This window comes from Musa acuminata, chromosome BXJ1-4, assembly GCF_036884655.1.
Source record: "Musa acuminata AAA Group cultivar baxijiao chromosome BXJ1-4, Cavendish_Baxijiao_AAA, whole genome shotgun sequence".
Lineage (NCBI taxonomy): Eukaryota > Viridiplantae > Streptophyta > Magnoliopsida > Zingiberales > Musaceae > Musa > Musa acuminata.
In genome coordinates this window covers 12,384,452-12,442,990 of record NC_088330.1, presented here as the reverse complement: position 1 = coordinate 12,442,990, position 58,539 = coordinate 12,384,452, and the positions used below count along the sequence as shown (strand labels likewise).

Sequence of the window (58,539 nt, the reverse complement as noted above, 5' to 3'; positions counted from 1 at the left end):
AACAGGTGCTATTGTACCCTATTCTACTAAATGAGTAAGTGGAGTAAGAAGGCAAAAATGATGGACACACGATGGCATAGGGACGATCAAACAAACCTATGAAACACTTGCTCATATGGAAGTCAAATTTTGCTCTTTCATCTAAAACACTACTTGAATCCTAAAAGTAGGAAAAGTCAAAGCTAGTTTGGATCATTTATAAACGTTTAAAGTCCATCATAGTGTCCCTTAAATATTTGACCAATTGTTTGTACGTGACAACAAGAAATGTTCATCGTTTCATTTTTTTTAGCTAACAATCTCTCAATTTAGGGGTCAATCTTTTGGGTAGTGCACGATGGAGACAAATTTAGGCGAGTCACCTCCCTGCATAATAGTCTATGTGAGATTTCATGCCATGCAATAGTGCTTGTCGAACTCGTCTTCACTAAGACAAAGATAGCAAACACCAATCCAATTCATTTAAAAGCCTCGATATCTTTGCGTTCTTACTTGAAATCAATCGACATAATAGATCTGACAAAACCAATTCCCGCGGAGCATAAGCCGAGCACTCACTGCGAAAAGAAGGAGCTGTAGCGCTAGCACGCAACCCACGAAGCTTCAACCCTGTTGGACGAATGGTCCCTATCCGCCCTGCGCAGGATTTCACACTCGACCGCAGAAATGGCTGTCCCCGATGCTGATATATGATTCTTCCTGGGCCGATGCTGTCCTTTTCGCCAACCCTGCAGGTGTTTGATTCGAGAGGTAATGTTCACCATTAGACGAAACAACGCGATGGGGTGTGTGTTCGAGAGATGAACGTTCATTCACCATTTGATGAAACAACGTCACTGTGTTCCCCCCTTCGCTTTTGAAGCCATTTCCACCATCGACTGTAATTCCAAACCCAAGAAACAACAACACTTCTTCCCCCCATCCTTCTCGCATGCAACAGCACTTCAACCTCTGCAGATTGCAGTCCTTTTCTTTCCATAATTGGTTTTCGATGGAGCCGAGGGCAAACAATCTCGCCACTGTGACGCACAGCGCGAGCGTGGAGCGAGCACCGGATTCGATGCGCGAAGACACACACGGTGGCCCCGGGCACGCCCTCGATTCCAGGACTCGGTGCACTGCCGCACGCCCACGTGAGCCATTCCGAAAACATTGTCCCTTTCTGCTGCGTTACCATCTCTCGCTTGTCAGACCTCGGAAGCACTCGCTCGCCATTTCTTTTCGATCACAGATGCATGCGATACCTCTCCTGTGCATTAGGATGCAGCAAAGAGCATGCATGTATCGTCGACTTGCCCGTATCATTTCGATCATTTGGGAAAGACAAGACAACAGCCCAATCCACATCGCCTAATGTCCGCAAAAGGTCCAATTTTTTTTCTCGGCCTACTGTAGTTGATGAATCAATCTTTGTTAAAAGAACAGCCGAACATCTATGGCCATGGAGATCAACAGTTGCAAGGAGAGATGTGACAAGAACTCTACCTCAGTAAAACCTGTCACTTCGCACGGGCCAACTCTAAGTGACTTCCTAGCTGGCTCTGCCACAACTTCCAAAGAACAATGTATTTTGCTTTCTCATTTGTCTTTCGAGTTTCACCTGTTCGGAGAAAGTGTCTCCTCTCTCTCTCTCTCTCTCTCTCTCTCTCTGGATTCTTTTTGGCTTTTAGCCGGATTAAGAAGCTCGAGTACTAAACGACAACAAACAAATCAACTTATTGGTGAATTATCATTAAAACAGCCACAATAATTTGCGTCGAGCAGAAGCATAGATCTTGTTGGTGAAATATCAATCGTTAACATCTGCCAAAGAAGGAAGTTGCGCTCAGATCATTCACACCTACTGCCATAAAACCTGTCCTAAGTAAGTTGAAACGCAGTACAGGAAACAGAGAGCCCAATTTTGTGAAGATTATTTCAGTCTGCTCTAATATGCACACCCAGATTTGACGAAGATTTGCCTCTGCTAAAGAACTAGAAGAACATCCAAAATTTCAGGCAGTGTCAATCCATCCAACTTTTCATTTTACGACTACAACATACAAACTCCAAAAGAAGAGTCAAAAGAGAGATTGATAGAAGAGGGAGGAGGTAAAACTATCACTTGAGATGATGGAATAAGGAGGAAGTTAAAGAAGAAAGAACAGAAGCAAATGTTACCAACTCCAGATAATTACAGTCCCCATTAGCTGAAAGTAGAAGTTGCAGACCTGAAATGGAGCTCCACCTGATTTGTCCACTGACTTAGGAAGCGAAGAGTTACTCCCGTTATCTCTGCATACATCAACCCCAATGTTAATGCCGTCGAGGCTCTGAGACCCATTGATGCAGAGTCCTGAGTTCTCCCTCAAGTCCATGTTACTTCCAAGCCTCTTAAAGAAGCCAGCGTCAAAGGGAACGACACCACTCAATAAATTACTGCTCAAATTAAGGTGATACAGCTTCTCAAGGTCACTCAACCCCGCTGGAATCCCACCTGTGAGCCTGTTGTTCTCGAGGGACAGAGTGGTGAGATTTCGTAGCCAAGCAAAGCTCCCTGGTATCACGCCGGAGTAACCCGAATTAGATAGGCGAAGCTCTTGAAGCTTGGCCAACCTCCCCAGCTGCCACGGCAACTTTACGAACATTGGGTTGTCGTCCATTATGAAGTACTGGAGGTTCTGGAGCTTGGCTATGCCTTTTGGGAACTCCCCACTGAGGTTGTTGTTGCTGATGGCTAAGAAATCAAGGAAGCGGAGGTTCTGGAGGCTATCAGGTACGATTCCAGCGATTGAATTTGAGCTCAGGTCAAGCTTTTGAAGCAGGCGCAGCTGGCCAATGGATGGTGGGATGGATCCAGCGAGGGAATTATAGCTTAGGTCAAGGCCTACCAGGTCCTTAAGCCTACCTATCTGGCTCGGGATGCTGCCTGTAAGGAAGTTGTAGCTGAGGTCGAGATGGACGAGGGAGTTTAGCTCAGAGATGCTGTCAGGGATTGTACCATGCAGTCGGTTTTGCGAGAGAGTGAGGACCCGAAGGGAGGTGATGGAGAAAATGTGGGATGGAATAGCACCTACGAAGGATGGGTTTGATATCAGACTGAGCTGCTGGAGTGAAGCATATGCTGGTGGTGATGCTTTACGAGTGGGCGGCGGAAGGGAGAGGCTGGTCTCCACACCCTTGAAGCAGTCCAAGAAGAAGATGGACGCGAGGTAAGGGAGTTCAAAGATCTCGGACGGGAAGGTGGCGCTCTCCTTGCAGGTCGGGTTGGGCGCAACGCCGAAGTCCAGCCTTGTGACATGGAGCAGGTTGTCCAAGCCTGGCTTGCATTCAATCCCAGGCCATGAGGAGTCCGGCTTGCAGGGATCAGGGTTGGAGGACCTCCAGTCCCTGTCAGAGGACATGTTCTTCATCACACAGAACAGGGTGTCCCTCTCAACGGGGTCCATGGTGATGGACGCCAGCACCGGGTCATTGGCCCTCGGTTCGTTCCCTTTCGTGTTGCTGAACGCAGAGACGCATGCCAAAGACGAGAAGAGAAGGGGGAGCAGGGTCAGAAGCAGGAGGTGAGAGGGCAAAAATTTGGCGTGAGACATCGTAATCAGGGAGGGGAAGCTCAAGCGGAGATGGCGGAAAGGTCTTAGTCTTACAGTGTTGGGCTGGATTCTCATGACAGCACTCGAGAGACGGTGCGAGGAAGAAGATGAACCGCAGTGGGGTTTGATGCGACTGATATGATGGGTTGGTGGGGCACCGGTGTTCTACGTTGGAGACGTGCAACCATGTAGGGTCAACAAGGATTGGAATGGAGATTCATCAGCGGCAGCTCGTGCTCCTCTTCCACCGCTGCCACACGTGCACGCAGGATTACAGGGCGGCCTCCGTCCAAGCATGTGCATCGGCTCATCGTTTGACCGCAACTGTCGTTGGAACTTAAATGCAAGCTCGGGTCTTCGTCACCAGCTTAAGCTTCTGGGAACCCGACCAAGATCTTCTACGTGAAGCTAATTAGCAGTGCTCGCAGCAGACAAATGCAGTCTTGCAGTCGAAGTTAGTCATTCGGAGGAGATCAGATCAGCCGTAGACTCTGACAATAATAGATGTGACTGAACACAGCTGGGCCCGAGAGGGCCTGAGATTGTTGAAGGTGCGCCATCAATGAACGTGTGCAGTCTGCAACAGGTGCTTCTCTGGCGTCTTCAAACAGTGGGCCGCAGAGGAAAGATCAGTCTCGGGCTGAGGGACTCGTTGAGCCTTTTTAGGATTCCAGGGAAGGCGACATGGATCATCTGTAGCAAATATCCCGGAGCATCAGGAAGAAGAAGATGAGAGTCTCAACTCCGCTCCCCAACCTCTTCTGCCAGAAGAATTCACAGTTTTATGGATTTTGCATTGCACCACACCAACAGTTGACTGCTGAGAATTTTCCTTCAACTAATTTTCTCTCTAACATACCGAAGCGTGGAACTCCAGCCAGAAATGTCAGAACACAGATTTGTAGGCTGGGCTCTCATGGTTTCAACGCAACTGGTTCTTGGGAAGCTTAGTTCTGGTCTGCCAAGATTTAAAGAGTGCTGACAGCTAGAAGACATCATTACCAAACACTTGCGTTTCCAAAATCTAACGTAGATAGATCAGAAGCTCCTGTTTCCAACAGAGGAGCTCAGGTATCCAATCTAACCCTGTTACAATATTAACATGCGACAATGTCGGACAGAGAAAGGAACTACCGTGTGATCATTTCACACGGCAGTTTATTGCCGCTTTACCCACGATGGCATCAAAATGTCTCCTTTATTTAGTGATTTCGATAGTTTGCATTACATAGTTAAACAAATAAAGGTGAAAGCATATGGAACTGCACTGCAAACCGAAGAAGCTACAACTCGCAGATGCCAATTCTCTGAACAAAAGGCTGATGGAGAGACTGGTCACAGGGAAGGCATCACTCCTCAGCTGCTGAACGAAAGAATCGACAACTTCTCGAGACTGGCAACGCACAGATAATGGGTACATTGCTTGTACAAATCAAGAAATCATAGGTTATGAACAATTGCAAGCTTTCTCAACAATGGTGATTGAAATTGCCATAGGTCAGTAGTTTACCTGCCAGATAAAACTGTGGCCATCAAAGATCCATGTTGCTCTTGGATCTTCTCACTCGGAGTCGAAGTCTGTCCGACATGCAACACCTATTTATTCTTGTACCAGTAAAACCCACAAGCAGAAAAATCCCTACACAGTGTTGTCTGACAGGATTATGTCCTCGATGCAGTTGACACTTTTTGACTTTGCGAGCCATCTGGTGGTGTTCTCCTCTTCCTTCTGATAATAAAGATCTGTATTCTGCCGGTTTCTTCTCAGCGCTACCATCTACCATGCTTGCAAGATCACAGCTTAGGATGATGGATGCCAAGGAGGTTCGACTTTGACGGATTAATGGGCCGGGACAGGGCCTAATTGGACTACTAAATATTGTTCTGGAGATTGTTTGAGTGGTGTCATGTACTGTGCATCATAGAAATGTAAAACAGTAGCATTGAATATTGATATAATCAACGTGATTGATGGGGATCCTTTACACCGTGGTAGAGTGAGATGGTACGGCTTGGTTCAGTCCCGAGTGCGTAGGATCATGCAAGTCGGCGTTCGATCGATGTGGATGGTGGTCGGACGAGGTCGGGCTTGGGCTCTGGCTTCAAAGTCGGAGACTCCCTCAGGTCGACCACCTTCTTCTTGGCCTCCGGTCCCTGCACATAAGTCGGGGTCGGGAAGGGGCTCCCAACTTCGACCCCTCTAAGCTCTGGTTAGAATTGAGTGACAAAAAACCATCACCTTTACTGGCCATGCGAGAGGCTTTTTATCTCTCTCTCCCTGGAGACCACCCGTACCTGTCATATTTATGGTTGTCGACCCGACTTTTGCGAGATGGTACCATGCTCGGGTGGTGCCGTCCTAACTTTTGCGGGGCAGCACTGTGCTCGGGCAGTGTCATCCTAACTTTTGTGGGGCAGCACTATGCTCGAGCTACGTTATCCCGGCTTTTGCGGGGTGGCACTGTGCTCGGGCGGACCTGGCTGTGAATAGTGGTTAGAGGGCAGGTTACCAAAATGTGCCCTATCATTCTCTCCCCCCTTCAAAGAGCGTCTTGTATCGGGTTGCTCCCCGAGGGGCCTAGTGCATGGCGTGGTGTGTTTTCGTGGGTCGGGTTTACCTATGTAATGACTAGGGTATGGCCAGTGGTTAGTCGGAGATTTTTGGGAGCGGGGGTTGGTCATAGGTGAGGCCCGCTGGGGAAGACTGTTAGGATTTTGATTAGACGAGTGGCTTTGTTCAACATTGGGCATGGCGCTTCGATCGGAGTCGACGAGTACCTTGGCTTGGATATTGAAGGATCGATGTAGCTGGGTATCACGATTTAGGTTTTTCGAAGGCTAGCATAACCGTGAGGCACGATTTGAGGTGTTGTAGACTGGTGTGGCCGAACTTCATGGTTCGGGTACTACGATCTGATGTGGCCGAATAGCACGGTTTGGGTATGGTATGGTTGATCTGATCGAGCAGCATGACTCAAACGTTGTATGACTGATGTGATCGAGCAATACGGCTTAGGCATTGTATGGCTGCTGTGGCCGAGCATCATGACTCGGTCACTGAATGACTGATGTGGTCGAGCATCATGACTCGGGCACTATATGACTGATGCAGCCGAGTAGCATGACCTGGGCACTAAATGACTAATGTGGCCGAGCATCATGACTCGGGCACTATATGACTGATGCGACCGAGCAACACGACTCGGGCACCATATGACTAATGTGACCAAGCAGCACGACTTGTGCACTGTATGACTGATGTGGCCGAGAATCATGGCTCAGGTACTATATGACTAATGTGGTCGAGCATCACGGCTTGGGCACCGTATGACTGATGCGACCGAGCATCATGACTCGGGCACTATATGACTGATGTGACTGAGCGGCACGGCTCGGGCACTAGATGACCGCTGTGCCCGAGCAGGAGATTCTCGCCATGTTAGTTTTTGGCGGGAAATCTTTGTCCTCGATAGCTTTTGCCTTGGTGGGAAGTTTTTGTCCTGGTAGGAAGTTTTCGCCTTGGTGGGAAGTTTTCGTCATAATGGGAAGTTTTCGCCATGGCGAGAAGTTTTCCGCCAGGGGGAAGAGAGAGAGATGTCCCGTTGCTTGTCTCAGAAGTTATGTTTCTCCAGAGTCATTAAGGTGAGGGAAGCAACTATTGGCCTCCTTGAAGCAACTTCAAGTAGTGGTCTATCATCGGGTGGGACATCTCCTATGAGCGAGAGGACGGTTCGAGCTCTATAGGTCATGAATATTAGTCATATGTGCTCAGTAAGCCAATCATATGAGTAATGACATGTGTGACTTGACATTTATCACTTTGCTTATTATATTTTGGCATTTATCACTTTATATTGACTATTGCATATATGCATGTATATATTGTGATGTCCTTGTATCTGTGCAATGGAAATCAGATCGAGATGAGATCACGATAATGAGACCGATTCACCTTTAAACACAGATCCTAAATAATCCCGGTCATAGGTTACTCAAGAGGGACATGAAGATAACCGGACAGACTGGTGTGCTATATACCCGTCCATATGATGGATGCAGCTGGTCTCATAGCTGCTCGTGTGGGGACACTAGGGATACAGTATAGGTGCTCATTGGATAATGAGTTCACTGATTGATCCGCTTTTGGAATGCTGGATGGTTGATGATACCTTATTGTCAGACAATTATTCTGTAGTTCTAGTGGTGTATCTAGTCCTTAGACTTAAGACACCAAGGATGTCCTATATGAGTGCTCCATTCTTTGATACCGGACATAGATTTGGATGTCCTAGATCTAGTATAGTCGGTCATCAGGAGTGGTAGTCAACATTACGAGAGCTATTGAGTGTCGATAGATGATCATCCACTCTCGGTGTAATGAGAGGAATATCCCATGTATTTTTGCTTAGACAAATCCTTGGCTATGGTCATTTGGATTGAGAGAGAAAGAGTTCTTCGTGAGAATCCGATTAGAGCAAGGCTCGAGTAGAAATTGTATGGGTTTGACAGCACCATGCCCAGTATACAGTCTCTTGGATATTAGATGGATAAGAGACTATAGGTATACGGTAACTAAGGACAGATAAGTCCAATGGATTGGATTCTCTTCTATCATCTGGGGACTGCGACGTAGCGGTCTAGTACGCTTGCAGTCGATAAGTCGAGTGAATTATTATGGAGATAATAATTCACTAAGTCAAAAGGTGTTCTTATAGGTATGACTCACGGCCAGCTCGATATTGGGCCTAGAGGTCATACACATATGGTAGGCATTGCGATGAGTAGAGGTTCGGATATGAGATATCCGTCAGACCTCCTATCTTATTGGATATCCAATAAGCCCTTGAATTATTGGATCTCATGGATAAGATCCAATAAAAGCCTATGAGAGATTATTGGATAGAGATCCACTAATCTAAGAGGCTTGGGTAGTTGGATGAAGATACAATACCTAATAGGGGAGGATCCATTAGGGTTAAGTTGACAGGGGACCTCTATAAATAGGAGGGATTCAGTGGTTCATAGGCTAGAGCCTTTGCTTGCCTCTCCTATTCTCCTCCCCCATCTCCACCTCAGAGCAGGCCTGGAGTTTTTAGGAGCATCATCGTAGCCCTACTGTATGGATCACCGCTAGAGAGGAGGGTGCTTGACCTCCTTCACCCTCTCCTAGAGATCTGCAAGGATTCAGGGATATACGATCTCCCTAGGTAACACAATCTATTCTATACGCAGTTTTAAGTTTTGCAGATTTTGCGCACCAATCTTCGCACAACGACGAATAAATCTTTGGGAAATTTGGGATTTTATTTTCTGTTCTTCCACTACGCATGTGATGTCGCCCCTAAGATTTTTCAGCAGTGGTATCAAAGCTAGGTTATTCTTGCAATAGATTGGTTTTGAACTGTGTGTGTTGTGTTTTGGAGAAGATTTTAGCGTCAAAATTGTTGATGGAAAAGGCAGCAACTGTTGCTGCCCTTGCTACGATTGATGATGGCAGCCTTGCTGCCATCATCATGCAAGTAGGCCGCCTGCGCACAGCAACAGTTGCTATGCGCAGTTGCAGCCGCAAGCGGTGGTACCCGCGGGTGCTGCCTGCGGGAATAGCGCATGCAGCGACGCTCACCCGTGGGCGAGTGGCCCGTAGAGGCAGCCGCCTCCTGCAACGCCGACCGTAGGGGCAACCTGTCCACAAGGGCGGCTCCTACGAGCGGCTTAGCACCCCCACTAAGGGGGCGTCGCCTGTGGGGGCAGCGCCACCTGCACTAAGGGGGCGCCACCCATGGGGGCAACACCACTCGTAGGGTCCCCTACCCATAGGGTCGCCCGTGGGGGCAGGGTGGCGGCGGTGGCAGTAGTAAGGGAGAGGGAGAAGGGCATTAGGGTTTTCAAACAAAAGATAGTTTTTCCCCTCGAAATTTTAAAAATTCTAGATTTTGTCCCTCTATTCAAATTTTGAAAATACCTCTCAAAATTAAAAAAAATTCCCTACATGTCCTTAATTTCAAAAAATATTAATTAATTAATATATTTAATTGATTATTATTTTTATTATTATCTAGTAGTCCTACATGATGATGATTTATACATGTGATGTATGAGATGTGGACGGATGATCATGGACGGAGTGATGTGTGTACTTATGATTATTATTATTGGGGCCTGCGAGCCTCCATTATATTTCTCATTTATTGTCGAGCCTACGTGCCTATGATTAAATTGTAATCATACAAGGAGGCACAGCGGGAGCGTGGAAGCGATAGTGGGACCCACAAGACGGACGATCGTGATGCATGAAGATGCGTCAAGATGTTGATGAAACCAACGAGGACGAGATGGACGATCATAGGGCATGGATATGCACCGTTGCACATATAGATCTTGATGTAATTAATTAGGCCCATTAGCTCGGGCCTGATCACATTAGGCTATGGTCCATGATCATCTAGTGTGATTGCTTATACACCTACTAGATATGTATATATATTTGTATGCGATGTAGATATATATTAAATATATATATATATATGTGTGAATTTTTGTATGAACAAGCTTGAGGTGACTCTTCTAGAGCTCTTTAATATGTTGAGGGAGGCAGAGAGCACTATTAAGAAAGAGAAGCCAATATTCTACACTAGTGAGACTAGAAAGAAAGGAAAGCAGAAAAATTTCTTAAGAAAGGCAAGGGCAAGGGCAAGGGCAGACCAGGTAAAGCAAACGTTGCTAAGAAAGACCTGGTAAAAGACAAAGGTCAGTGCTTCCACTGTAGCAAAGATGGGCACTAGAAGAGGAATTGCAAAGAGTACCTTGCAGAGAGGGCGAAACAAAAGATTGGAGAAGCTTCAGGTACATTCATGATCAGTCTCCATTTGTCAGACTCTTATGATAACACATGAGTATTGGATACCGGTAGTACTTATTATATATGCAATTCGTTGCAGGTTCTAGCAAGGCCTAGGAGATTGGCGAGAGGCGAGATAGACCTCAAGATGGGCAATGGAGCAAAAGTTGTTGTAGTAGCTATTGGCGAGATCACCCTACATCTGCTTGGTGGAGCTATTATTGCATTAGATGCATGTTATTTTGTTCATTTTATTATCAAAAATATTATCTCCATTTTATATTTAATAGTTAGTGGATATAAATTAGTTTTTGAGAACAATAATTATTCAATATTATTGGATAATGAGATTATCACGAAAGGAACATTGCATAATGGTTTATTTACGCTAGATACTACTCCATATATCATGAATGTAAGTTTGTCTAAGAGGAAACGAGATGAAGTGAATAGTGCATACTTGTAACATTGTAGGCTAGGTCACATCCATGAGGGAAGGATTCAAAAATTGCTAAAGGATTGATATCTAGATCCATTTGACTATGAGTCATATGCAACTTGTGAGCCTTGCCTTCGTGGAAAAATGACCAACTCTCTATTTAGTGGAACTAGAGAGAGAGTCACTGAGCTGTTAGAACTTATACATAGTGATGTATGTGGAACCATGTCAACTCATGCCATTGGTGGTTACTCATACTTCATTACCTTCACTGATGATTTCTCAAGGTATGGATATATATATATTTAATGAAGTATAAATCTGAGGCCTTTAAGAAATTCAGAGAGTATAAGAATGAAGTAGAGAACCAGACTAGAAAGAGTATCAAGACTCTTCGATCAGATCGAGGAGGTGAGTACTTAAGTACAAAGTTTACCCAATTCCTCAAGGACCATGGGATTTTATCCCAATAGATACCTCCTTATACACCTCAGCTCAATGGTGTGTCTAAAAGGAGAAATCATACGCTGCTAGACATGATATGGTCCAAGATGAGTTTTGTTGACCTACCCATCTTATTCTGGGGATATGCCTTAGAGACCAAAGCTTAGCTTCTGAGCAGAATTCCAACTAAGTCGGTAGTATCTACACCATATGAGATATGGAAAGGGAAGAAGCCCGATCTTAAGGTTGTTAAGATTTGGAACCCTTTTCGTGTCATCCCGAGGATGAAGATGTCGAGATGCCCATGAAAGTACTTTTTAACGACATCATGAATCCCCCCGGGGCATAGGTGGCTTCTTTCTTTTCTTCTTTTCTTTTGGTGGTCGCTCGTAGCTATTTTATTTTGTATACCGCGACTGATCGGGTGATGTAAAAATCCTTTTCATCATTGAAAATTTCCCTTGCTACTTTCGCACGTCTTTTCTCCTTTGTTCGGCGACAGGGCTTCTTGCCCGATGGACTTCTTAGACGTAAAACTTTCTTAAATTTGATATGTGCCATGTCCTTGGAACTGGCCGTCCTTCTCGTGTCGTTAAGCGATAAGCACTGTCTCGGATTACCGTAGCTACTCTGTAAGGACCTTCCCAACTTAGAGCTAATTTGCCTCGGGAGTGTGTTGGGTCGCTAACCTCGGCCTTTCGTAAGACCAAGTCGCCAAGCTTGATCGGCCAAGGGCGCACTCTTTGGTTGTAAAATCTTGCGACGACATTTTTATAAGAGAGGGTGCGGAGATGCGCGTCGGCTCTCCGTTCTTCGATGAGATCCAAGCCAGCACGAAGCCTGCTTTCTGATGTGGTGTCGTCGAAGTTTTCGACCCGAGGGGTCGGGAAGACCACCTCGGGCGGAAGCATTGCCTTGATGCCAAACGACAAGCTAAAAGGTAATACCCCCGTGGTGGTCTTCGGTGTTGTTTGGGAGGTCCATAGTATACTTGGGAGCTCGTCAACCCAGGTACCCTGAGCTCCCGTGACCCTCTTCTTTAGATCCTCTAGTATCACCTGGTTAGTTACATCGGCCAGGCCATTGGTCTACGGGTGGGCCATTGAGCTAAACCTTAGTTGTATTCCATAGTCCGAGCAAAATCTTTTGAATTTTTCATTGTTGAATTGGGTGTCGTTGTCGGTGATGATGACTTTAGGGATGCCGAAACGAGTGATGATGCTTCTCTACACGAATCCTTATACTTGCTTCTCGGTGATGGATGCCAGCGGCTCGGCCTCCAACCACTTGGTAAAGTAATCTACCCTGACGATGAGGAATTTTCTCTATCTCGAAGTCGATAGGAAGGGGCCGAGGAGGTCCATCCCCCATTACGTGAAGGGCCAAGCGCTATCTAGGGAGGTCAGGGGAACCGTAGGCTAATGATGTGCCTGAGCATGCTTTTGACACTACAAGCACCGCTGTACGTAGGTCATAGCATCCCGACGCATGGTCGGCCAGTAGTATCCTTGTCGAAGGACTTTGAAGGCTAGGGTCCGATTGCTAATGTGCTCCCCGCAGTTTCCTTCGTGAACCTCAGCTAACACCGACTGAGCTTCCGCGGGGTTCAAGTTTCCTACATACGTTGGAGTCATCGGGAGGCCATCCTGTCAGCTGGCAGTGTCCCATCTTTTTTGTAGCGGAGGATTTCTTCGACCCAGGTTGGGGTCACATCTACGGTGGCCACCTCTTCGGTCGCAATAGTTTGGTAAGGAAGTCGTTCAACCTCTGGCGGTGGTTCGGTGTCTCGACCTGAGGCGAGCCTCACCAAGGCGTCAGCGTGTGCATTCTGCTCCCGCGGCACACTCGATATGGCGAAGCCCTAGAAGCGGCTAATGAGTTTCTTTGCCTCAGATAGGTATTTCGTCATGGTGGCATCCCGAGCCATATAGTCTCCATTGATATGGCCGACCACTAGTTGAGAGTCGGTGAAAACTTGGATGCCTTTGACTTGCAGCTCGAGGTCCAACTTAAGGCCGGATAGGAGCGCTTCGTATTTGGCTTCATTGTTGGTGGCCTTGAACCCGAAGCGAAGTGCGTGCCTGAATGTCTGGCCGTCAAGGCTTTCAAGGATGAGGCCAGCCCCTGCTCCCCCTTTTGCATTCGCCGAGCCGTCGATGTGCAAGCTCCACCATTGCTTAGTATGCTCGATGTTGCTGGGGGGAGTCAATTCTGAGATGAAGTCGGCTATGGCTTAAGCCTTGATGGCCGTCCTTGGGACATATTGTATGTCAAACTCCCCGAGTTCGACCGACCACTTGAGAATTCCTCCAGACACATCAAATTTGGACAATATCTACTGTAGTGGCTGGTCGGTTATCACTTTGATAGGGTGACCTTGGAAGCAGGGTCGTAACTTTCTTGTCGTTTATACGAGTGCTAAGGCCAGTCTTTCCACCAGTTGATATCTCACCTCTAGCCCATCGAGAACGTGGTTCAGGTAGTATATCGACTGTTGTATTCCAGAATCATCTCGAATTAGGACAAAACCGACAGCATGCTCGGAAGCCGCAAGGTGGAGGCCGAGCGGTTCTCCCAGAGAGATCGTAGCAAGTCGCGGTTGGTGTGTCAGGTGCTCCTTTAGTCGGCCAAAGGCCTCCTGACATTCTTGAGTCCATTCAAAGTTCTTCAGGCTTTTCAGGATTCGAAAGAAGGGAAGGCACTTATCCCTTGACCGAGATAGGAAACGAGCCAGGGAGGCAAGCCTTCCAGCCAAACGTTGGACCTCCTTTACCAACCGGGGGGGGCTCCATGTTGATGATAGCTTGGACTTTTTCTAGGTTGGCGTCTATTCCCCTTTGGTGGATTATGAATCTGAGGAACTTTCCCGAGCTGACCTCGAAGACACACTTGGCGGGATTAAGGCGCATGCCGCATTTTCACAATGTCCTAAATGTCTTTGTGAGATCCATTAGGTGAGTCCGGGCAGATTTGCTTTTGATGATCATGTCATTGACGTATACTTCTATGTTCCTTCTGATCTGGTGAGCGAACTCTTGTTCATCATCCTTTGGTAGGTTGCCCGTGCGTTCTTCAACCCGAATGACATGACTTTGTAGAAGTAAACTCCTCAGTTTGTGATGAATGCCATGTGTTCCAGGTGTCCACCATAATCCTCTTAACCTGAGCATTGGTGATCCTAGCCGAGATGACCAGTGCGTCATTGTGCTTCGGGTATTCGGTCTCTCCTATTGGGAAGGTGATCTCCTGGTGTCTCCTATAGGATATTGGTGAGCTCCCAGTGTCCACCATGATCCTCTTAACCCGAGCATTGGAGATCCTGGCCGAGATGACTAGTGCATCATCGTGCTTCGGGTATTCGGTCTCTCCTGTTGGGAAGGTGATCTCGGGCAACTGGGGTTGCCTCGGGCCCTTCTCTACAGCTGTTCGAGCATAAGCCTTTCGTCCCGCCATGCTATCTCCCCCTACTGTCGGACCGCTGCTGATCATGTCAATATGCTTCTCGACCGGCCCAGAGGGATGGGGAGACATTTCACGCAGCCTCCTAATGTAGTGCCCCAAATGCCCCCGGCATATGAGTTCTTCAATTTGATTCTTGAGGTCACGACATTCCTCGATGTCATGCCCATAATCGTAATGAAATTGGCAGTATTTCGAATGGTCCCTAAGTTCGCTCGGTGCCTTCAACGGGTTCAGGGCCTTTAGGAGTCCTCTCTCCCTGATCTGCAAGAATATCTCGATCTTGGAGGAATTTAAAGGCGGGAGCGGGGGCCTCGGGAGTGTTGCGTCAGGTCAATCGATCCTTCTTCTTGGCGGCACTAGGGGCAGCCCCCGGGTTAGTTCTAGTCGTGGCCTCTTGTTCTCCTCCCACTTTCCCGCCACCAATGCTTCGGCGGCCATGTATTGGTTGGCTCATTGAAGAATTTCGGGGATAATCATAGGAGACCGCTCGACCAGCGATTAGAAGAACCTGGAAGGTCGGAGTCCCATCAAAAAGGCCTGCATTATCAAGGAAGGGTGACCGTCAGGCAACCCCCGGACTTTAGTAGCAAAATGTGTCACAAAATGAGAAAGTGGTTCGTCATCCTTTTGGCTAAGACCGATGAGCAGAGCCATGAATAGCCTTGGTTGCACACTGGCCATGAAGTTGAGCTTGAACTCCTTGGCAAGTTGGCTAAAAGAGGTGATCGAGGCCAATCTGAGATGGCTATACCACATCCGAGCTAGGCCTCGGAGTGAGGTGGGAAACGCCCTGCACATGAGGGTGTCAGAAGTACCATATAGGGTCATCTGGGCCCGAAAGGCGACGACATGTTCTGTTGGGTCAGAGCCACCATCATAGGCTTTGAGAATAGGGAGACGGAAGCTTGGAGGGATTGGCTTGTCCTGAACCTCGGGTGTGAAAGGCGATGCTCCTGAAGAGGCCTCGTCGAGCTCCTTGGATTTATGAAACTCATGTTGAACCTCATTAAGGTGTCGATTTACCGAGCGCAGTTGTGCCCGGAGGGAGTCCGCCGAGTCGAACAACAGGGTGTCGAGCTCGGGGCTACCGGTGCAGGGGTGTCGAAGACTTCGCGCATCGTGCGTGGGCATCAGCCTCGGGCTTAGTCGTCGTTCGAGCAACATGGCAACAATCATCATCATGAGCTGCCGAGGAGCCAGGGGCGGTGCTAGAGAGGGTGGGAGCTGTGTGGGAGCCAGGGGTGGCAACCCTCGTTGTGGCGTCAGTAGGAGCGTCGGGATTTGTCTGGGAGGTGAGACGATCGGAACGATGGTTTGCATCATCCCCGCTAGGACTTGAACTTGGTGCATCAGGCTGAGGAACGCCTCAATGGAGACGGAAGGTTGAGCAGCAACCATTCTCGGGGGTGATAACCTCGGGTTAGTGAACAGCCTCTAGTGAGCAGCAACCATTCCCGGAGATGGGTGTTGCTCCCTGAGCCTAGGTGTTGAGTGGGTAAGGAGGTGATCGTTACCCGAGTGTTCGGTCGGGTTGCTTGGTTGAGGTTGATCCTGCATCATCGGGCCCTTCTTCTAGCGCCAACTTGATGGGGATCCTTTACACCATGGCAAAGTGAGCTGGCATGGCTTGGTTCAGTCCTGGGTACGCAGGATCATTCACGTTGGCATTCAGTCAGCATGGATGGTGGTTTGATGAGGTCGGGCTTGGGCTCTGGCTTCAAAGTCGGAGACTCCCTCGGGTCGATCGCCTGCTTCTTGGCCTCCGGTCCCTGCACATAGGTCGGGGTCGGGAAGGGGCTCCCGACTTCGACCCCTCCAAGCTCTAGTTAGAATTGAATGCCAAAAAACCATCACCTCTGTTGGCCCTGCGAGAAGCTTTTTATCTCTCTCCCCCTGGAGACCGCCCGTACCTATCATATTTATGGTTGCCGACTCGACTTTTGCAGGATGGTACTGTGCTCGGGCAATGTCGTCCCGACTTTTGCGGGGCAGCACTGTGCTCGGGCAACACTGTCCCAGCTTTTGCGGGATGGTACCGTGCTCGAGCAGTGCTGTCCCAACTTTTGCGGGACAGCACTATGCTCGAGCGGTGCCGTCCCGACTTTTGCGAGACAGCACTGTGCTCGAGCTGCGCTGTCCCAACTTTTACGGAGTGATACTGTACTCAGGCGAACGTGGCTGTGAATAGTGGTTGGAGGGAATGTGCCCTATCAATGGTATACATCAACATCATGGATTCAGAGTTTCGTTCTACTCCTCGTTTGATGTCTAAACTTCATCTCCATGAATCAGAAGGTTCTCAAAAACAGGAGAAGCTGAGAATTAGTAAATAAACCCCCATCCTAACAAGAGCTAATGAAAACAAATTAAAGATGAGGCACCAACTCGTAGGAGTCTTGTGCTTACACTGCCGGCATTCTCACGGCTCTATCTTCTACCCATGATAAAAGGAAAGCAATGGACAGGAAAGAAAGCAGACGGCCATTTCCAATAAAGCCGGAAGCCATTGACATTATTCGACAAATGATGTCTAAATGACAAAGGAAAGTTCACCATCCGGAACCAACTATTCATACATTGCTTATCTAAGAAAAACTACTAATGCGTGACCTATCGCAAAGATGCCTTTGGTTCTTACTCCATTAGGTTTTCTGATTCAAGAGGTTGCCACGCTTGCTTTTGTTGTTTTGCACAAACAGAAACATCTCACTGGGGTGGTCTGTGTGCTTCCCCATGCGCCATTGGCTCCTTGTTCTTGTCAAGCTGATGAAGACGAAAAGAGGTAACCTCCGGGGGGACACCACGAGAGGGATTGGAGCATCATCATAACTGTTGCATAATTATCTTCTTGTATATTTGTAATGGAGAGGTTTTTATCATCTCGATGTAATATAAGTAATTCGTTAAAGAGGGGTTCAAATCGATCTAGAATGATTATGATCTAAGAATTGATTTATATATAATTATCTTTGATAATTATCATGTTCTAGGCAATTTTACTCATGTTCTACTATCTAAATGATTATGATCTAAGAAGTTATTATCATAGGGATAATTCCTATACCTAGTTTAATCATATGTGAGATAACGAGATAGTAATGATTAGGTTATGTAAATATGGTGATAGTTCATCAAACAAAAGTGTGTGAATTTAGAAATATTTTATTAGTATTTTTAGTTTTACCTCTTATTTAATACTATTTTACTTTTTTTATTGAAAGTATTCACTTTTAATTATATTATAGTATTTTATTTTTATTATTTCTTTACTCATCCATTTCTAATATTTATGATATCAGAGTCAAGTTCAATTTGCACTAGGCATTATGACTTCAATTCTATGTCTTAACTCTTTATTCTCATCTTTTTGGATAAATGCTATGAATTTTAAAATATCAAGATGAAAACTCTATTCAAGTCTTAGAGGCATTGAATAAATTGGCCGAGGGAGAATAGAAAGGATTCAAATGTATTGTTCTTCGTTCAACAAGTTATACATAAGATAATTTTCTCAAGAATTAAAATAACTATAACCTCAAGATAAACTTGATTGATATTTCAAAATGAATTTCAAGACTTATCGAAGATGATTATGGTAAAACTTCAAACCCTTCATCGTGAGTTTAAAATTTTATTCATGAAAAATAATAAATCGATATAAGATTTTTTTTTTGAGTGACTGAAATTGTTAATCAAATGAAATCTTATAATGAATATATTCATGACCATATTATTTTTATAAAAGTTTTAAGAAGTTTATAGATAGTTATCTTAGTTAGGTATCATGTTGTAGATAGTTCTACTCATGTTTTAAATAATTTTACTCAAGTGATCATGGTCTAAGAAACTATTATCATAAAGATAGTTCCTACACCTAATTTAATCATAGGTGACATGAGATGACGAAGTAGTTATCATTAAGTTTTATAAATAAGATCATAGTTCATAAAGCAAAGATAGAACTGTGCGTGCTTGAAAATATTTTACAAGTGCTCTTGGTTTTTATCTCTTATTTAATATTATTTTGATTTTCTTAGTTAAAAATATTCTCTTTCGATTATATCTTGTTTTTATTATTTTATCGTTCCTCTATCCCAATACTATCGCATAATTATCTTCTTGTATATTTCTAGAGGCTTTTATCATCTCGATGTCATATAAGTAATTCATTAAAGAAGGGTCCAAATCGGTCTCTCATCCCACAGTACACCAAGCTTGCATCCGTCAGTAAATGTGTGAGCGAAGTAGATGATCAAGGAATAGAACGGGAACGAACCGGTCGAAACACGAAGACACGCAGGTGACTAATACTCGGTCAGGATAAGAAATAATAATTCAGTCATAACTTGTTATAATGCAAAACATAAACAACATACGATCCCCAAAATACCCCCCTTTTTTTTCTGCACTGTTTTCTTTTTTCCTTCTTGTGTTCAGATTCCAGCGGAATGCAGTCCCCACGGCAGCAAATTATTGGTCGATCGAGTGTCGTCGTTTTCATTGGCATCCGATCATGTTCTCGTCCTTTTTATTCTTCCATATGTTGCTGAAAAGTTTTTGATCAATGTGGCCGAGCAACTCAGCCGACTCCATGGCAATTGATCACATCCTGTGAACCATCAATTGCAGAGTCGCCTTCATACTTGCATCATGAGAAACTTGACAGTATGACAAGCTGGGTTTGATAAATGAGGGTCTTTAGATGAGGTAGACAATGTATATATGTTTGCAATCTCATTATACGTCAATATCATTTTAACAAGTCTACTGCATCCATTCTATCCTGATTTATGTCGATCCATATTACTGATAGTGTGTGTGTGTGTGTATATATATATATATATATATATATATATATATATATATATATATATATATATATATATATATATATATATATATATATATATATATATATATATATATATATATATATATATGTATGTATAATGATGTTCATTGTGGATATTTAGGACACGTAACAATTGGATCAAAGCATTTTACATTCGACAGATTTGAGCGTCGGCGAGAAGATTCCTGTCAAAACGTACCATAAATCCAATCAGAAATGCACTGCAACTGATTAGATCTCGCAATCTAACACCACGATCCTGCAGCTCAACCCCCTTGAAACCTCTATAAACCTTCCGCTCTCTCTTCTTCTGAAACCTCTGACCCAAGCGTTCATGGAGGAGTTCCAGGAGCCTGACATCTTGTGGCCGGAGAACATATGCGACAAGGAAGCCAATTCGGCGTCTCGGAGTGCGAGGGAGGGGCGCGGAACTCAGAGGAAGCTATCCGATCCCATAAAGATCCCTTCGCGATCTGCATACGCCATCAGTGACAGCTGCAACGTTGAAGACGATAACAGGAGCAGTGATGGCAACGTGATTCCGCCGCATGTTATTGTAGCTCGTCGGATGACTGAGAAGATGGCGTTCTCAGTGTGCATTGGTAATGGCAGGACACTCAAAGGAAGGGATCTAAGTCGAGTCAGGAACTCCATCTTGCAGACGACAGGATTCCTAGAGACATGAAGACAAATGCAAAGAATAAGAACGCATTTAGAACTGCGACTGCTATATGGAGCTAAGTATCATTGCGGGATTCCCAGGCTATCTATGACCGATCCATAGGTCATGTAAGATAAGATTTCTGATGTGAAGTTTCCTAGTGATTCATTAGTCCACTTGAGTTTACCAAATCGATCGGTCTCCAGTGATGTTATTTCTGATAGCAATTTGTTGGGGAGCTGTGTGTTGTTTTGGTCATGAAATAAGATATGTTCCAACTCATCTCGAGCGGTGCAGAGACTCTGCTTCTGTGACTTTGCTGGGGGAGATTTATTCTCCTAATTCTGATGTTTTTATCTTGTTTCAATGAATCAACTTCGAAAAGATTACGAAGCAATTCATACTTGAAAATAATATATTCATCGAGCAGTACTTTGAACACTCACAGAAGGAACTCCAAAGCGACCTGCTTTCTCTTAAGCAACTTAACTTGATTGGTGGATCGGATTGGCCAAGAAATGATAGAACATGACCGATCTTGTGCTTCTCAAGAGCTATTATGGAATACCGTGTTTATCACAACACGATCCAGTAAGAAAAAAACTTCGATCGAAATATTAATCTGGTAGTTTCATAGTATATTTATACAATTCTACGAACCATCACAGTGTTAGGGAGAATGCGATAGAAGTTGTCGTGATCACGAGTCGAGCTGTTCCTCCACGGTGCACGACCATAGTCATCGCTAATCGTGCTCCCATCCGCACGGATCATGAGGCAACGTGAACGGCGATCTCGACGACGCAAACCATTCGCTTCCCGCTCGGCCCACCGGCTGCAACCGGTTGACGCAGCAGCGAGCGTTGCAATGGAAGCGGGAAACGTGACACCGAACGACGTAACAATGGCCGACAGGTAAAGAATTCACCACCGGGACCCGGATATCTCCGTATCACGAGGTGGTATCCAAACGGGTAATTACCAAATTAGTAGAAAAGCATTATTGCCTCCTAAGACCAATTAACGCCTCTCCAAATAATTGGGTCGATTAAGTAAGCTTCTTTCTTGATAGACGTAACCACTTCGAGCCTGCGACGCTCGACGACGAACACAGATGCCCTCGATCGGCGATTCCGCAGCGGAAACCCTAATCCACGACTTCTATCCCCGGGGTTCTCCAGCTTTCAAGAGGCAAGATCTCCGCCCCCTTGATCATTCCCGATCCTTATCCTCTTTTCGTTCCTTGATATCTTTCGATTCGCAGTAGCCAGGTTGGGAATCCGCAAGCAATTTGATCTTTCTTGACTTCTGCAACAGCCGCGTTCTTGCGGTTCAAGAATCGGAGTGGGTCACTATTACTTTGATGGATTTGGGTTTTGGAGGTCCTGATTCTTCCTTTCGGTGGTCGGCATTGGTTCCTTACAGGTTGGATGAGAGGGTTCTGCAAATGGAAACGAAGATAAGGGGGCGGGCGGCCAGCGAGGTGGGAGGCACAGTGTCGCATTGCTGGCTCAATCACCGCGGGTCTCGCCCCGCAAACCTTCGAAAACGTCACTTCTCTGATCAAGAATAGATCTGCAGGGAGGCGGAAGGTGGGCATGGTGCTCTTGCCCGTAGCCTCAGTTGCAGTGCGATCATCCTTTTCCGTCGTCGGTGAAGGTTTGGCCTCTCTTCCTTACTCCGGTGATTAATCGACTGGTCATATTCTCACGTCTCTGACTTGGGATTGCATCGTCATTTCTTGATATGCAGCATTCTTCTCGACATTTATAAGCTTCAATGGGATAACCAGCTCAACCATTCTGGTCTTTGTACGTGTCCACCAGTTGTATATAGGGCCTATTATATATAATAAGATGTGCTTCCCTATGTATATTTTATATGGAATTATAATGACCAAAGTTAGTGATGGGAGATTCATGTGTCAATTAGGTTGGTAGGGAGATTTTGGTAGATTACAACCCCTTGGAATGCCTACCTTGTGAAGTTTTTTCTTTCTCAATAGCAGCCTTTAAGAACGACAAGAATAGATTTACTTACACACACTTTACTCACCCAAAAGACTTGTGATTGGAAGATAGAAGACAACCACCGTTATTAAAAAGAAAGGGTAAATAATAATTAAAAAAACAAAATTAGCAATCCTCTAATTACAAGACTAAAAATAAATACTATTATCAAAAGAGAGAAGCACAAAAAAGCCATTCCATCAAACCTCTAATTAAATAGAAGAAAAAAAGAAAAAAAAAAGCACAGATGCGCTTCTTCCGTTTGTCAACCTGTCATCGACTTCCAGCCCTGTTTTCTTTTGCCTGTCTTCCCAACTTCATTCTCCATCTCTCTCTCTCTTCCCTCGTCTCTTTCAACCCACCCACCATCCTCGAGTTGCCTCCTCCCTCCTCTCCTCTGTTCCAGTTTCTCTCACCCTTCAACATTTATAAAACACAGGCAACAACAACCCCACAGAGAGAGAGAGAGAGAGAGAGAGAGAGAGAGAACAAATCATCGTCACAGCTTTGTTTTCCTGTGAAAGAAAAATATAAACAAAGACAGATAGGAAGAAGAAAGGCTTCTTTTTTTCTTCATTTAAAAGAGGCCTCGTCGCGGCGGTAATGGCTCGCCTCTTCAGATAGATAGGAGTCCTCGGCGACTTCAAGAAGGAGCCCGACGGCAACTCCTCCCTCCGCTTCTCCTCCGGCGACGCCATGACCGTCGCCACGGATCTCCCCTCCCCCTTCGGCCAGCTGGGCGTCTTTCTCTCCGACGCGGAGCTGCGCCAGACCGCCTACGAGATCTTCGTCGCCGCTTGCCGCGCCAATGGCGGCAAGCCCCTCACTTACACTCCCCAATCCGATCGAACTGTCGACCGCTCCCTGCCGCCGTCGCTAACCTCCGCGGCCGCCAGCAAGATGAAGAAGGCCTTCGGGATCAGGTCGCCGACGAAGAAGGGCAGCCTCGGCCAGGAGAGCATCCCGGTGAAGTCCTCCAAGAAGCCAGCGTCTGTGGGAGAGCTGATGAGGGTGCAGATGGGCATATCGGAGCAACTCGACGCACGGATTCGAAGGGGGTTGCTGCGGATTGCTGCCGGAAATGTGAGTCCATTTTTCAGGATTTCTAATTTAGTTCTGATATCTGATCCTGAATTTGTGGAAGAAAATTGCCGGTGCTTCATAGACTAACCCCACCCCTGGCAATCTATATTTGGTCTAGTAATTTTTTGACGATAGCTAATTGTGTTATAGTTGAAGGATTGGAAGATCATGTTGCAGTTATATGGTTGGTAATTGAATTTAGGCAGGTATTTTTAAAATATTTTCGGAAATCAAGTTTCTTTTTGTCTTTTAAATATATCACACTCTTCTGTTCTATCAGGTTTCTGCTAACCAACAAGTCCAAACCACCAGTGAGAACTCTGATATTGATTATTAGGTTTTGCTTGTACGTACCTGTAAAAGAAAATTCAAGAAGTGGTTGTCATTCGATCCATTATGTCCGTTTTCAAGAGTTTGATTCATGGGATTTATGAGTCCTGTAGATTTGGCAAACTTTAGTATGATCTGAATTATTACTTGTGGCATATCCTATTTTTAGATTTACATTTACTTACAAGGAAATTTTGCTTCCAGTTTAGGTTTGCTTCTGAAAGTACAAATACCATTGGTGATTTTACACTGTTTTTGTGACAAAAATTCTCCATTTTCAGCCCATCCTAATAAATTGTGATATTCCATTGGTTCTAATTCTTTAATGTAAAAAGAAATTTGGACCTCAAGTTCTTAAGTGGTTTTACTGTGACAAGGAGTTGGATGTCTTGATTAGTGACATTAAAGTAATTTCAATTCTTTTTATTGTTTCACAAAAAGAAAAAAAGATGTGTTAAATTGCTTTTCTTCGTTGTCCACGTTCAATATAATGTTTTGACATATTCTTCCTTCATCTGGTTAACAGCTTGGAAAGCGCATGGAGTCAATGGTTTTACCATTAGAGTTTCTGCAGCAGTTCAAGGCTTCAGATTTTCCTGATCAACAGGAATATAAAGACTGGCAGGCTAGGAATTTGAAGGTTCTTGAGGCTGGACTACTCCTCCATCCTCTTCTTCCGTTAGACAAGTCAGATGCTGCATCACAAAAGCTTCATCAAATTATGCATGGGGCTTCAGACGGGCCTATTGAGACAGGAAAAAACTCTGAATCAATGCAGATTCTACGCAGTGCTGTGACATCACTTGCTTACAGATTGTTGGATGGAATTGGCTCAGACGCATGCCACTGGGCAGATGGATTTCCACTAAATCTCCATCTGTACCAAATGCTGCTGGAAGCTTGTTTTAACAACAGCAGCGAGGAAGGATCAACAGTTGATGAATTCGATGAGGTTTTAGAGTTGATAAAGAAGACATGGGCCATCCTTGGAATAAATCAGATGTTTCATAATCTCTGCTTTACTTGGACCTTGTTTCTCAGATTTGTTACAACTGGAGAAGTTGAAGTTGGTCTGCTAATTGCAGCCGATGCTCAATTAACTGAAGTTGCAAGTGATGCAAAAGCAACACAAGACCCGACTTACTCGAAAATTTTAAGTTCAACATTAAGCTATATTATGGATTGGACAGAGAAAAAACTTTTTGCTTACCATGATATGTTTAATTCTAGCAACATTGAGTTGATGGAAACTGTTGTCTCATTTGGAGTAACAGCTGCAAAGATACTAGTCGAAGATTTTTCTACTGAATATCACCGTAAGAGGAGAGAAGAAACTGATGTAGCTCGTAGCAGAATTGATGCCTATATTCGATCATCGCTTCGTGCTGCCTTTGCTCAGGTAGGTTCTTTGAACTGTCAGATTAAGCTCATTTGGGAGCCTGCTTGCTCCTTTCCAGATTTGAGTAGATTTGTTAGTCATTTTGTTTGAGATTGGATCAGATTTGTTATAAGACTGCCAAATTTCTTTCTAGGGTCAACTTTTACATTTTGCTGATTACTCATGTTAGCTGTCAAATTTAATGTAATTTTGAAACCAGTGGTTTTGTATTGATGCAGAAAATGAAACAAACAGCCTCAAGCAAGCTATCATCAGAAGACCAGAGTACTCCATTGCTTTCCATCCTTGCAGAGGAGATTGAGGAGTTGGCAAACAAAGAAAAAGAGTTGTTCAGTCCGATATTGAAGAAATGGCATCCCCTTGCTGCGGGTGTTGCTGTTATGACTCTTCATTCTTGTTATGGAACTGAACTAAAGCAATTTTTATCTGGTGTCAAAGAGCTAGCACCAGATGTACTCCAAGTTCTTAGAGCTGCAGACAAGTTAGAGAAAGATCTCCTCGACATTGTTGTTGAAGATTCTGTTGATAGTGATGATGGGGGCAAGTCACTAATCAGAGAAATGCCACCTTACGAAGCTGAATCTGCTATTGCCGATCTTGTAAGAGCATGGATAAAGTCTAGACTAGATCAGCTAAAGGAATGGCTCGACCGGACCTTGCAGCAAGAGGTTTGATTCTTTCATATTGTGACTTTTGTTGTAGTTTTATACATATGTTAATGGCATTGTCCCATACATCATAGGGTTGCTGATTGAACTCTGAACTGGTATCTTTTCTGCTTTCCCTTTGCTTGATTTAATTATGAAAATTCTTGATTTGAAGCCATCTATGCTAGTTGCTTCCATTTTTTATTGTAAAATGTCAGCAAACCCTAACCAAGATATGTGGTTCTTGCCATTTATGACGTGCTGATTTTTCAGAAATGATAAAATTGTCAAACTAACATAGTAGATCTGATTGAAAGATCATAATTATCCTTTTTCTGCTTACACACTATTGCTGGATCATATGTTCTTTAGTTACCATTAGATGTTACTTAAAGACTTGCTATGGCTCACCTTTGTCATGTTTCTATCTATGACCGCCACTTTTTAACATGTTGCTACTGTTCCTACAGGCATGTTTTATGTCACTCAATCTTTCAAATCAAAAATCTGGCCAAAAAGACCAGATGACTGGAGATCTTTTCATCCTTCTTAAAACTCTTTTTTTTTCCAAAAAGAAAAAAATTTTTGAGCATTAGATTTATGCATTTCACGTGGTGGATGTTGGCATATCATTGAAGTTTCAAATGCACTGGAATTCTGTTAGATGTGTCTGGCTTTTCATATCCAATTTCCAGTAATCTTACTTGTTTATCTTCTCATTAGGTTTGGAACCCGAGGGCAAACAAAGAAAATCGTTCTCCTTCTTCAGTTGAGATACTGCGGATGGTTGATGAAACTTTAGATGAGTACTTTGATCTGCCTATACCCATGCATGCTGTCTTGCTTCCAGACTTGCTGAAAGGACTTGATAGGAGTCTACAACATTATGCATCTGAGGCCCAGTCAGGATGTGGTAGGTTTCCTCATCTTTTTATGCTGGATTGACAACTCTCCAACTAATCAATCATCATTTTCAGGTGCTCGAAATGATTTCATGCCTGCATTGCCTGAATTGACCAGATGTACAGTTAGTTCCAAGTTACGGAAGAAAAAGGACAAGCCACAGAACTCGACAAAAAGAAGATCACAAGTTGGATTGACAATTGGAGATTGTTCTTTGGGTTTGTCACAGTTTTGTGTACGCATTAATTCACTTTATCATATCCACAAAATGTTGGAGAACCTGGAAAAGAAAATAAAGTCCTGTCTGAGGAATCTTGAATCAGCTCAAGAAGATGTATCAAATGGCACACAGTCCAGTTTTGAACTTTCTCTAGCTGCTTGCCAAGAAGGAATTCCGCAGCTTTGTGAGACAACAGCCTACAGGATGATCTTTCATGACCTGGATCATGTTCTATGGAATTCTTTATACGTTGGTGAGGCAGCTTCTTCAAGAATAGATCCTTTTCTGAAAGAACTCGACCTTATTCTGGAGGTAGTATTGAACACAGTGCACATGAGAGTTCGGCATCAGCTGATAACTGAACTGATGAAAGCTTCTTTTGATGGGTTGTTGCTAGTGCTGCTTGCTGGTGGCCCATCGCGTGGTTTCTCTTGCCAAGATTCTCAGATTATTGAGGAGGATTTCAAATCTCTAAGAGAGTTATACTTGGCTGACAGAGATGGGTTGCCTGAAGAATTGTTTGACAAGGCTGCAGCAGAAGTGAACAAGGTGCTACCCCTTTTTCGCACTGACACTGAGACCCTCATTGAGAAGTTCAAACATATGATTGCAGAGACTTACGATCCTGCAGCCAAATCCAAATACCCAATACCACCAAATCCAGGGAACTGGGGCCCGACGGAGCCCAGCACGATTCTACATGTTCTGTGCCATAGGAATGATGTGGCTGCAACAAAGTTCCTGAAGAGAACCTACAACTTCCCCAAAAAGCTGTAACCTCTCGGCACCCTCCCTACTTGTTGCATGTTAATCCATTACCGGTTTTTGGAAGCACCAGACTGCTACTGTAGGACTTCACAACACAAGTCTGCTGATTGAATTGGTTGTATGATCAACGGTCTGCTGCTTGGGATGGTGACCATTTTGTCCATAATTCTGCAGGTTGTTTGGTCACCAGCTTCAGAAGCAACCTTTGGTTCAATGGCAGCTTTCATTAAAATACACTTTTTTTTTTCTCATATTTTCTTCATAAAGTGTTTTTTGCCACAGAAAAAATTAGAGAAAAATGATGCAATGTCTCAACTAACAGAATGACAATTTTCAGCTTCCAAGTCAGTAACTGTCTTATACAAGAAAATCCTTTAAAGATGATATGTGTGCTTCAGTCGTGCAATGCATTGCGTCTGTGACAAAAAACTGATTCGAGTGGTTTCTATATTCTAGTGGATCGTGTTGAAACTTACTGATCAGGCTGCATAGATGTTGATAGTATTGTGGACAAACAGATTGGATTGATGTAAATTAGGCACGGGACTTTGGTGTTCATCCAGCAAAAGCCAATTTAGGATGATTGAGGAGTCTTTAACAAAAGATTTAAGAAAAGGCCAATGGGAAAAAAATAATTTCCCGATGGGCTTCATTAAAAAATTCTCATCTTAGTTGTAACAGATGACGCTTCATTGATCGATCACTAGAATCTCCTATAGAGAGGAATTGAGGAGTCGTTTTGGTATTATCAATCTTCTTATAGGTTCTGCAAGTAAGAAATAATTATGGTAGCCATCTTTGTTTAGAACCTTCACCTGCCTGCCAGCAAATTCTTAAGGTAGTCCGCCTTTGTAGCTCCTGAAAACATACGATACCAAGCAATGATGGATAAGCATTGCAATGTTAGGCAAACAACGAACAGTAAGTTTTGGGTGAGCGGCTAATTATGGATTATCCTTTTCGAGTTATACTTATTTCGATATGAAGATTTTAACATTTTATATTAAAATCTCTATAATTATAAAAGTAAAATATTTAACCTTATTTACTCTAAAGTTTTTTGTTTTACTAATGAAATATATAACATGTGACAATGCATAAATAATACGAAAATGATAGGTAAAAGAATAATTTCGATAATGCTAACTATTGTGATGGTGTCGTAAATGATTATTATGATGGTGGTTGATGAGAACGATGTGATGATCGACCTTACCGATGTCGATCTGAACATCAACGAAGAGGAAGAGAAGGCAGAACAGTGAGATATCTACGTTAGAGGAAGAGGAGGTAGGTGAGGCATTTGTATTGACGCTGCATTGCTCTACCTCACTTGTCTCCTCTTCGTCCTCTAACGCCAATGTAGATACCTTACTGTTTTGTTTTCTCTTCTTTCTCGTCGTCGATGTTTGGATCGATATTAGCAAGACCAACCACCATGTTGTTCTCATTGACCATCACTACAATAGTTACCCACAGTATCATCGTCTATCATCATCATTAAAATTATATTTTTACCTATTATTTTTAGATTATTTATACACATGTTATCACGTGTTATATATTCAATGATAAAACTAATGTTAGAATAAATAAAAATAAATATTTTATTTTTTTTTATAAAATTTATAAAAATATTAATATAAATTTTTGAAGTTTAAAAATCAAGACGATAAAGAGATATGTAGCATATAGTTGGCTCGCAATGCATCGGTAAGTGTCGTGGTAAGAGTCCACTGGTCGCAATGGACCGAGGCTGGCAAATCATCGCTACACCTGGCAATGGTCTTCGTGATTGCAAATATCAGCTGTAAACATAGAAGCGAATGAATGAATTAAGCGTCGCATTCAAAGACAACGCAAAATTTTATATTACATCATTTTCTCACTTCACCGCGCATTGGTATTCTCACCTTCGCCGCCGACGACAGCTACTTCCCGGTCGCGTGTTCTCTCATCCATAAGTCGTCTACCTGACGCGTGGCAGAACAACCGGTAGTGGCGGATTGCCCGGCCAAGGCTGCGACAGACAACGAACGAGGCTACAGGAACGGTTCCCACAACCCTGGCATTAAAATGATAGACCGCAGCACTCACCGTGGGATGTGGAATGAATACAAAGCACGCGATCAGCGTCATGGTCTTGCCTTGAGATGCGTGATCTTTTAAACTCAAATGGTGGATAAGCTTGTACTGAAGAATCTTGTCAATGGGCCTCGGAGACCGGAAATAATGATGATCTTTCAGAATGTACACATTCGTCAAATTGAAGTTGCTGAGATTTTACATGAGAACTGCAGAGCCATGATGCACGATAAGCACAAACATTGATGTAAAGATGAGATCAGTTGAGCTAGCTTTTCCTTGCAACCAAGAGTTCTCTCATAAGATGCCACAGCATCGATGCACTGTTTCATGCAGTAATCAACCGGTGACGTACCTTCTGATGCATGGAAATGTGAGATCCTTCTTCTGAATGATCGTCGAGTATCACTGCACACAACATGACAAAAAAAATATTATTAACTTCGGTATTATGATTCAAGAATTAGGAAAAACGATCAAATGGCATACAGTTGAACATGCAAATCCATTGCAGGACAGTGCTGCTCATTTTCTGGATTGTGACAAGGGAGCTATACGTTAGTGATACATTATAACACTCATGATACAAACAGATAGGGTTTACATTTTACATCAAGACGCATTACCAGTACTTCAAATCCTGTCCATGATCAAATTGCTTTTGTTACCCTCAGCCATTCCTAGGCAGTCAGTCCTATGAAACAAATTCCGGTGAAATGACATCAGACTACTACATCAGATACATGGAAAGAACATCTACAACAGAACTTCAAAGAGGAAAAGAAAGGCTTAAGAGCCAAAGTAATCAATGTAGATAGATGTTCATCCAAGTCCAATTTATATCCCAAACATCAGGTCCATGACTTTTGATACAACTGATTTTGCTGGAGTTGCAATAGATCCTGTTGCTCGGTTGAAGCTACCAGTAGTGACATTTGAGCTGGTCTTTGGTTGATAGGAGCGAGCAACGATTCCTGATGAATTAGAAGTTGCTGAGCTATTTAAAGCAGCTGATTTTGAGGGTAATGAAACCATGAAGCCTCCATGATTGCTTCTGTTTATTTTTTCCTTAAGAAGCTGACGATGCACTGGATCTACAGGTTTCACCCCAACAATCAACAGACTGTTTAGCCGCATACCATTTTTCTTGAGAGCCTTTTGAGCATCATACGGGTTCTGCATGATAAGAGGATAAGAAATTTATTTGTGATAAGAGATGCAACAAGTGACGGGGAAACATCACCCATTCTATAGCAGTTACATCCAAAACTGGTGACAAACATGAGACAAAATATTCTACTATAGGACAACAGAACGACAAGGGATTGCCACTAATGCACTGATAATATAATGATTGAAAACACCAGTGCAACTATTTCAGGAACCCATTTAACATGCAAATTTGTTGACAACTTTGTCAATCTGACATACTCTGAAGATGAACGAAGATCACTAATAATCCTTGTCTTAGGTTCATTGCAACAAAAAGAAAATTCTACAATTGTTATTCAACTAACAATAAAATTGAAGACCAAATACGTCTTACTCTACCCAATGAAGCCGACTTTCAGTCACAAGTACATTAGAATGGTCAACTATGCAGCAGTTTGCAAAGAAAATAATTTTAAATAGTCAATTGTTCTTAGTGGAAAATTAGAGTCAAACAAAATTCTTATCTTTACAAGTTGAAAGATAAAGAATAAACAGAAATTAGTTACCTGGTACAAAATGTGTATCCAGTTAGCATCACTTGGTCCAGGTACATGTTTTACTATGACACCACATTTTTCAAACTCACGTAGCACCAAGTTGGTGTGATCAGGGGAAAATCTGAAAAAGCCATGATTAATATAATTCATGCATTAGATGTAAGAATTAATATCCAAAAACTATAGAAGTATTTCTCAATTAGATGCCCTAAAATAAATCTTGAACAGAATTTGAGAATCATTGTCTAGACATGTATTCTGAATGAACCTACATGATGATATTCCCAATGTTTAATGTATCTATAATACTGAAGTGTTGAAGTATCTTTAAAAAAAAATCCACTTATCCAACTCAAGAAGAAACCACCAATATGGACATCCAAACAACATAAGAAAAAGCTAGATGAAACATAAGCTGATCATGTTAACTAAATGTTCTAGAGGGATTAAGGTTTACAGATTCTGATTCAAAACCAGTAAAGAAAAAAATACTGGTGAAAACAAAGAAAAGAGTTAATATTGTTTGAAATGTCTTGTGGGCAACGTACTGTCTACACATTTGTATGAGGCAGATCATAATGTTCTCCAATTCCATAATGAGGTAGCAAACAAAGCATATTTAATGAAAGATATAGTTAGTCAATTACAGGACAAACGTGTAAAAGAATGATATTGAATACCATTGTAAAATTTGCACAAACCAATTAAGGTAAGAAAATCTACCCTCCATTTAAAACAAACAGTGAAAGCTAGTAGCATAAATACACATGGATGAATTTCAAGTGAAGTGCAGCCTTAATAGCAAAATACTAGATATACTGTAAATAACTAACCTTGAAATATAGACCTGTGAACTTTTCAACATTGGTCTAGACATATAAGCAAATCAACAGAATGATAATCAATAAGAAAGGCTACAAAGTGCATCAAAAGCACCTAAAGTGAAAATTTCAGGATAACCTTCAATATTGACAAAAAATAATACATACAACAGAACATACAACTTAAATTTAAAACTTAAGGGAACTTCAAAAAATAATACACAAAGAAAGCTCTACACTACTTCTTTTCCCCCAGGAAAAAGCCCTATGCATGCAATATTGAACAATGCACAAGGCTGCCACCACCATTTAACACCATCAAAATGCTAAAGACACTTTGGACATAAAGATCTAGTTCCAAGATCCCTAGACACATCAATATATAAAAACTATCAATCTATGCATTTTTTTTCACTATCAATCTAAACATTTTTTTCAGTAGGTAATTACTGATCAATAAATTCTGCAAATGGAATAATGCATGAGGTTCCCACCAATGTGGGGTTGGGAAGAGTCAGTATACATAAAGGCTGCCACCACTATTTAACATCATCTAAATCCTAAAGACACTCTGGACATATAGATCTAGTTCAAGATCCCTACACAAGCCAATATATCAAAACTATCAATCTAAGCATTTTTTTTTCAGTAGGTAATTACTTATGAATAAATTCTGCAAATGGAATAGTGCATGAGGTTCCGACCAATGTGGAATGGGAAGAGTCGGTGTACATATTCTTATCCAACCTTAAAATTGTGCAACTGCACAGTATGCAGCAGGTATACAGTAAAAATACATACTCCAAAAGACCACACAACTCCCAACTGACACCAACCTTCACCACCAATTGAATCGAGAATCAAATGGTGGCACTCTAAATGATATTATTCTACTCCAGAATTTAAAATTAACAACACAAATCATCACCCACAACTTGCTAAAAGAAAGAAACACCCTTCACCATGAATAATCACAACCAACTTGCAGAACAACAAGAAGCTACCACTCCAAACACCAAGTATTAAGTGTCAATGCTGCAATCTCAATAAACAACAAAAACTCATATCTCAGAGAAAGATTTCGAATCTCTATCTGGTAGTAGTTTCAGTAATCTAATAGATTGGTATGATATCAGTATACTATATAGTATACCAATCCAAAACCATCCTATATCAATAAAAAGATATTAAAAAATTGAATACCAACCGTTAATACAATACCAGTCCTTATCGAACTGATAAATGTCAATCAGTACAATGCACGTTAACCAGTAGTTGAAATCACACTTCAAACATCATAAATAGACTCACCACTTGAGACCATCATCAAAGTTATCGACAAACTTCAACCTGACAGCTTGTTTATCGGTAATCTCATTATTAAACAACCTACTACTTTCTTTAAATCCAAACATTACACACCGCAGCAGCATATTGTCTTTCTCAACTCGAAAGCATCAGAATTCCCTGAACAATTCCTCAAAGACCAGGACAATTCCTGTTGAAAATCCTTATGCTCCCTGCTAATGCTGCACTGGCTCAGCATCACTTCCCCATACGCTACTGAAAATTTAAAGAACAAATGACCAATATTTCCTGGTTCTGATGACATGAGACGGAGCAGCAACGTTGCAAAATTTTGCCTCACCAACCTAACTTGACCTAGTAATCTGCCATGTACTAATAACTGATATGCATGCTTAGCTTCCTGTTTTTATCCCAGACCACATTTAACCAGTAAACTTTTTACCCTTATCAGTGCTTCGAGTTAGATCTAATCAATCTGAGGTTATTAGATTCATACATACAATTAGTTTAATAGAAAGTGCAGAAGACTTAACAGCAAACCATAACAAAGGAGAAGCAAGAATCGAGTGCATACCCAAAAACAGTAACCCACTCGTCTGCATCAAGCCCTCCATTCTGCACGCCATATCCTTGTGGCTCTGGCCTCGCGATCTCTCTCGATAGCGGGGGTGGGAGTACCATCAACGCACCGGACTCGACAACCCCATCCACCGGAGAACCCTGGCCCATCTCTCGCTCTCCTCCGTCGGCCTTCGGCGAGGCCATCCAGATGGAACCCTCAGGGCTCTGCCCTCGGCCGTTAGCGACGCCAGAACCAATCACCTCAGCCCTGGTTCTCAAGACGAAGGAAGACGACGAGAGGGACGGAGAAGGGGAGGGATATCCCTTCTGATTCGGCCGGGGGGGAGGCGTCCGGCTCCGGGTGCTGGTCGGGGACACCGGCGAGGGCGGCGGCAGCTCGCCGAGGCCGACCTCCGGCGAGAGATCAGCGCGGTCATCGAGGGTGAAGACGGGAGGCGGAGGGGGATCCGCGGATGATCCGGCGAGGTTCTCCTTCCAGAGGGCGGAGACGGCGGCGGCTTGGCCGGGGGTGGCGAAGCGACCGACGGGGCGGTGGTGAGGGGAGATCGGCGAGGCGAGATCGCGGAAGAAGGGAGACAGCCGCGTTGGCTTGGAACTTCGCGGCATCGGGGAGCTCATGGTCTTCGATCAATCGCTATCCTCTCCTCTTCCACTTCCTGTTCCTCTTCTGCTCTCCAACCCTAAACCCTAAATAGTTGGACGAAAATAATGGTGGGGAAATTTCAAACAACTGAGCCCCTTTGGAAATACCGCGGTTTTGGGGAAATTGTTACGTGTCAAAAGAACATAAATATCAATTCCTTCCCCGTACATGGGAGTTCGGAACGCGGGCCAAGGTGTTTGGTAGTGGGCCAGTTTGGGCCTGACGCTCTCAAGTGCGATCCGGCCCGCTTAAGCATGGAGAGCGAAATAGTGTGTACAGGGGCTGAGACGGACAGCCATGTGACGTCATGTCCTTGTCTCTCAAATGGTATGGTCATGCATACCCATTAAAGGCCGCCTCCCTGCATTGCTTTTTCCATGTCGTGCTCTTTAAGTTGATACAGATCTAAAAAGGTCAGAGAAGACGAGGAGACTTGGGTCACCAGAAGCTGAGAATTCGCGACTTTACCCTGAGAACATCACTGTAGGGGCAGTTTCGGGAGGTAGGGGATGGGTTGCGCTGGGCCATTGGTTATCCGAGGGCGTAAAGGACGCGCTCGTAACGAGTGAAAGACGGATTTACCCCCATATCTTTGGGATTAGGACGAGCTACGCCGTACGAGTTGTTTTCATGCGTTAACAGCCGTCAAGATAGAGGAAAGAGCAGAGACGAGGAGGACCGGAGACCATCTCACGGCAACCATTAGTGTTTGCAGGAGTTAGCAAAAGTATTTTTTGATTCGTTGAGTCAGAATCCTTGGAGTATAGGATTTATCCTAGTAATACTAAAAAGGAATTCTTGGTGAAGGAAAAAATCCCTAAAAACTAAGGTTTGTTATTATTATTATTATTATTATTATTATTATTATTATTATTATTATTATTATTATTATTATACTTTATGCACATCTGGAGAGCATTTGTGATAAAAGAAAACTTTGGATATTCATGCGATGCGAGAGCTCTAATGAATTTACAGAGGATCGAGAGCAAAAATAAAAAAAGAAATTTCAAAAAGAATTTTGTAATTTTAATTCAAGGGTGCTACCTTCCACGGTGAAAATTTTGGTTAGGTTTCCAATGTTGAATCACGTAAATCTTCTATCAACACTTTTACATCTGAGATTTCACTTTTGACTTCCCAACACTATATATATATTTTATGTGTTCTTGTTTCCCATGGTCGTGGGCAAGAATGAGCACCTCAAACACCCAGGTTTTCTGATGATATCTAACTGAGAGGGGTTCTGTGATGCAGCATGAACAGCCTTTAGGCTAAAATCTAAAATGAAATCTAGATCTCACGAGAAAGAGAAATTTAAATTTCAGCACATTGTTTGCCACATGATTCATCAATGCTCCCTGGGCTTAAAGCTACCACAACAACTTGAGGAAACTAAATGCAGCTGTAAGTATCCTTAATACTCATCCCTCTTTGATTCTTCTTCTTCTACTTCTCCTTCTTCCTGTTACCGATACAATTTGCATGACTGATGGAGATCAGGAAAATATCCAGTTGCAAACGGAGGAAAAAGACCATGAACCTAAAAGGTGAGCCCGGAGAAAAAAGCTTCCATGGCTGAAAACCTCAGCCCGCGGCTCGTGAGCAGATCACGGGCATCGATCTCGACAAGTTTAACATTCCATACACTTTTGATGATAAATTCTTTTCATCTCCAATGTTTGGTTCTCCCACATAGGTGGTGCAGGCCAGTGTCTGAACTCACACGCCCTGCCACAGTGCCTCCTTGCAACCTCGGCCGCCGGTTGCTGCAATTTGGTATTTAATGACGAAGCGAGCCTTCCGTAACCATAAATAAGATCCATCTTTATTTCGCTTTAGCAGAAGGTCATTCACGTACGTCGAAGCAAAAGGCCTAATCTGAACACTGTGTAACCTTTTCGAGATGACCATCCCACCACCTTGGAGGTTCTTCCCCCCTTGTACATTCGTAAACTATCTTGCTTTTCGCATCTATAAGAAGAGGCAAGGCAGCCCCACGCCATCTTACTAAGTAGTACAGCATCCGAAGCTTCCCTTGTTTCGAGTCTCAAGTGGACATGCAGTACTCCAAGCTTTCTGGTGGAGAGCAAGAGCCACGCCTGATCCACTCTAAGGTAATCATCACTCTATCACTTTGCTGTTGTCGTCGTAGTTGCTGCTGCTGCTGCTTCATTACTGATCATTTTGTATCCAAGTTTGAGTTGGACGATGATGGATTTCCACAATTTATGATCCACTGTAATAAGATTATTTCCATGACTTCAATCATCATCCACTTGCAATCAATCTAGACATCCAGTTGTTACAATTTGCTATTTAATGGCGAAGCAAGTGCTTAACTAAAAGATACATCTTTATCTATCTTTTGCAGTAGGCTGCTCATATAGCATCAAAACCTGTGATCCATATCTGTGCTTCTTGTTCTTATTAACACCCCATCATCTTCTCGGAGGTTATCCTGCCCTCGAAACCCAAAACTATCCATATCTTAGCATTTCCCTTCCACCCCAAGGATGGTAGAATAGAAGTCTGTTGTTTCGTGTTGCAAGGCAGTCCGATCTTTTACAGAGCAAGAAGCAGGTCTCATCCTTAATTTGCAAGGTAAACTATCATTATTACCATCATTTTTCGAGAAAAAAGACACACCGGCATGAGGAGGCAAGACCTACTAATGTCAAGGTGGGGTGAAGTACTCTCATAGTGATATCTTTTCCGTTCTTCCATTCTCTGCTGCTACGCATGCGCGTATGCATGCTCCCCTATGTTTGATCTCGAAAACCATCATCGGTATCTATCGGTTAGCGCATGGGCCACCTACTTTAAGATCTGTGCATTCAAGTCTTTCTTTTGATTTCCTTACGTAAAGAAAGTCTCCGTACTGTTTCATCATTCCTATTCTTCTTATTGACGTAACAGCTGACACAACAGAAGGATGAAGCGCTTCTAAGGGTGTCATCGGACGTGTCGATCATGAACACCAACAAGATCGTGGAGGAGCTGAAGGAGCAGGCGAACGGTAGCGACGTGCAGAGCGTGGAGTGCGAGTGCTGCGGGATCTCCGAGGACTGCACTCCGAGGTACATCAAACGGATCAAGGAGTTCTTCCACGGCATATGGATCTGCGGGCTGTGCTCGGAGGCGGTCAAGGAGCAGATGAAGCGGACGCCGGCGGTCACAAAGGAACAAGCCCTGGAGACGCACATGTCCCTCTGCAAGAAGTTCAACCGGACCACCCGGCTCAACCCCAAGCTCTCCCTGGCCGTCTCCATGAGGGATATAGCGAGGAAGAGCTCCGAGCGCAGGACCATCAAGGACGTGCCGGGGTCCAAGATCGTGAGGGCGATGAGCTGCGGTCCCAGATTGGATGTCAACATCAAGCAGTCGCAGGTCCAGTGATCGATATTTCCACGTCTCATCTGCTTCCCTTACGTTGAGAGATCGGTGATGCGTTTCATTGCGTGGGGGAGGTGGCTGAGTACTGTAATATACTACGGTAGTAGGTGTGTTTCTTGATACCATGTCTGCAGTCGGCGGTGTTTGTTGTGTCACAGCAGTTTGCACGCCAAGTCTGCGGACATGTATCAGCAGATGCTTCCTTAGTGCAGCTTCTAAGTGTACTAAGTTGATGGATTAATGCATGGTTTGGTTTGATATATGTACTGCCAATGAGGGGAGCGGGTCAGGTACTTCGTGAATCACGCACACAACGACATGGAAGTGCCTCTCGACCTACGGTCCCTCGCTTTTGGAGAGTGCATGCTTATGCGTGCTTGTTTCATTTTCGATGACATAATTATTTGAATTTTTTTATGACGTATAGGAAAATTTGCGATGATTTATGGACTTAAAACCCTGCTTGAGAGAATAATTTACCAACCTAAGCCGATATCTGACCTTGTGATGGTTTTGAAAGGAAAAAAACATAAACTTTAGCTTCGTTCATGAATAATTTTTTACTAACAATAAATCATTAACTTAAAATACTTGAAATTAAATTAATAATAACACACTTATTAAATTTGTATAAGACTTCATAAATCTTAAACCATTTCTAGAATTAAATAGAGATATTACAACGCCACAAAAAATATTACTACCTCAAATTCTTGATCAGATATCATATTAATGATATGATGTGACACATAAGTTTATTCGATTTTAAATCTCTTATGTTCATTAATATGGTATAGACTTTGAACGTATATGAACGACTCAATGTATACACTTTTATATATGATACGAAGGATATTATCAATCAATCATCATTCGACATATGTCCTCCATGTGACATCCAAGTTAGAAGAAGGAGACAAATGTTGTCCCCCACCTGCCCGTATGGACATCGGTCCAAGACAGGTGGGAATAAGTTGTCTCCACCCTCGTCTCTTTCGTGGACAAAAAACTAAATTAAGATTGTTAGAGACGGTTAAAAGCTATTCCCTCAAAGAATATTCCATAGAATATATTGTTCCTTCACTACTAAGTATAAAAGTTTATTTTTCACATAGTTAAGAGGTTTTTTTTTACTATTGATGACTACACTCACCCACCTCGAGCTTCTAACTGCTAGTTATAGATATCTTGCAAGTCAATCATGTGAGTGATAGCATAGTGGCATGATATGCACTCTTTTTACTTATTATATTATTTGATATTTTATCACTTTATATTGCTTCTTGTATGTATATATTATGATATCCATGGATCTATGCAATATGAACCGGATCGTGATGAGATCACGATAATGAGACTGATTTACCTTTAAACATAAATCCTAAATAATCTTGGTCATATATTACTTATGAGGGATATCAAGATAACCAGAATAGACTGGTGTACTGTATACACATTCATATGATGGAGGTAGTTAGTCTCATAGTTGCTCGTGTGAGGACACTAGAGATACAGTGCAGGTACTCATTGGAGAATGAGTTCACTGATTGATCCGCTCATGGAATGCTGGATGGTTGATGATGCCTTATTATCAAATAGTGATTCTGTCATCCTAGCAGTGTATCTGGTCATTAAACTTGAGATAATAAGGATATCTTGTATGAGTACTCTACTATTTGATACCGAACTTATAAGTTTTAAAGTTCTAGATCTAACACAACCGATCATCGGGAGTGATAACCAACCTTACGAGGGCTATTGAGTGTCGATAGAGGATCATCCTCTCTCGGTGTCATGAGAGGAATATCTCATGTATTCTTATTTAGGCAAATCCTTGGCTAGGGTCATTCGAATTGAGAGAGAATGAGTTCTCCAAGAGAATCCGATTAAAGCGAGACTCGAGTAGAAACCGTATGAGCCTGATAATACCATGTCTAGTATACGATCTTTGGGATATTAGATGGATGAGAGACTATAAATACATGATAATTGAGGACAAACAGATCCAATAGATTAGATTCCCCTGTATCGTCTATGGACTATGGTATAATGACATAGTACATCCGTAGTCGATGAGTTGAGTAGATGTTGTATCTCATAATGGATGTTGTATCAATCAAGCCCTAATAGTCTTTATTAGTCCCAAAAGACTTTAAGCTAAAAATTTAAATTCTCAAATTTTTGAGATACAAGTGATACTACCACTAACATGATGGTATTACCATCGTAAATTCTAACATCGTTAATATAGACTTAGACTATACTATATCGTAAAATTTGAATTTTGGGTGGTACTACTGATACTCTATGTGGTACAATCATCATCACAAGTAGTACCATCATTGAAAAAGTTGACAGAGTACAAACAATACATGTCAACTAACTTAGGCAATACTACTGCCTAGGCTTGATAGTACCACCACCTAGGCCTACTTTAGGCTATCAGTTTGGCTTTTTAACAAGCCCAATTCAGCTCGACTTTAAGTTCAATGACTTTCTTAATAAGTGGGCTTTATTTCAACCCAATACTTATTTAAATTGAACCAAAATATCCTCAATTAAGATCCTGACAAATCAACCATGTATTCGACATATTTATAAAGCTTTTGGTATATTGTATGCTCTTTTAGCATATCGTTTAATCTTTCGATACTTCGTTCAAACCTTTTGCATATCGTCCTTTCCATTGGTATATCACTTATTCCATCGATATATCGACTTTTTTATGATATCTAATCTTTCACAAAATATCTAATCTTTTCAGCATGATGCCTAAACTTTTAATATAAAATTTGATCTTCAACATGCCGATTAATCCTTTGGCTTAACGTCTAACTTTTGACATAATGTTCGACTCTTTTATTCAATAATTAGTCCTTTTATGGTTCAATTCTATAATCGAAGTATTTTCTTACTTCATTTATCTAAAAATATATTAATTTCATAAATTCATTAATTGATTTCATTATCAAATTTTGAGATTTAACAAGAAAGACATCCTAACTTGTAAAAGCGAAAAAAATTCTTTGGTATCGGAGCGTTGAAAGGTCGAGATATTAGAGAGTCGATATACCTAGAGGACTAGAAGCCCGAGAATCAACCCACCTTAAAAAAATAGATGAAGGACCAAGTTGCATTGAAGGAAAAATCAAGGCTAAGAAGAAGCTCGTATGGAGGACCATAGAGGCCTAAATACGAGAATGAGCCTCACCCCATAACTAGAGGGGATTTATAGGGAATGGATCAATCTCTTTCTTTTATATTGAAGACAAGTGTTTCTTCAGGTCAAATTCAAATATATACTAATTGATGAAGGACTATCTTGGAAAGTGTAAAAGTGATCAATGTGTGAAGACCACCTCAAAAGAAACTCATCGCGATGGGAAGCACGAGGCAAAATACGTGCCTAAGAAGCATTAGCCGATAAAGCCCAACTTACATAGAAAGAAACCTACCGTGATGGGAGACATAAGGAAAAATATGTTTGAGATATATAAGTTCGGAAAACTCTACTCGCATAAGAAGAAATCCGCCATGATAGGAGGCATAAGGTAAAATATAATTGAGACGTATGAGTCAGCAAAACTCAACCCACCTGAAGAGAGCCATTAAAGCATAAGTCAGACCAGATTGAGAAAGCCTAACACATCTAAAATGAGGCTTGCTCGAGACATAGAGGTTGAGATAACTCAACTCCCTCGATGCTAGCTTGAAGTGGAGTGGTCGAGCACCAACTCCCCTTACCACTCGAGGTAGGTGTGTCAAGCACCAACCCCCCTTCTTTACCCGAGATAGGTGGGTCGGGTGTCAACCTCCTCCACCGACCATAGAGGAGTAGTTGAGTGTCGACCTCTCCTTCCACTCGAGGTGGGTGGGCTAGTCAACGCATATCCATTGCCTCACTACTCAAGGCGGGGAAGATGAGTTCTTAGTCCCTTTTTGGGTATACCCAAGGTATGTTAGTCGGAAACCCCCTACTCCCCCTCAAAGAAGTAATCAAAGAAGTATAAAATTGATATGTCGAATAGGTCAGATATTATGCTTTAAGACCCTGACCAAAAAGCCTCAAAAGGACACCTTCAAGAGGAGACAAATGATAGTGAGGATATTATTAATAAACTATTATTTGACATATGTCCTCCATGTGGCATATATGCTAGAAGAAAGGAGACAAAACCTACCCTCCATCGATCTACTCTTGTGGATATCGGTTCAAGACATGCAATTATAGGTTGTCTCTAACTTTGTTACTTATGTGGACAAAAAACTAAATTAAAATTGTCAAAGGTTATTAAAGACTATCTTTTTACTACACTCACTTACCTCAAGTTATTAAAGAGTCTAGCTCGGGAAACCTCTCCTAACCTCAATCTTCATACATGTGGCATTTTAGAAGATCTCCTTGAGAGTTTGATATTTTCATCTCGAAGACACTTCAAACAATCATCTTGGGAGCTCGACGTTTTTACCGTGGAAGTATCTCAGATAACCTTACATAGATGGGCTTAAACCACATTGATTTGATTTGGATGATATTTTTCTGTAACAATAGGATTACATAGTTTTTAAAAAGATAATTTTAGAAAAGACATATGATAATTTCATTCCAGAAATGATATATATATTTTTATCTTAATTAGATTTGAAGTATGAATTTCAAAAATTACTAATATGATTCATGTTATTTGGAGAATAAATATTAAAAAATAAGAAATTCAAGTATGAGGATATTTTATATCTCTGATGAAGGTAAAATATAAAAAGAAATATTTGAATATCCAAAGTCCACAATCGAGAAGAATGAGGTGGCTTTCTTGAGATCGATCATATCCCATAACCGAAGAAGACATCCTATGGATCTATAATAAAAAAAAAAAGAAGGGAAAGAATATAGATAGTTGGGGGTATATTAGACAAAAAAAAAGAAAAAAAGAAAGGGAGACTCTAAAAATTCTGAAAACGGGGATGCTTCTCGCAAAAAACTTTTTTAAAAAATTCTTCCTACATTATATTGTATTAGAAAAAAAAAAAGTTCCAAGTTTAAGTCATGAGAAGAACATGTGCCAGTCGAAATCCCTTTTCTTTTTTTTCGAAAACTCTGAAAACAAAGACGGCAGCAGCAGCTATGCTGTAGAAACGCATGCGCAGAGACTAAATGAAACCGGGGTTTGGTAGATCATTCATTGTATGTCCATGTACCTGATGTCAGCATCTAATATACCTTTCCTTGTCATCGTATTATATGTGCTACATAAAAGATTAGTCTCCGTTGATGAGGTGGAGAGACTGAGATGGACCACTCCTGGTGTTGTTGAATGGAAAACAGAGTCGTCCCTGCTAGTATTCTTGAATGGAAGTCCATGGTGAACTCTGTGATGAATCTAGTGATGTCAAAGATTGATTACACACAGATGATCTCCATAGCAGAACCCTAGTGATTAACTTGATGATACATAGGCAGTTCGAACCAGCTTATTGTTGTGCACAGAGGCAGAGGCAGAGGCAGAGCCAGTTCTAAACGAAACGCTTCAGGTATTCTTGGGCCGTGATATACTTGTAGTGAGGGTAGAGCTCGCTACCATCCACACCACGCGGCCCTTCCACCTCGAAGTCCAACTCACCACGGTAGAAGATATGACAGAAATGTGCCATCGCCGATTGCTCAAATGGTGGCATTTCTGCATCACAATCAACCAGCACAACTTTTAAACTCGAACCATTATTAGTTCTTGACAGCCAACACAAGGCATCATAAATCGCACTCACTGTCCATTTGGGAGAGCCATTCATCCTCTGAGATAAACGTCTTGCTGAGTTTTCGGCCGATGACCCTCTCCCATATCTCGATGACCTCCATCTGGCTCAGGATGTTATCCGGGGGGCGGAGGTAGACAACCTTGTTCAGGGTCCTCGGATCATCGACCGATAGCATGGCATACATTGCAACGTCCTCCTCCGCCACCCATATGCATCTTTTATCCCCGCCGCCATAAACGTTGACATGGTCTCTTGGCGGCATGAAGATTGCCAGTTGCGCCAGCCCAGCTAGGAAGATGCCGGCGAAGCAATTGGCGGAGATGTAAGTGTGGGGGATGCTGGCCTCTTCGATAGCTCGTCGAACGATACGCTTCTCGCTGAAGACCTTATCGCCAGGGGGCATCGCATGATGCATACGATCAACATCCATACCAAACTCGGAAGGGAGGTACCTCTGCATGCATATGTTACCGGCATCAACTTCGACTGTGAAAAGTGGAGTCAGGATGAATCTGAACACCGATACTGGTTTCAAAGCTCGATCACATGATGTCTCAGGAAGGGAAAAAAAAAAAAAGAGGAAAATGTTCTACATATGTATCCTTGGAAGCTCAAGAACAATGATATGGCATATTTTGACCCACATATGAGTCATCATCGACGTCACACGTCATGTCCCAACCAATATCAGAATCCAAGGCCGTACGCCACCAGAATCCTATGACGCACGTCAAGCCAAGTTCCGTATCGAGATACTATGCAACACAACTATCCTGAGTGCTCGAGATGGTATCGTCTGATGCCGCTCAGGCATCCCCCAAGACGCCAGCTCGTCAGAAAAGTCGTCCCATCCCACAAGGGTCAACGGCTACACCGAACCGAGGTGCAACCAATTCTCACACAATAGTATATAAACCCCTGGCCGACGCCCAGTCAGAGGGGGAGAAAAGAACTTAATATCAAATACTCCATTGACTTGCTCGTCGGAGGGGCCAAAGTCGGGAAGCACCCGACGAAGGCCATTTTGCAGGAAGGCGGACACCCCTAAACGACGAGCACCTCGATTCGGGAATTGCCATCCAATACACAAGGACGCGCTGCCATTCATCCCGGAATCGGAGAGACGCATCCCACCAGAAACGACGCTCGGGTCGGCAAACTGAGAAACTCGGATCAACACTCTCTCACAAGGGCTCAGCTGACTCCGTCGGCCCGACTCTTGTCCGAGTTGCTCTGAAATGGTCACTCCCGACCGACGAACGTCCCGACCCAGGAGATACCTTCCATCGCACAAAAGAGAGCAGTGAGCTGGCTCAGATTCCGACCAACGTCAACCAACATTTCTTCCCGAGGGTGCGGCCACCTCACCATCCTACTCACCCCACAAGAAGCTCCCGACATTAACCCGTGGACCTAATCATGCTGACTAATCAACAACGATACTTTTGTTCACTAACAAATAACATATTTATCCTTTAATATAGAATATATGTCCCTCCAGATAATAAGATTATGTGAGATCCCGTCGGTATGCTTGGGTAAACCATTTCCATAAACATCAGTTAATTTTAGTTAAACAAATATGTATAAAGATATAAACTCTCAATGTTTTTTTCATCACAAAGAGTTTCTAAAGAGTATCAATACCCATTATGGTTTCATTTCATATGCAAGTTCTTTTATATTCGGTTATTATATATATATATATATATATATATATATATATATATATATATATATATATATATATATATGCGCACAATTATGTGTTTCTTTTTTACTATTTAAACCAAAAGGATTTTAGGGTAGGAAGAAAAACAAAAAGGTGATACGGTGAATTTGGTAGAAATGAGAAGCCTGCGTTTCTATCAACTTCTAAAGTGACTGATGATTGATTGTCTGTCTCTATCATTGGTTACAAAAACAATAATAATATATGTGGTAGGTACTCCATGATGGACACACTATCATTATATATGAAGAAGCATAGCACCAGGCTGTATCCCACCAGAATCCACGAACAAATGGGTCTCTTGGAGTAAAAGATAAGTTAATGATCACTCTAAATTTATAATAAATACAAGTTGCGTGAACTGATCACCCCATTCACGAGCCGTACTAATACATCTTTTGTCCCAACTCACCGGACAGGCATCACTGGTGTGCATAGTGAACCCACCAAACGTTGGTGTGCACAGCTGGCACGCACGGTGAATGATAGAATCCCATCTATTATAGATTAATCTTTGAGGGAGATCACTCGAAATGTTATAGGGGTTCTTATAATTGTAGATAGATCTTACTTCTAAAGAGATGAAAGCTACAGGGCTTCAAACCCTAGCCCTAAGGGTTACTTCTTAAGTGAGTTATCTCTTTTATCCTTAACCCTAATCAACCAACACAAGGGGCGACGGTTAGGAAGTCCAATGGTTCAAATATAAACCCTAGCTGTGGGTTTATTGCTTCTTGGTTAAGTAGGACATAACCCTGCTAAAGTTCCACCCACCGCACTACTCACGAGGACATAAAATTAGGGATGAAGCATCTACGTCAGCTTTAATACCAGAGACCTAATAATTCTCTACAACCCACCTCTGCTGTCAATCCGACTGCATTCCATAGGTTTGTGGGCGGTTTCTGAATATTCATGTTTAGGTGAAATATCAATTCATCGCCTAAATCTTTATTGTTCTCGATTGTGGCCTCCTTTTGTTTCGATCGACAGAGAAAATGAACGTATGTCGGTGTTGATTGAGATCCTAAACGTCACACTATTCTTTTATAGATTTCGCATTATGTAGAAGCAGAACTCTCTCCTCATTCTGACACTAAAACAATAGCCGGATCGGATCATTCTCATCTCGCGCTACTAGTTAGTTTGTTCTCTTGGAGACCAAGGCATCATATCATGAGATCGAGTACGAGGGAACGAACTTGGCATGGGATGGATGGGGCATACCTTGATGGTGCCGGCTTCTTTGATGGCTTCCACTAGTTTGAGCTGTTGCAGAATCTGATCGCCCGCGATCGTCGACACCACCACGTCCACTTGCTTCAGCGCCGAGATCAGGCTGTCGCGATCGTCCAGCGATCCCTGCGATCGAGCAGCCGCGCGGAGATGCGAGACATCATCAATTGCGCGCAAGAGTAGCGCTTGAAGCAGCAGATCAAGGATCTGTCGGTCACCTGAAGAAGCTGCGCGCCCTCCATCTTGAGCTCCATGAGCATCTGGCACCTGGCGAGATCTGAGGCGGTGTCGGGGCGGAAGAGGAGGAAGGTGGGGTGGCCGAGAGCCAGGCTGGCCTTGACGAGCCTCCTCCCCAGGTACCCAGTCGCACCAGTGATCAGAACTCGATCCTTTGCCTCCGCCATCACGCGCTACCGCTGAGGTAGGGAGAAGGAGAAGGATCCACCGGTCCAACGGCCACCCTCTTAAAGGAGGAGGGTAGAATTTAAGGGTGCGGACGTGGACAAGTATATGATCAGATCGGATCAATGGTTGATCGAGAAGAAACAGAACACATATATGATTGGTAGGATCACCATTCGTCTATCTATCTATCCATCAAAATGAGATTTAGAAACACATCCATATATATATATATATATATATACATATCAACTGTCTGCTTTGGGACCGAAGATTACGCCTTCTCAATTTAATTTGATTCAAATGTTTTTCTTCTCAGAAGCAGTAGGGTCAGGATTCAAGAGTCAAGACGGGTGTTGTCATCTCAGGTTCTGTAGCTGCAGTGCCAACAGTGAGTTGTCTCTTATTTCCTCTCCCTCTTTTGATGCGATGAAACTCTATATGTTCTTGGACATTTGAAATCTTCAGCCAATGTTCGGTTTGATTTAACACTTTGGCATTAAGAAAATCTATTATAAGTTTGCACCATGTCAGTTCATTTCCCTGTCCTCAAACTTGGTTTAATACTCCAACAAAAGACTTGCCTGAATCGCACTGCCCAGGCGCTCATCATATCATCATCAGGTAATGTGCGCACAAGTGCTTGCATATAACCAACCTGCTGCTGTTTTTAGCTCATCATCAACAACAAATCTCTAGCGCACATGAGCAGAATGGAAATTATCGATGATATTATTCTAAGCCTTTGGCTGATCATATATGTGCTTACGAATTTATTTCTCCGAGTGAAATTGATTTCCCCTTATTCGGTTTGCTTTTTCTTCTGTATGGCAACACCTTGTTCTATCCCGAGTCATAGCAGCAGACTCGAGCATTTATTAAAATGCAAAGATCAGGACATGGACATAGATATTTTACCTTACAACTTATCAGACAATCAACCTCACTCACCTTCTTCTTTAGACACTGAAGTTGCCAAACTATGACTCATTGTAACCATGTGTATCCGCAGGAGTCTATGATCCAATAAATAGCTCAAATTTCTTAGTTGACAAAATGTATGTTTTATTTAATATAACTCAAACGAATTAGCATCACACACTTTGAAATAAGACCCATTAGCTATTATGCAACAACCCCCGTAATTTTATTGAATTTGAATCATCATCAAATTTTTATAAATCAATTTTAATCTTAATACACCCATCAATTGTGTCTAAATTGTATAAATTTTAATGTCTAAATTGTGTCTAAGAGTGAATTCACAAGTTTGTTGAGACTACAACCAGTAGATCTATTCCCTTTTTTGACTCGGGCACTAATCCTGTTGACCGAGCCACTCAACTCAGGCACAGACACAGACGACTCGGGATCTTTATTTTGGGAGAAATTGTCAGGTCATACATAGTTGTGCATTTGAACTTGTCATGCACGGCAGATGGAAACAGATGTCTTGTCTCGATCAAACAACTTTAAAAAGAGCTCCATCTATTCACTCATTTCCTAAAGTCATCTCTACCGTGCGGAGCCTCTGAGAAATCAAGTGTGACGAGAATCTTGTGAACGCTTGTGATGTTGTAATGATATTAATCTTCTCAAGGATGCAAGTAGCAAGTTTTTTATGAAACATGCGCAGGCTAGAAACAGGGGGAAATGCAAGTTTTTCATTTCAGATAACGTCTGCATGCAGAATGACCACTTCTTTCTAACAAAAGGGGGAAATGCTCTGTGTATACCCATCCTTGGTTTTCCTGGTTGATCACCAAATTCAAGGGGGGGGGGGAAAAGGATGACCTTACATCATTCGTTCTATAGAGATAGTAATACAGTACGTACTGTTGTTTTCCAATCTTAGCATCATACTGGAGGAGCCAAAATGATGACCTAATTAATAGACAAAAATGAATCCATCAAATTGCTTGTAAGCAACAAAATGATGGTACAAATTATCTATGGGTAGCATCTCAATGGTCAACCTAACCAAGCAAAGGCATTTACCATCGGGAGAGAACAAAAGCTTATGGCCATTTTATCTCCTAATTGATCGTTATCATTAGAAACAAATCCAACAATAAGAGTCGAAAACTTTCAAAATAGATCGATCTCTCTTGCAACTTTCAAATATATATATATATTTTTTGGTCATCGACAACACCAAAACAAGCCACCCACCATAGTCTCCAATAATTTAACCGTCGATCATAATTTCTATGTCAAAACTGCCAGATGCAAGCAATGAAGAAAAAGAATCTCATATACTAACCTACACGTCAGGCTCCTCGGGCAATTCTTCTTCGATGCCGACGCTGATGTCTTCATGCGTAGTCGCTCCAACGGAGGGAGCTTCGCAAATAATTCCAGCGAACGGCATCAGAGACCCGGATGCTCGAGAGAAGAAAAGAGGAGGCAAAGCGAGATGAGGCGACCAGAGCTCTCGGCTGCCGCCACGCCAACCGAGGGTGGCGGCGAGCCGATCGTGGAAGAGGAAAAGGAATCCGATGGCGATGGGGAAGGCTCGGGCGGCGATCGTCGTAGCGGGGACGGCCAAGTGCCAGAGGAAAGAGGGGCGCCCAGATTCGAAGTCCACTCATTTACGAATCATTTTGGGCCGTAAATGAAAATACGGGGCCCACCAAGGTGAACCGACATTTTTAGGCCACGTGTCCTTTCGGCCTGCATTTTTATCCCGCAACACAAATGCATTTTGTCGATGGAAATTTCTGAGAAAGATCGATTGCTATTCGCAGGTACGTTTGTGAAAAAGATACGAGTATGCATTCAGACAAAGCAATCGATCAGATGGAATGGCAGAAAGAGTAAGTAGCATTCAGATTACTCTGCTGATATCGGCTCTGACAAAACAAGCTCGGACGTTACCTAGAAAGTAACAAAGGTTGTTTTATTGAAAAGAAAACTGTTCTGCAAAATGAAAACAAAATGCTGATGCCACCACAACAAACCAAAAGAGTGAACTACACAATTATTATGAAGCCAAAAGCTTCGGCAACCAAACCAAACGACCATACATTGATTGGTTGCCTCCTGTCCTCGGTCTCATCTAGTAGTGCTGGTAAAAGGAGGAAAACTTATGATCCTGTAGGAACTCCTCACCTCTCCTGCAGCAATTGACATGCATGAGATGGGTTTTCTTCTCTGTATCTAACAAGCATGGATCTCATGAAACCGGCTCGCAACGGCCTGGCTACCGCCAGAGGATTTCAAGGAAGTGCATAGGCAGCAAAGCCTCCTCATCACCATTCTTGTTCGTGCAGGCACAATGGCGGTCGTCACAGTTGATGAGAGACTCCCATCTTCACAAGCAATCATAAAGGTTTCATATCCTTCTAGGTCTGCCTCGGTTATCAGAACTTCATCCCCTCCGATGGGACTTTCTGTCATATGCTTCACAATCGTGGGACTGGCTTCGGCCATCTTACATGATGAGATGCTGAGGTCTTTAGTATCCTCGCCAACATTGTAACCTTCAAGATCAACCTCAGATATCAACACTTCATCTCCTGTGAGCAAATCTGTCGACCTTGGACTTCGAATGGCAGGGAATTCTAACTTGCACTGGCTGTACTGTTGGACAGCCTGGAAATTTTTATATGTAAACAGGTGAGGGAGGAAATAAAAGGGTAGTGAAACTCTTAAATGCAATAGCAAATGTCAATGAAGTTTCATTCAAGATGATGCCCAAAAATATCAGTGATCTAGTACCAGAAGTTAAATTGTTCAGTATGGCAAGAATCTTCATAGCAGTTATACTGGAAACAAGATTCCTCTTTGTTCTCTTAGAGTTACTCAACTTCATACAAACAAAATAAACAAGTTGATCCAAAATACAACAAGATGTCCTCCCAAGTTTATTGTGTCAGGCTACCCATATGTGTCAAATACAATAGCAAACTAGCCAATTTTAAGTTAGGCCATGCAGCTCTCTGCATCAGATGCACTATTGGTCTGTTGAAACTTGAAAGGCTGTTTCCCTATGGTCAGCATAATAGTTTGAATATGTTATAATGCACAAAAGTTAGATGAACACAGCAGTTGACTTTTCTATTTCCAACTATAATGTTGACAACTTTGAGAATGTGATTAAAAACACAAAGTGGCAGATATACATATGAAGTATAAGATATATTATTTATTTAAGATAAATCATAAAGTGAACGGAGAAAAGGCAGATCTAGCTCGTAAGCTACACTGCAATGGAGCTTAATGTTTGTACAACAAGATCCAACAAAAATAATATAATTTTCATGGAGTAAAATGAATTAGTGCTTATGATTCACACCTTCCACTGTGATGGAGCTAACAGAACTCTGGGTCTTATTGACTGCACATACTCCAGAGCGGCTGTGGGTGTCATGTTCTTATGCTGCACCTGACATTGTAACATAATCACAATTATCACGATGATATATCATTAAGAGTAATAGATCAGCTAATCAATATTCCATACAATTTATAAGTTTAAGAATGAAAAGGTACCAGATAGCATAGGACAATTGTCGTGCTTCGTCCCCTTCCAGCTTTGCAGTGAACATATGTGGTTCTCCCACACGATGCATTCCCTAAAGAAGGTTGAAGCTTTTATCTCATTCAACAATTCTACATCTAAAAAGAAATTGAAATATGGACAGAAACTTAGTTTTGACAAGACTATATATGAAATATTATACAATATCATGCACATAATCTGACATCTATGTTTATCCAAGTATCACTTCAGCAAGGAGAATACACACACACACACACACACACACACACACACACACACATATATATATATAGATATACATGTACATATATATACATACATATACATATATATATTATGAAATTATGCAGAAATGGTGTTTGACGAGTGTGTGGGTTGTGGATACATATCCAGCATGTCTCGTAGGTACAAATGCAATGCTCCATGTAACACTGCCACTATGACCAGCTTAGACTCCATATACCTTAACACATACTAAACAATTATTATGCCACAGAGATTTTAATAATATAGCAGTGAAATTCCTTTGAGTGGAATTAAAGATAAGCATTCTAAAACAGGGTTCCCTTCCATTTATAAGTTTATTCTCGCTGACAGCAGGCTCCATTATTCTTACTATTCATAAGGATATAGATAAGACAGAATCCTTACTATGAATGAAATCAACAGCTCGATATATGTCGACAAGTGAAGGTGCAAAGAGGTAATCTCTTGTAGGAATCACTAAATGATCGATTCCGTGAACCTGAAAATAAGGAAGAAAGGCAATGAATAACAACAAATACATTAATGAAAAAACAGCTGAATGATGAATGAACAAATGCATTAATAAATGAAAATTCGAATGACTGATTGAACGAATGAGTGAGACAATATACAGTGTGTGGCAAGACATTCCATGAATTAATTACAGAATGTTTTGCCAAGGAAAACAAGGTCAAAGAAATCACTTTAAGACCTTATTATTGAATTAGAATTCAAAAAGATTAGTGTGGTAATTGCAATATATGTTAAATCTCATTCAATCTCCTGAAAGGACTGACCATGTTCACCTTTGTAATCCTATGGCTAGTATAAAATTACATATTTGTAAATATTTCAGCTGGACCATCAGACTTCACTGCACAGCCAATGCACAAAGAACCACAAAATGTATGAATGAAGGGTATTACCATATGGCAAAATGGATAAGTCGTTAATAAACCATTTAGACTATATAGTAATTCTCAAGTTGAAAATGCATTTCTAGAAGTAAATGCATTCAAGAAGGCAAAAGTCACCATGTATAAGGATGATGGGACCAAAGTCTCGTAAGGTTCGTTCAGGGTGATGACACCTCGAACTCCAAGCTGCTGCAGGCGAGGGACGTCGTTGGGAAATGGAACAGCACCGAGTAGTAGAAACTGAAAAATGTCCAAAGAGTGGCAAATATTAGTAAGCAAAAGCCTTTCAGTCCATCGGATTATTAGATATCTCAACAGCATAAAAATGTCCAACAATTAATCCACCACTATATTGTAAGATTGCATGCATCGTAATGCTAAACACAAATTTTCCCTAAGATGCATACTCAAAGTGCTATTGGCAATAGGTATTCGTATATGGCAGTATCCTAAGAATCAAGAACCACCACAGAAAAAAAATCATTGCAGTGATGGGAACTCCGGACAGGAAAAAGGAAATAAAGGCATGTGTATAGCATGAAAGAATACCTGATCAATTTCATCCCACCAATGGAACTCGGCCTGAACTTTGTTCCTGATTACATTGTAAATAAGGGTCGGATAGAAAAGGATCCGAGCGCCCGCGCCAACTAACGCTCGCTTCGCCTTAACCTTCGCAATCTCGCCACCGCGGGAATCTTTTTCTCTCCCGTCCTCCAACTCGACGATCCTCATGTTAGCCGAGTAAAGATTAGCTCCCTGCTCGATTCTTCCTCTCGGACCGCGGTAGCAACGGCACGACACTAGAGCCGATCACTTTGCATCAGTCATCAGTCTAACCATTCCAGTCGAAGGCGGATCGAAGGAAAGCCTCGACGACTGAAGCCTCTAGTGGGGCGTAAACTTTAACGGATTGGAGCAAGGATTACCTCGAACGGGAGCGCGGAGAGCGGATCCAGATCTGGGGAGAGTCGCACAAGAATACAGGAGAAGTGGCGAAGATTTCTCCCTCCTATATTAAGCCGCTTCGATCCCGGGATTGGACGAGGCCAACGAGGAAGAACAAGGGACTCGTACCACTGGGGACGGCGAGAGCGCTCGCTACACACGCTGTTGCTTTCTGAGATCATTACCCCCGGAATAAATCCACCCTAATGGAGTGGATAAAGCCATTGGCGGAGTCTCCAACTCTCCCAGGCTCTAACAACCACGATCGGAGGCGTCCATAGATGATCCAACGGCAGGCGACGGTCGTTCCAGGAATAGAATCAGTCGTGGGGTCTCTCGTGTCCGGAAACTCGACTCTCTGTTCCGTATTCGTAGACGGGTTTTAGAACTGCCGAGTTATGTCCCGTGGCCAAGAGAATGGGGCCCGATCAGCCAATCGGACAGATCCATAGCTCGCTCGCCGACGCGGTAATCGCCTTGGAACAACTGTGGGGCCCACGACTGGACTTTTGTACATAAAAGCGGATGGGGCCCAAGGAGGACGAGGCACGGGATTACTGGTGGCCGTGTGAACGCACCCGAGGAAAACATGATCCGACCGTGTGAACGCAGTGGGATGGATCTCTGTGTGTGAAGGCACTGGAGAAAACTACGAGCCACGGTCGGGGCTTTTTCCCACACCGGTGGGGTACGACGTCCTACGTAATCAATATCCCAAACAGGCGCCACCACGTACCCGCTGGCCTCACCTGCTCGACGCACGTCTCCTTGCGTGGCGATTGGAGAATCCGAGTGGATCCCAGCTGGGCGACGCGGGCGAGGATCCGGCGAGCCAATGTCGGAATTCTGGGTTTGGATGATTCGGTGGGCGGCAGCTGGTTGGAACTCGATGCCACGACGAAAAGGAGGACCAGGGGGGCCCGAGACAGGACGCTGGGAATCGAGATTGGGCGGTCACGATTGTTTGATGGGAACCAGTCGCACATCTCATCCCCGTCCACCAATTGTCGCTTCGACCATGCAACATGGCTTTGGTCTAATTTGATCGGAAGCAATCAGATTTAGGCTCGTGCCGAAGGTGACGACGAGTAGATGCGTCCACGTGCCCAAGCGAGGGTTCCGCACGTCCATCCAAATAAGTTCATCATATGCCAATTATAGCACAGGAAAACGCAGCTTTACGTAACTTTTTTTTTTTTTTTTTGGCGACTTTTATATCTTTTCTAATGTTCAAGAACTTGTAAAAGTGCGTTGCCGGATCAATAACACTTAGCTGCCATAAAAGGAAAGTTCGAAGCCACGCCTCTATACTATTTATCGAATTCTTCTATGATCCTGCACGCTGATTCTACCGGCGCATCAACTATAATTCCCCGGTCAATAAAAGTGATATAAATGAAACACAAGAAGAAGATTCCACTGAGTTTGAAATAATACTCCCTATTTATAAGAAGAGAATTTTTTTCTCAACAGAGAAAAATTTACGGATGATTTACGGGTGAGAGGTTTCGTGAGGGAGTCCGCTACTTGATCAACCATATGTACGTGAAAAACACATAGTTAATATCTGACAACTTGTTCTCGCACGAAGTAAAAGTCGATGGCTATGTGTTTCATGCGTGAGTAGAATACTGGATTAGCACATAGATAAGTGGCTCAGACATTGTCACAATATGTTGTAGGAGTAGATGTGATGTTGATGTCAAGTTCCTTGAGGAGATTCATGACCCAACTGAGTTCTGTAGTAGCGGTGGCTATGGCACGGTATTCAGCTTCAGTAGTAGAACGTACAACTATCTTTTACTTCTTATAACTCCAACTAATTGGATTAGGTTCAAAGAAGAGAATATACCTCGACGTTGATGTTCTGTCATCAAAATTCCTTGCTCAATCAGCATTAGCAAAGGCATGGAGATGAATGAGGGAGTGTTTGCGAAAAAAAATGCCATGATTGATAGTCCCGTGAAGATATCGTAAGATTCATTTGACTATAGACCAATACATAGTAGATGGTCGATGCATGAATTGAGATAATTTATTGACCGCAAATGAGATATCTAGATGGGTGAGAGATAAATACTATAAGGAGCCAAGGACTTCACGGTATTGAGTTGGGTCTGTAGTAGGGCTTCCATCACATAGTTTAAGCGACTCGCTAGTAAATAAAGGTGTTGTAATTGCTTTTGCATCTTGCATGTTCATTTTAGATAATAGGTCTCGAATATACTTTCGTTGTGATAGGAAAAACCCGAAAGATGTGTATGTTGCTTCCACTCCAAAAAAATAGCTCAAGGTTCCTAAATCTTTAAGGGAGAATCGATATGCTAAATGCTTGAGGAATGCCTTGATTACTATAGGATTATTGCTTGTGACAATAATATCATCCATATATACCAGAAGATATATTATATTGCCGCTTTGGTGACGGAGAAATAAGGAGGTATCAGACTTGGAGTTGATGAAGCCAATTGATGCCAAAAATGAGCCAAGTTCGGTGTACCAAGCTCTTGGAGCCCAACGAAGTCTATAAATAGTTTTTTACAATTTACAAACATGCTTTAAATGTTGAGGGTAGATGAAGCCAAGGAGGTTGCTGCATGAAGACATCGTCAGTTAGGGTCTCATGTAGAAAGGCATTGTTAACGTCGAGTTGACGTAAATGTCAACCTTGTAAGATGGTCAAACTAGAATAAGTTAGATTAGTGTGGGTTTAACAACAAGGCTGAATGTCTCTGTGAAGCCAACACTCGGATGTTGATGAAACCTTTTAGCCACTAGACGCGCTTTATATCTAGCTATAGATCCATTTGGGTTCCGCTTAATTCGAAAGACCCACTTACACCCGATGATATTTTGTATGGGATGAGAAGGTACAAGGGTCCATGTAGAATTATGAAGGAGTACATTATATTCTTCACACATGGCTTCATGCCAATATGAAGATTTTTTGGCTTGAGTAATTGTGGTAGGTTTAATGGTCTCTGACAAGGATGTTATGATAGTATGTAGGTCAAGGATTTGTTGTGGTTTAAAGACACTACTTTTGGAGTGTGTTGTCATTGGATGTCCAAGGACTATAGAGTGTGTTGTAGGTATGGGTGGTGGAGAGGCACTAACACGGATTAGGGTATGCTGAGGGACTTTAGTATCATTGGTCCTAGGAGAGGATAAAGATAGCGATTGTGTTTCTGAGGGTATGCCTTCAGTCGTAGGGGAACCTTGTGAAGAAGAAAGAGGCACAATGGAGGGGGTGAGGAGCTGTTGTACCGAGAGAAGGAGAGAGTGTGGATCCTGAGGATAATTACTGAATGATATTATGGGAGACTCGGTTGACGGGATTGATGGCGTACTCCAGTGATGTATATGTGATGGAGTAGGTCGCACAGTAGGAGACTTAGGGTTGTGAAACGGAAAGGTAGTCTCTATAAAAATAATATGACGAGACGTAAAGACTTTTTGAGATTGAGGTTCATAGCATCGAAATACATTATGATTAAGGGAGTATCCAATAAAAACACAAGGTTTAGATTTTGATGTTATCTTATGTGAGGTATAGGGACGGAGCCATGGATAACATAAACATCCAAACACTTTAGTTTTTGAAGGTTTGAGGATTTATGAAATAATTTTTCAAATGGCGACTTGTACTCGATGACTGAAGTGAGTATACAATTAATGAGGTAGACAACAGCTTGAAATGCTGCAGTCTAAAAAGTTGGTGGTATAGAGGCTTGGTGTAGGAGTGTGAGACTAGTTTCAACTATATGTCGATGTTTGTATTCAACAGAACTGATGAGTTTAGGAGTGTGTGGAAGTGACTTGAGGTGTTATATACCATAAGCAGATAGGTAGGATGTGAGGGCTTGATATTCGCCGCCATCATCGAAGTAAACAGTTTTAATTTTAGACTGAAAGAAGTTCTCGACGACGATGCCACACATTAGGTAGAGCTGCGACGGAAGAGTAGGCAACAGGCTGGGTGATTTGTGGAATTAATGACCACTCGTAGATATTGTCCTTACTCTAGCTTCGGACCAAGAATGCTCCCATGCTCAAGTCATTGACAAGAAAGGAGTTAGGAAAGAATTCAATTGAGGTATTATTTTGTTTGCAGAATTAAGAAACAGAAATGAGATTTCATTTGATATAGGGTGCACACAAAACATCATCGAGTGTAAAAGTTGTGCTATGTGAATTGAACATTGTGGAACCAGTATATGTAATGGGAAGTCTGTTACCGTTACTGACGATGATGTCTTCATTTCCCCCATAGTTGTTGTGGACAAACAAGTTTCGTAAATCAGAGGTAATGTGATGAGAGACGTCAGAGTCCACAATCCAATTTTGGTTGCTAGTATTCGGAATAGTTGTAAGATTTGCATGAGGCTAATGTGATGGAGGAAGTTTGGGTCGAGTTCTACAGACCTTTGTAGAGTGGCCAACTTTGTCATACAATTGGCAAACAACTTTTTATTGATTTATATGATAAGGATGCCAGGACTAAGGATAATTATAGTAGATGCCTTGATGATGATGATTGAAATGCGAAGGATGTGGATAGGGGGAGGTTTGGTTAGAGCCCATAAATTCAGGAGGCATGCTGGCCAAACCTTTGTTGATGGT

General features: G+C 42.7%; 7 protein-coding genes and 2 long non-coding RNA genes across 12 annotated transcripts; 5 read left to right on the top strand and 4 right to left on the bottom strand.

The window, feature by feature from the left end:
• Nucleotides 1-1,954: 1,954 nt before the first annotated feature.
• Nucleotides 1,955-3,639, bottom strand: LOC135649536 (receptor like protein 29-like). Its single transcript, XM_065168009.1, has one exon. It carries the CDS (start codon nt 3,573-3,575, stop codon nt 2,157-2,159), a length of 1,419 nt encoding a protein of 472 aa, XP_065024081.1. The 5' UTR covers nt 3,576-3,639; the 3' UTR covers nt 1,955-2,156.
• A 16,305-nt stretch (nt 3,640-19,944) lies between these two features.
• Nucleotides 19,945-20,295, top strand: LOC135672081 (protein S40-3-like). Its single transcript, XM_065180536.1, has one exon. The coding sequence runs from the start codon at nt 19,945-19,947 to the stop codon at nt 20,293-20,295; it is 351 nt and encodes a 116-aa protein (XP_065036608.1).
• A 1,495-nt stretch (nt 20,296-21,790) lies between these two features.
• LOC135649533 (uncharacterized) lies at nt 21,791-22,180 on the top strand. Its single transcript, XR_010501300.1, has 2 exons — nt 21,791-21,930; nt 22,024-22,180. It is a non-coding gene; the product is annotated as an uncharacterized LOC135649533 (long non-coding RNA).
• A 658-nt stretch (nt 22,181-22,838) lies between these two features.
• LOC135649526 (protein unc-13 homolog) lies at nt 22,839-27,783 on the top strand. The gene is made up of 5 exons (XM_065167996.1): nt 22,839-23,363; nt 24,220-25,092; nt 25,311-25,760; nt 26,463-26,652; nt 26,717-27,783. The coding sequence occupies exons 1-5, from the start codon at nt 22,977-22,979 to the stop codon at nt 27,637-27,639; spliced, it is 2,823 nt and encodes a 940-aa protein (XP_065024068.1). The 5' UTR covers nt 22,839-22,976; the 3' UTR covers nt 27,640-27,783.
• A 2,041-nt stretch (nt 27,784-29,824) lies between these two features.
• On the bottom strand, nt 29,825-34,877 carry LOC135649514 (nuclear pore complex protein NUP35-like). Of its 4 annotated transcripts, XR_010501291.1 has the most exons (6): nt 34,128-34,877; nt 31,434-31,545; nt 30,342-30,891; nt 30,205-30,247; nt 30,071-30,123; nt 29,825-29,924 (listed from the first exon to the last, which is right to left on the bottom strand). XR_010501291.1 is itself a non-coding variant. In XM_065167984.1 (3 exons), exons 1-3 carry the CDS (start codon nt 34,751-34,753, stop codon nt 30,553-30,555), a joined length of 1,077 nt encoding a protein of 358 aa, XP_065024056.1. In that variant the 5' UTR covers nt 34,754-34,877; the 3' UTR covers nt 30,253-30,552. The 4 variants fall into 4 exon arrangements, 1 of the variants encoding a protein (XP_065024056.1); XR_010501292.1 differs by lacking the exon at nt 30,205-30,247 and having other exon boundaries at nt 30,320-30,891; XR_010501297.1 differs by lacking the exon at nt 30,205-30,247.
• A 1,273-nt stretch (nt 34,878-36,150) lies between these two features.
• LOC135672443 (uncharacterized) lies at nt 36,151-38,434 on the top strand. The gene has a single exon (XM_065180929.1). It carries the CDS (start codon nt 37,752-37,754, stop codon nt 38,175-38,177), a length of 426 nt encoding a protein of 141 aa, XP_065037001.1. The 5' UTR covers nt 36,151-37,751; the 3' UTR covers nt 38,178-38,434.
• A 5,101-nt stretch (nt 38,435-43,535) lies between these two features.
• LOC135649507 (bifunctional pinoresinol-lariciresinol reductase 2-like) lies at nt 43,536-49,833 on the bottom strand. The gene is made up of 5 exons (XM_065167968.1): nt 49,565-49,833; nt 47,118-47,362; nt 46,891-47,025; nt 43,941-44,385; nt 43,536-43,852 (listed from the first exon to the last, which is right to left on the bottom strand). Exons 2-5 carry the CDS (start codon nt 47,301-47,303, stop codon nt 43,689-43,691), a joined length of 930 nt encoding a protein of 309 aa, XP_065024040.1. The 5' UTR covers nt 47,304-47,362; nt 49,565-49,833; the 3' UTR covers nt 43,536-43,688.
• Nucleotides 47,325-47,829, top strand: LOC108952699 (uncharacterized). The gene is made up of 2 exons (XR_001977800.2): nt 47,325-47,464; nt 47,621-47,829. It is a non-coding gene; the product is annotated as an uncharacterized LOC108952699 (long non-coding RNA).
• Nucleotides 49,834-50,179: 346 nt separating the features above from the next.
• Nucleotides 50,180-54,179, bottom strand: LOC135649506 (phosphatidylglycerophosphate phosphatase PTPMT2-like). Its single transcript, XM_065167960.1, has 7 exons — nt 53,898-54,179; nt 53,518-53,771; nt 53,086-53,208; nt 52,457-52,550; nt 51,796-51,878; nt 51,599-51,688; nt 50,180-50,895 (listed from the first exon to the last, which is right to left on the bottom strand). Exons 2-7 carry the CDS (start codon nt 53,701-53,703, stop codon nt 50,461-50,463), a joined length of 1,011 nt encoding a protein of 336 aa, XP_065024032.1. The 5' UTR covers nt 53,704-53,771; nt 53,898-54,179; the 3' UTR covers nt 50,180-50,460.
• Nucleotides 54,180-58,539: the final 4,360 nt, after the last annotated feature.

Excerpts from the sequence above, each read along its gene's own strand:
- LOC135649536 (XM_065168009.1), bottom strand. The coding sequence starts at position 3,575 with ATGTCTCACGCCAAATTTTTGCCCTCTCACCTCCTGCTTCTGACCCTG.
- LOC135672081 (XM_065180536.1), top strand. The coding sequence starts at position 19,945 with ATGGAGGAGTTCCAGGAGCCTGACATCTTGTGGCCGGAGAACATATGC.
- LOC135649526 (XM_065167996.1), top strand. The coding sequence starts at position 22,977 with ATGACCGTCGCCACGGATCTCCCCTCCCCCTTCGGCCAGCTGGGCGTC. Across the intron at positions 23,364-24,219 it reads TGCGGATTGCTGCCGGAAAT|CTTGGAAAGCGCATGGAGTC; the intron begins GTGAGTCCATTT and ends TCTGGTTAACAG. Across the intron at positions 25,761-26,462 it reads ACCGGACCTTGCAGCAAGAG|GTTTGGAACCCGAGGGCAAA; the intron begins GTTTGATTCTTT and ends TCTTCTCATTAG.
- LOC135649514 (XM_065167984.1), bottom strand. The coding sequence starts at position 34,753 with ATGAGCTCCCCGATGCCGCGAAGTTCCAAGCCAACGCGGCTGTCTCCC. Across the intron at positions 31,546-34,127 it reads GAGTGGGTTACTGTTTTTGG|ATTTTCCCCTGATCACACCA; the intron begins GTATGCACTCGA and ends TGGCTTTTTCAG. Across the intron at positions 30,892-31,433 it reads GGATACACATTTTGTACCAG|AACCCGTATGATGCTCAAAA; the intron begins GTAACTAATTTC and ends CTTATCATGCAG.
- LOC135672443 (XM_065180929.1), top strand. The coding sequence starts at position 37,752 with ATGAACACCAACAAGATCGTGGAGGAGCTGAAGGAGCAGGCGAACGGT.
- LOC135649507 (XM_065167968.1), bottom strand. The coding sequence starts at position 47,303 with ATGGCGGAGGCAAAGGATCGAGTTCTGATCACTGGTGCGACTGGGTAC. Across the intron at positions 47,026-47,117 it reads AGGGCGCGCAGCTTCTTCAG|GGATCGCTGGACGATCGCGA; the intron begins GTGACCGACAGA and ends GCTCGATCGCAG. Across the intron at positions 43,853-43,940 it reads ATGGCTCTCCCAAATGGACA|AAATGCCACCATTTGAGCAA; the intron begins GTGAGTGCGATT and ends ATTGTGATGCAG.
- LOC135649506 (XM_065167960.1), bottom strand. The coding sequence starts at position 53,703 with ATGAGGATCGTCGAGTTGGAGGACGGGAGAGAAAAAGATTCCCGCGGT. Across the intron at positions 51,879-52,456 it reads AGCTGTTGATTTCATTCATA|GGAATGCATCGTGTGGGAGA; the intron begins GTAAGGATTCTG and ends AACCTTCTTTAG. Across the intron at positions 50,896-51,598 it reads TAGCTCCATCACAGTGGAAG|GCTGTCCAACAGTACAGCCA; the intron begins GTGTGAATCATA and ends AAAAATTTCCAG.